Genomic DNA, 61,937 nt, shown 5'->3' with positions numbered 1-61,937 from the left:
TGTGTGTGTCAGGGGGAGGGGTGTGTGTGTGTGTGTCGGGGAGGGCTGTGTGTGTGTCGGGGGGAGGGGTGTGTGTGTGTGTCGGGGGGAGGGGTGTGTGTCGGGGGGAGGGGTGTGTGTCGGGTGGAGGGGTGTGTGTCGGGTGGAGGGGTGTGTGTCGGGTGGAGGGGTGTGTGTCGGGTGGAGGGGTGTGTGTCGGGTGGAGGGGTGTGTGTCGGGTGGAGGGGTGTGTGTCGGGTGGAGGGGTGTGTGTCGGGTGGAGGGTGTGTGTCGGGTGGAGGGGTGTGTGTGTCGGGTGGAGGGGTGTGTGTGTGTCGGGTGGAGGGGTGTGTGTGTGTCGGGTGGAGGGGTGTGTGTGTGTCGGGTGGAGGGGTGTGTGTGTGTCGGGTGGAGGGGTGTGTGTGTGTCGGGGGGAGGGGTGTGTGTGTGTGTCGGGGGGAGGGGTGTGTGTCGGGGGAGGGGTGTGTGTGTGTGTCGGGGGGAGGGGTGTGTGTGTGTGTCGGGGGGAGGGGTGTGTGTGTGTGTCGGGAGGAGGGGTGTGTGTGTGTCGGGGGGAGGGGTGTGTGTGTGTGTGTCGGGGGAGAGGTGTGTGTGTCGGGGGGAGGTGTGTGTGTGTGTGTGTGTCGGGGGGAGGGGTGTGTGTGTGTTGGGGGGTGGTGTGTGTGTGTCGGCGGGAGGGGTGTGTCGGCGGGAGGGGTGTGTGTGTGTGTCGGGGGGAGGGGTGTGTGTGTGTGTCGGGGGGAGGGGTTTGTGTGTGTGTCGGGGGGAGGGGTGTGTGTGTGTGTCGGGGGGAGGGGTGTGTGTGTCGGGGGGAGGGGTGTGTGTGTGTATCGGGGGGAGGTGTGTGTGTGTGTCGGGGGGAGGGGTGTGTGTGTGTCGGGGGGAGGGGTGTGTGTGTGTGTGTCGGGGGGGGGTGTGTGTGTCGGGGGGAGGGGTGTGTGTGTGTGTCGGGGGGAGGGGTGTGTGTGTGTGTGTCGGGGTGAGGCGTGTGTGTGTGTGTGTGTCGGGGGGAGGGGTGTGCGTGTGTGTGTCGGGGGGAAGGGTGTGTGCGTGTGTGTGTCGGGGGAGGTGTGTGTGTGTGTGTCGGGGGAGGGGTGTGTGTGTGTGTGTCGGGGGAAGGGTGTGTGTGTGTGTGTGTCGGGGGGAGATGTGTGTGTGTGTCGGGGGGAGGGGTGTGTGTGTGTGTCGGGGGAGGGGTGTGTGTGTGTGTGTCGGGGAGAGGGGTGTGTGTGTGTGTGTCGGGGAAGGGGTGTGTGTGTGTGTCGGGGGGGTGTGTGTGTGTGTCGGGGGAGGGGTGTGTGTGTGTCGGGGGAGGGGTGTGTGTGTGTCGGGGGAGGGGTGTGTGTGTGTCGGGGGAGGGGTGTGTGTGTGTGTGTCGGGGGGAGGGGTGTGTGTGTGTGTGTCGGGGGCGGGGTGTGTGAGTGTCGGGGGGAGGGGTGTGTGAGTGTCGGGGGGAGGGGTGTGTGTGAGTGTCGGGGGGAGGGGTGTGTGTGAGTGTCGGGGGGAGGGGTGTGTGTGAGTGTCGGGGGGAGGGGTGTGTGTGTGTTTGTCGGGGGGAGGGGTGTGTGTGTGTTTGTCAGGGGGAGGGGTGTGTGTGTGTGTGTGTCAGGGGGAGGGGTGTGTGTGTGTGTGTCAGGGGGAGGGCTGTGTGTGTGTCGGGGGGAGGGGTGTGTGTGTGTGTCGGGGGGAGGGGTGTGTGTGTGTGTCGGGGGGAGGGGTGTGTGTGTGTGTCGGGGGGAGGGGTGTGTGTGTGTGTCGGGGGGAGGGGAGTGTGTGTGTGTCGGGGGGAGGGGTGTGTGTGTGTGTCGGGGAGGGGTGTGTGTGTGTGTGTGTCGGGGGGAGGGGTGTGTGTGTGTGTGTGTCGGGGGGAGGGGTGTGTGTGTGCGTGTCGGGGGGAGGGGTGTGTGTGTGTGCGTGTCGGGGGGAGGGGTGTGTGTGTGTGCGTGTCGGGGGGAGGGGTGTGTGTGTGTGTGTGTCAGGGGGAGGGGTGTGTGTGTGTGTGTCAGGGGGAGGGCTGTGTGTGTGTCGGGGGAGGGGTGTGTGTGTGTCGGGGGGAGGGGTGTGTGTGTGTGTCGGGGGGAGGGGTGTGTGTGTGTGTGTCGGGGGAGGGGTGTGTGTGTGTCTCGAGGGGAGGGGTGTGTGTGTGTGTCGGGGGGAGGGGTGTGTGTGTGTCGGGGGGAGGGGTGTGTGTGTGTCGGGGGGAGGGGTGTGTGTGTGTGTCGGGGGGAGGGGTGTGTGTGTGTCGGGGGGAGGGGTGTGTGTGTGTGTCGGGGGGAGGGGTGTGTGTGTGTCGGGGGGAGGGGTGTGTGTGTGTGTCGGGGGGAGGGGTGTGTGTGTGTGTCGGGAGGAGGGGTGTGTGTGTGTCGGGGGGAGGGGTGTGTGTGTGTGTGTGTCGGGGGGAAGGGTGTGTGTGTGTGTCGGGGGGTGGTGTGTGTGTGTGTGTCGGGGCAGGGGTGTGTGTGTGTGTCGGGGGGGTGTGTGTGTCGGGGGGAGGGTGTGTGTGTGTCGGGGGGAGGGGTGTGTGTGTGTGTGTCGGGGGGAGGGGGGTGTGTGTGTGTCGGGGGGAGGGGGGTGTGTGTGTGTCGGGGGGAGGGGGGTGTGTGTGTGTCGGGGGGAGGGGTGTGTGTGTCGGGGGGAGGGGTGTGTGTGTCGGGGGGAGGGGTGTGTGTGTCGGGGGGAGGGGTGTGAGTGTCGGGGGGAGGGGTGTGTGTGTGTTTGTCGGGGGGAGGGGTGTGTGTGTGTTTGTCAGGGGGAGGGGTGTGTGTGTGTGTGTGTCAGGGGGAGGGGTGTGTGTGTGTGTGTCAGGGGGAGGGCTGTGTGTGTGTCGGGGGGAGGGGTGTGTGTGTGTGTCGGGGGGAGGGGTGTGTGTGTGTGTCGGGGGGAGGGGTGTGTGTGTGTGTCGGGGGGAGGGGTGTGTGTGTGTGTCGGGGGGAGGGGAGTGTGTGTGTGTCGGGGGGAGGGGTGTGTGTGTGTGTCGGGGAGGGGTGTGTGTGTGTGTCGGGGGGAGGGGTGTGTGTGTGTCGGGGGGAGGGGTGTGTGTGTGTCGGGGGGAGGGGTGTGTGTGTGTGTCGGGGGGAGGGGTGTGTGTGTGTCGGGGGGAGGGGTGTGTGTGTGTGTCGGGGGGAGGGGTGTGTGTGTGTCGGGGGGAGGGGTGTGTGTGTGTGTCGGGGGGAGGGGTGTGTGTGTGTGTCGGGAGGAGGGGTGTGTGTGTGTCGGGGGGAGGGGTGTGTGTGTGTGTGTGTCGGGGGGAAGGGTGTGTGTGTGTGTCGGGGGGTGGTGTGTGTGTGTGTGTCGGGGCAGGGGTGAGTGTGTGTGTCGGGGGGGTGTGTGTGTCGGGGGGAGGGGTGTGTGTGTGTCGGGGGGAGGGGTGTGTGTGTGTGTGTCGGGGGGAGGGGGGTGTGTGTGTGTCGGGGGGAGGGGGGTGTGTGTGTGTCGGGGGGAGGGGGGTGTGTGTGTGTCGGGGGGAGGGGTGTGTGTGTCGGGGGGAGGGGTGTGTGTGTCGGGGGGAGGGGTGTGTGTGTCGGGGGGAGGGGTGTGTGTGTCGGGGGGAGGGGTGTGTGTGTCGGGGGGAGGGGTGTGTGTGTGTGTGTGTCAGGGGGAGGGGTGTGTGTGTGTGTGTCAGGGGGAGGGCTGTGTGTGTGTCGGGGGGAGGGGTGTGTGTGTGTGTCGGGGGGAGGGGTGTGTGTGTGTGTCGGGGGGAGGGGTGTGTGTGTGTGTCGGGGGGAGGGGTGTGTGTGTGTGTCGGGGGGAGGGGAGTGTGTGTGTGTCGGGGGGAGGGGTGTGTGTGTGTGTCGGGGAGGGGTGTGTGTGTGTGTCGGGGGGAGGGGTGTGTGTGTGTCGGGGGGAGGGGTGTGTGTGTGTCGGGGGGAGGGGTGTGTGTGTGTGTCGGGGGGAGGGGTGTGTGTGTGTCGGGGGGAGGGGTGTGTGTGTGTGTCGGGGGGAGGGGTGTGTGTGTGTCGGGGGGAGGGGTGTGTGTGTGTGTGTGTCGGGGGGAAGGGTGTGTGTGTGTGTCGGGGGGTGGTGTGTGTGTGTGTGTCGGGGCAGGGGTGTGTGTGTGTGTCGGGGGGGTGTGTGTGTCGGGGGGAGGGGTGTGTGTGTGTCGGGGGGAGGGGTGTGTGTGTGTGTGTCGGGGGGAGGGGGGTGTGTGTGTGTCGGGGGGAGGGGGGTGTGTGTGTGTCGGGGGGAGGGGGGTGTGTGTGTGTCGGGGGGAGGGGTGTGTGTGTCGGGGGGAGGGGTGTGTGTGTCGGGGGGAGGGGTGTGTGTGTCGGGGGGAGGGGTGTGTGTGTCGGGGGGAGGGGTGTGTGTGTGTGTGTCGGGGGGAGGGGTGTGTGTGTGTGTGTCGGGGGGAGGGGTGTGTGTGTGTGTGTCGGGGGGAGGGGTGTGTGTGTGTCGGGGGGAGGGGTGTGTGTGTGTGTGTGTCGGGGGGTGGTGTGTGTGTGTGTGTGTCGGGGGGAGGTGTGTGTGTGTCGGGGGGAGGGGTGTGTGTGTGTGTGTCGGGGGGAGGGGAGTGTGTGTGTGTGTGTCGGGGGAGTGGTGTGTGTGTGTCGGGGGGAGGGGTGTGTGTGTGTGTCGGGGGGAGGTGTGTGTGTGTGTGTGTCGGGGGGAGGGGTGTGTGTGTGTCGGGGGGAGGGGTGTGTGTGTGTGTCGGGGGGAGGTGTGTGTGTGTGTGTGTCGGGGGAGGGGCGTGTGTGTGTGTGTCGGGCGGAGGGGTGTGTGTGTCGGGGGGAGGGGTGTGTGTGTGTGTGTCGGGGGGAGGGGTGTGTGTGTGTGTCGGGGGAGGGGTGTGTGTGTGTGTCGGGGGGAGGGGTGTGTGTGTGTGTCGGGGGGAGGGGTGTGTGTGTGTGTCGGGAGGAGGGATGTGTGTGTGTCGGGGGGAGGGGTGTGTGTGTGTGTGTCGGGGGAGGGGTGTGTGTGTCGGGGGAGGTGTGTGTGTCGGGGGGAGGGGTGTGTGTGTGTGTGTCGGCGGGAGGGGTGTGTGTGTGTGTCGGGGGGAGGGGTGTGTGTGTGTGTCGGGGGGAGGGGTGTGTGTGTGTGTCGGGGGGAGGGGTGTGTGTGTGTGTCGGGGGGAGGGGTGTGTGTGTGTATCGCGTGGAGGGGTGTGTGTGTGTGTGGGGGGGAGGGGTGTGTGTGTCGGGGGGAGGTGTGTGTGTGTGTCGCGGGGAGGGGTGTGTGTGTGTGTGTGTCGGGGGGAGGGGTGTGTGTGTGTGTGTCGGGGGGAGGGGTGTGTGTGTGTGTGTCGGGGGGAGGGGTGTGTGTGTGTGTGTCGGGGTGAGGCGTGTGTGTGTGTGTGTCGGGGGGAGGGGTGTATGTGTGTGTGTCGGGGGGAAGGGTGTGTGTGTGTGTGTGTCGGGGGGAGGTGTGTGTGTGTGTCGGGGGGAGGTGTGTGTGTGTGTGTGTCGGGGGAGGGGTGTGTGTGTGTGTCGGGGGGAGGGGTGTGTGTGTGTGTGTCGGGGGAAGGGTCTGTGTGTGTGTGTGTCGGGGGGAGATGTGTGTGTGTGTCGGGGGGAGATGTGTGTGTGTGTCGGGGGGAGGGGTGTGTGTGTGTGTCGGGGGGAGGGGTGTGTGTGTGTGTGTCGGGGAAGGGGTGTGTGTGTGTGTCGGGGGGAAGGGTGTGTGTGTGTGTGTGTCGGGGGGAGGTGTGTGTGTGTGTCGGGGGGAGGGGTGTGTGTGTGTGTGTCGGGGGGAGGGTTGTGTGTGTGTGTCGGGGGAGGGGTGTGTGTGTGTGTCGGGGGGAGGGGTGTGTGAGTGTCGGGGGGAGGGGTGTGTGTGAGTGTCGGGGGAGGGGTGTGTGTGTGTGTGTCGGGGGAGGGGTGTGTGTGTGTGTCGGGGGAAGGGGTGTGTGTGTGTCGGGGGGGTGTGTGTGTGTGTCGGGGGGGGTGTGTGTGTGTGTCGGGGGGAGGGGTGTGTGTGTGTCGGGGGAGGGGTGTGTGTGTCGGGGGAGGGGTGTGTGTGTGTGTCGGGGGAGGGGTGTGTGTGTGTGTGTCGGGGGGAGGGGGTGTGTGTGTGTGTCGGGGGGAGGGGTGTGTGTCGGGGGAGGGTGTGTGTGTGTGTCGGGGGGAGGGGTGTGTGTGTCGGGGGGAGGGGTGTGTGTGTCGGGGGGAGGGGTGTGTGTGTGTGTGTCGGGGGGAGGGGTGTGTGTGTGTTTGTCGGGGGGAGGGGTGTGTGTGTGTTTGTCGGGGGGAGGGGTGTGTGTGTGTGTGTGTCAGGGGGAGGGGTGTGTGTGTGTGTGTGTCAGGGGGAGGGGTGTGTGTGTGTTTGTCAGGGGGAGGGGTGTGTGTGTGTGTGTGTGTCAGGGAGAGGGGTGTGTGTGTGTGTGTCAGGGGGAGGGGTGTGTGTGTGTGTGTCGGGGGAGGTGTGTGTGTGTGTGTCGGGGGGAGGGGTGTGTGTGTGTCGGGGGGAGGGGTGTGTGTGTGTCGGGGGGAGGGGTGTGTGTGTGTCGGGGGGAGGGGTGTGTGTGTGTGTCGGGGGGAGGGGTGTGTGTGTGTGTCGGGGGGAGGGGTGTGTGTGTGTGTCGGGGGGAGGGGGTGTGTGTGTCGGGGGGAGGGGTGTGTGTGTGTGTGTGTGTCGGGGGGAGGGGTGTGTGTGTGTGTGTGTCGGGGGGAGGGGTGTGTGTGTGTGTCGGGGGGAGGGGTGTGTGTGTGTCGGGGGTAGGGGTGTGTGTGTGTGTGTCGGGGGTAGGGGTGTGTGTGTGTGTGTCGGGGGTAGGGGTGTGTGTGTGTGTGTCGGGGGGAGGGGTGTGTGTGTGTGTCGGGGGGAGGGGTGTGTGTGTGTGTCGAGGGGAGGTGTGTGTGTGTGTGTGTCGGGGGGGAGGTGTGTGTCGGGGGGGAGGTGTGTGTCGGGGGGGGAGGTGTGTGTCGGGGGGGAGGTGTGTGTCGGGGGGGAGGTGTGTGTCGGGGGGGAGGTGTGTGTCGGGGGGGAGGTGTGTGTCGGGGGGAGGGGTGTGTGTGTGTGTCGGGGGGAGGGGTGTGTGTGTGTCGGGGGGAGGTGTGTGTGTGTGTGTGTCGGGGGGGAGGTGTGTGTCGGGGGGGTGGCGTGTGTACGCATATGGTGAGGATGATATTCTGTTTGGTATTTTTCCTGGAGCTGTCTCACTGACAGGCACCATTTCCCGAGCCTTTCTGAAAGCCCACTGACTCCCTGGCAGCAAATCCTGCTCGAGATGATGTGCTGAGCGATTCAGAAGGATGAGTGAAGGTTATGCCGGTGATGGGAGAGGGATGAGATTCTGCAGTGATTTCTGTTTTTAGCATGTGCCGTAATCACCAAACGGGCAACAGCTTCTGCAGTGGCTAAACGGAGCCCTCCGCTGAATTTGATCAGTGGCAGTCTTCAATAATGTGAGTCATTAATTGTGGGACACCACAGCTGCAGTCCAGCTTCCCTGCAGGGCCCAGTTTGTGCCAATTTGCTGTACCAAGGTCATGGCTGGGGTGGAAATTGTTGGGGGGTGCCCAATTGTGATGTGGCGGGTTGATGCTGGATGGGCAGACTGTGGGATCTGTAACGACGAGGTGGCATGTTGGTTCCATTCCCGCTGCCACAGGGCCTCTTCTGTTATTCTCTGACTGGCTGGGGGATTTTCCAGCCTTGCTCATCCTGAAACCGTAAAATCTTGCCCGAGGCCGACGGACCTTTCTGTGGTCTGTCTCTCGTCCGCCCCGATTCCCGTGGCAAGCGGGACAGGAAGATTCCGGCCTATGATTGTCGCACGGTTGGTGAGTTCCTTACTACACCTCCAGGTGGACAGTGTCAGCATCTTTGTAGTTGTGCAGGATTGGCCCTTGTTTCCATGGAGACCGAAAATGTCCAGGGTGCTTCTTAACCTGGCATTGAGCTTGTAGGTTTCAGCTGGAGTAATATCAGCTGCTGATGCTACCCCAGTAGCAGGAATTTGTTGATGGGCAATCTACACTAGCCTGTTGATTGTTTCTTCATGGATGGATGAAGGTTAATTGTGGATTTGTTAGAATTGGGGTTTCTCCTGTGTTGGCCCATCTGAGAATTGGCGATGAGCTCGTAGACTGGGACCCATAGCTAGATTTGAGTGTTGTAGAATCTCCCGCAGTGTCTGTAGTCTGTGTACAACTGCTGTCCGTCTGTTTTCTGATTCAGTCAAACATCTTTCATCTCTCTGGGCTTGCATTGGACAATCCTGCGGGTGTTTCGGTCGACATTGTGCTGGAATTGTGATAGCTTCTCATTGAGGTAAATAAAACCTGTCGAGGCAATGGTTATCCTCCAGAAGCTACTAGGTCACCTCATTGTTTTCATCAAACAAGTCTTGAAATCATAGAAATCATAGAAACCCTACAGTGCAGAAGGAGGCCATTCGGCCCATCGAGTCTGCACCGACCACAATCCCACCCAGGGCCTACCCCCACATATTTTACCCACTAATCCCTCTAACCTACGCATCTTAGGATTCTAAGGGGCAATTTTTTTTAACCTGGCCAATCAACCTAACCCGCACATCTTTGGACTGTGGGAGGAAACCGGAGCACCCGGAGGAAACCCACGCAGACACGAGGAGAATGTGCAAACTCCACACAGACAGTGACCCGAGCCGGGAATCGAACCCGGGACCCTGGAGCTGTGAAGCAGCAGTGCTAACCACTGCGCTACCGTGCCGCCCACTGATGTTTAGATGAAGCAAGGCCAGAGACCTCCTGTGCAAGTCACCCAGTCAAGCTTGAGTGACTTCCAATTGAGAGGCTGACGGCAGTGTCTCAGCTACCGATTCAAGAATTAGAGAACAATCGCACACGAAGAGGCCATTCTGCCTCCGAATCTATGCTGGGCCTTTCACAGGAAGCCATGAGTCCTGAAGAATGAAGGTATTGTTTTCACCTTGCTGGGATGTGAGGATGCAAATCAGCTCTGAATAGGTGAAGCTGTTAAAGGGGCAGCAGGCTCTGGTGGGAAGACTCGGCTTGGAGACACTGCCCCCAGCGTCTAAGGTAGAATTTGGAAAATAAAGATGAGACTGGAACAACAAACACCGTTCTGTTCTGAGCAGATTCCACCTGCCATCTCCACTATGTGGCAGAATCCTGTCATGAATTCCCAGTCACTGAGTTCAGCCACAAGAGAATCAACCCCTTCTCCCCAGTAGAAAAGGGACAGACAAGAGATCCAATCATTCCCCCCCCACCCCCCGTCCTCCAGCATCATCTGCTCTTTTACTTTTCCTGTGGGCTGCTCTCGGGATTTGTAAACAGCCAGAGACTGGACCCTTCAGTTCTGTAGAGATGCTTTTAATGCAATAACTGATTGAAGTACAATAGCTTTTTTTTCTGCCTTTCTCTCTATCCAGTCCAATGACCCCGTCACCAACATCTGCCAGGCTGCAGATAAACAGCTTTTCACCCTGGTCGAGTGGGCCAAGAGAATTCCGCACTTCTCCGATCTCCCTCTCGACGATCAAGTCATTCTCCTCCGGGCAGGTGAGTGGATGTTCTAAATCCCCCCCCAGGCATTTGCAGCCTGTGGGACCCCCTGGTCGGATGTTTATATGGTGCTCGGTATAAGCACAGGACTTCTCAGTTACGTCAGCACCAAGCAAGATGCTGATGAAGGAGAAGGTGGGGAGGAAACTGAGGAGGAAATATTTAGTCACTAAAGGGGAAAGAAAAGTCAAAAAACCAAGTTTCAAAGAGTCTCATCAAAATAGTGGTGAGAGTGGGATGGAGTGTCAAAGGCTAGGGCTAAATATATGGGAGATTAAATGGGTGGGTAGAGTGTGTGATAGCGTAGAGTGTACATGGGGTGTGGGAGGGGATTAAATGGGTGGGTAGAGTGTGTGATAGCGTAGAGTGTACATGGGGTGTGGGAGGGGATTAGACGGCTAGAGAGGGTTAATCGGATTGTCTTTGGACCTCAGTGTTATGTGCAGCTACATGTAAAATGGTTAATTCTTTGTGGAGGATCACTCGGTGCATGTTTCTTGTGTAGGCTGGAACGAGCTGCTCATCGCTTCATTCTCTCATCGTTCAATCTCAGTGAAGGATGGCATCCTCTTGGCCACAGGACTGCACGTCCATCGCAGTAGTGCCCACAGCGCTGGTGTGGGTTCCATATTCGACAGGTACGCAAATTACTCTTCATTTTCTGGTCTTCCCTCCCAACACCCCATCACTCTCTCCAACCTTTAGGCAACTCCTGGTGATGGGGTGAGATAGACTCTCAGATTCCAGGGCTGCTACTTCACTGTGTGGGGCACTCGACAAGTTCAGTAGGAAATTCATCTGTGAAAGGCTTTACAACCCAGTCCTTATCCTGAAGTCTATGGATGGTGACTTGGTGTGTGACCCATGGCTGATGGACCCTTCCCTTGCCCAGAGTGGAGTAATCAGTTGCCCTTGCTGTTGAGTCAGTCACATGGATCAATGGGCTTTATTATCAGATAAGATTTTTTAAACTATTGCCTTTTTTAACTATTGTTACAACCTTGGGCAATAATCTGTAATTTTAAAAAATTTTAAAACTGAATTCTGAAATCCAAGAATAAAGTTCCAATTCCACGGTTTAAAACAGATGCATCTTTACTATACAAGAATCAAGCAAAGCAAACACTAAACACTAGCTTAGCTAACTACCACCCTACACCACAGCAGTGCTACAAGTTAAACATGAATTAACCAGCAAATTGTGGTCGATTTAAAAGCTATAAATCGCACAATTCATTGACGGACTGAACTAAGACAGATCTTACACATTGACCCGGCAGGTCGATGTCAAACTCAGTCACAAAGTGCTTAAAAACTCTGTCTCTCATCATGAAGAATTGCAGCTCTTCCTCTTCTCCACAGAATCCCTACAGTGCAGAAGGAGGCCATTCAGCCCATCGAGTCTGCACCAACTCTCCAAAAGAGCATCTTACCTATCCCCAATTCCCACACATTTCTCATGGCTAATCCCCCTAACTACACTACACATTTTTGGACACTAAGGGGAAATTTATCACGGCCAGTCCACCTAACCCGCACATATTTGGACTGTGGGCGGAAACCAGAGCACCCGGAGGAAACCCACACAGGGAGAATGTGCAGACTCTGCACAGACTTGAATTGAACACGGGTCCCTGGCGTTGTGAGGCAGCAATGCTAACCACTGTACCACCCCAAAACTGACAGCAGCAGCGCAACCAACCCAATGTCCATGAGCATGGACTTCGTCATAAATGGCACATGTCTGTCTGTGGAACCTCCTCAACTCAGTCTAGATGGTGTGTAGATCCACCAAAGCTATCTTGCAGTCGGTGAAACATCTGCAGCAAATTGCATATTTGCGTATTCTCAGTTTATGGATCTGGCCTCAATCTCCTACAATCTTTTTGTTAATTCATGTTTCGCAAAAACAGAAAATGCTGGAAAATCTCAGCATGTCTGTTGACATCTGTGGAGAGAGAATAGAGCCAACATTTCAAGTCTGGGCGACCCTTCGTCAGAGCTGCTGAGATTTTCCAGTATTTTCTGTTTTTGTTTCGGATTCCAACATCCACAGTATGTTTCTTTCAATTCAATGCTTAACAATGTTGATTCAGGATGTTAGAGTGTAGGAGGTTAGCCAAGATAACATTTAGTGTTGCTTTGTTTGCTTCTTGTACAGTAAATATTCTCCTTTAAACCATGGTATCTTTAGATTTCATTTACTTAGTAAGAACTAGGATTTCAGATTTCTTCTTCTTTAAGAAGAAAATGTTACAGGTCTCTATCGAGGTTTTAAACCAAGATTGTGACACTCGGGGAATGTTCCCACTTTTTCCTTCATCTCTTCAATCTGTGAACTATCCTGCCCCAGGGCAGTTCTCCTCCTCACCCTGGCTGCTCATTGGGAACTCTGCTTCTGAGTACATCTCCAGCGTGACTCCATTCACTGCAGCCTCCCCTTGTAACCTGGCTGAGAAAAAAGTTTGTTAGTGTCACAAGTAGGCTTACATTAACACTGCAATGAAGTTACTGTGAAAAATCCCCGAGTCACCACACTCTGGCACCTGTTCGGGTAAATTGAGGGAGAATTTAACATGGCCAGTGCACCTAACCAGCATGTCTTCCGGACTGTGGGAGAAAACCAGAGCATCCGGAGGAAACCCATGCAGACACGAGGAGAATGTGCAGACTCCACACAGACAGTGACCCGAGCCGGGAATCGAACCAGGCTCCCCGGCGCTGTGAGGCAGCAGTGCTAGCCACAATGCTGCCGTGCCGCCACCCTCCTAACCCTCCACCCTCCTTGGCAGAGCGCAAGTTCAGCCCTGTCGTTAACTAATCTGTGATATTGCCCACCCCTCCTGTGCAGCCCCGCAGAAGCCCTGCCAACAACAATGTGCATTTATACAGCAAAAAGAAGAGTGAAGAGCTGCATCGCTGCCATTAGCCACATGCCCCACGCTGAAACAGGCAGGTCACACTCAGCAAGGGAACATTTGGAGAGGCAGCTTGGTGGAATGGTTTGGGAGAGCGATTCTGGAGCTCGAAGGCATGACCACTGTAGTGAGGCAAACCCGGAGCGAGTTTGAGGCAATAACTGCTTTTTCTTTCTGTGCTCCGGCTAGAGTTCTGACAGAATTAGTTTCGAAGATGAAGGATATGCAGATGGACAAGACTGAGCTGGGGTGCCTGAGAGCCATCGTCCTCTTCAATCCAGGTACAACCTACACCATGATACGCTAATGTGGAGTTCATTGTCAGAGAGAGATCTCGGCGGAAGGAAACCGGTAGAGTGCTGACCCCTACATCAGGGGTTTACTATCTGTAACTGATAGGAACCAATTTTCACAACCAGGCCACACAATCCATTGAACCACTCATTCAGCATTCAATGCAGACATCTCATTTAAGTATTAAACATACCCTGAACACTCGACATGAACAGCATTCGCTAGCCGCATTGAACCTCCAACAACAGCTCAAATTGGACTGGACTAATTGTCAAACACTGGGTTGAGGTACTTTTGGGAATGTTTACTGGGTACAGTGGGAGTGAATGGAAGAAGTTCTATTGAACTTCTGTACACTGGGGGTGAATAGGAAGTGAATTATTTGTTGGAATTCTATATAATAGAAATAAACGGGAGGAGGTTCAACTAATTGGAATTCTATACAAATGGGAGTGATTGATTAATCAGAATGTACTCTATAATGGAATTGAACATCGAGGTTTATTCACCAGATTTCTGTTCATTGGTAATGAATGTGATGAGTTTAGTCTGTTCAGACTCTGTACATTACAGTTAAAATATAGGTGTCTGCAATGTTAATGCTCCCAAAGTGAACCTGAATATTTTCAACATCCTCTTTAGATGCTAAAGGTTTATCAAACCCAGGAGAAGTGGAATCTTTGAGGGAAAAGGTGTATGCATCACTAGAGGCTTATACAAAACACAAGTACCCTGATCAGCCTGGCAGGTAAGTGACTGTGTGTGACTGTGTGTGTGTTTATCTATACATTCACACTCGCCCCATCCCTGTGCCTGTGTCTATTTGTGGCTGTATCTTTGTGTCCTTTACATCTGCCTCTGGCAGTGTTTCTGTGCCTGTCTGTATAACTGTTTTTCTCTATACCTAACTGAACCCACCGCCTGAAGCATTTGTTTGTCTACATTTTAAGGGAACCAATCACTGCACCAACATGTCGTGTCCTATCATCAAAACCGAGAGAATGTCTTGTTGTCCCTCCCAGTTGCTGTTCTGGTAGGATTCCGCAAGAGGAAATACTGGACCCACTGCACAGGGTTACAGTTACAAGGTCAAGGTTCATATATTAGGCCTGTTTTCCCATGGATAAACTGAGGAACTAATTGAAATGCTGAAGATGATTAAAGGAGTTGTTCGGATAGATAGAGGAAAATATTTCCCCTGATAGATGATGCAAGCGACTGAGGTCATTTACAGCATGTGTTTGTGCTGTGAAGCATTGAACAGTCCGTGTTTATGTTTCTAGATCTGTGACTAATGCCAGAAGATCTAGAACATTGTCCTGTGCTACAGAATAATTTGCAAAGGAACAGGAGAGGAGCATTCAGCCCCTCGAAGCCTGTACTAGCATACATATAGATCATGGCTAATTGGAACCCCGACCCCATCTACTCACCTTGTTAGTGGTTTTAGCGTGAACTAGAGTTCAGCAACATGGTCCGGGAATATTTTTATTGAGATTGGTGATTGGGGGAAGTGATGCAGGGCAGCCTGTGTGAGCCCAAGTGATTGATATCAGATGAGAGGAGCAGACGTGAACCCAGTGACAATGGTACTGACAGTGCAAGGGCTCTAGACTGTGGATTGTCCAGAGTCATGGGCTCCTGTGACCCTATAAAGTGATGCACGTTGGGGAAATTGATTAACAAGGATTTAGAAACAAGACTTACCTTCACCCATCCTGACATAAATAAGGAACGGGAGCAAGAGTCAGCCAGACGACCCTTCAAGCCCACTCTGCCATTCTATATAGTCTTCCACCTCAATTATCTCTTCCCTTCTTATCGTTGTATCTCTTAAATTCCTTGGTATTCAAAAATCTATCAACCTCTGTCTTGAATAGACTCAAATAATGGCGGATCCGTGGATCTCTGGGCTAGTGAATTGCAAAGATTCACGAAATTCCTCATGAAGAAAACCTCTCCTCGTCTCGGCCCTAAAAAAGTTGAATGATGATCTCTAGTGCTGTAACATTTCTACGATTCTTTGAATGGTCAACCCCTTATTCTGGGACTGTGCCCCGCCCCCCAAGATTCACACCACCCTCTGGGTGAAAAAGGTTCTCCTCAAATCTTCTCTAAATCTCTTGCCCCTTACTTTAAATCTATGCCTGCTGGCTATTCACCCCTCTGCTCAGGGGAGAAGTTTCCTCCGAGCTACCTGGTCCATGTCCCTCAGAATTTTGTACACCTCAATCAGGTTCCCCCCTCAGCCTTCTCTGCTCTGAGGAAAACAATCCAGCCTAATCAGCCTCTCTTCATAGCTGAAGTGCTCCAGTCCAGACAACATCCTGGTGAATCTCCTCTGCACCCTTTCTAGTATAATCACATCCTTCCTATAGTGTGGACACCAGAACTGTGCACAGTACTCTAGCTGTAGCCTAACGAAGGTTTTATATTGCTCCCTCATACACTGTATCCCCAAGTTAGCCTGGGAGATGTCTGGCTAATTTGCAGTGGAGTGAATCGTCACTGACTGCTTTGACATCTCTCCCAGGAGCCAGTTTCACAGATTGACTGTGGGTTTGGGTAGCGTTTGTTGCTGTCACTCTTTGTTCAAGGGGGTGGATGACATGGAGTTTTCCTGCATCTCTCCAGGTTTGCAAAGCTGCTCCTGCGACTTCCGGCCCTCCGATCGATCGGACTCAAGTGTCTCGAGCACCTATTCTTCTTCAAGCTGATCGGGGATACTCCCATTGACACCTTCCTGATGGAGATGCTAGAGGCCCCACACCAAATGACATGATGCGACTCTCCACGCTCCCCACTTTCTTAAATGTCAAATCTGTAAATATTTTCGCTAATTGTGTGAATAGAATTGATATAATGTCATCCGTCTAACTTGTAAAACGACACATATTTTGTATCTTGAACAAGCACAGAACAGCAATTATTTGTTAGTTTGTACAGGGAATTTAAGAAAAAACGCTTATCAGAAGAATTTTAGATTAGAATTCTATTCAGTGAAGAATAAATCAGGTTTATAAATCGGGATACAGTACCTCTCTCACATCATCATTCTCACTATTGTTTACTAGCTCCGAGTCAACCTTTGCCCTGGCACCTGCAAATAGGGACAGTGACCTGAATGAGTGCTCCTATTACAGAGCCTGTACCTCTTAGTGGGCTCACGGGGAAACTGGAATTCATGCTAGGGTGATTACTTTCCTTATGCTCCTAGCAGGCGAGCATGCATTCAGAATATGGGCCCTTGCAAGCCAGTCATACTGTATGAAGCCTGTTTTAAAGGGACTCTTCCTCATCCCCATCCTTCCCACTTGCCCCCCGCCAAAACATAAAATGGCCTTCAGATACAAGTCATGGTTAAGCTTTTATTTTAAAAAAAATACATCGATCACACAGGTCCGACTGTGCATATTTCAGCTGACACCGTGACAAATGATCTCAATGCCCTTTCCCTCCCCTGATGAAGGATGCTCCTGATTTCGGGTCCAAAGACGCAGATTTTCTTCAAATGTTACATTTTAATATTGAAGAAGATGCAAGATCCGAGTGATTCTGCAGCTTTGTCCTGAGTTTGGAGAATCCAGGCAGTAACAGCACAGCGTAGGCTGTCACAGGGTAGAATATTGGAAGTGATCATAGAATAGAATCATAGAAACCCTACAGTACAGAAAGAGGCCATTTGGCCCATCGAGTCTGCACCGACCACAATCCCACCCAGGCCCTACCCCCATATCCCTACACATTTACCCACTAATCCCTTTAACCTACGCATCTCAGGACACTAAGGGGCAATTTTAGCCAATCAACCTAACCCGCACATCTTTGGACTGTGGGAGGAAACCGGAGCACCCGGAGGAAACCCACGCAGACACGAGGAGAATGTGCAAACTCCACACAGACAGTGACCCAAGCCGGGAATCGAACCCAGGTCCCTGGAGCTGTGAAGCAGCAGTGCTAACCACTGTGCTACCGTGCCGCCCACAGTGATGTTTGTGTGATGTTTTCACACACTGGGTTATTGAAGCATGAAGCTAGTGAAGCCGGGTCTTGTTCCAAAGGAGCTTGGAAAGAGATTTGAAGAGCAGGAATGTGAAAGGAAACAGAGTAAAAGAATGAGATTTGAATTGATAGAACAAGTTGAAGAGCTAACACCTGCATTGCACAATGGACAGAACTGCCTCCTGTAACCCATTTTTGGGGTATAGGTATTGCTGACAAGGCTAGCATTTATTGTCCATCCCTAGTTACCCTGAGATAATGATACAATTGAGTGGCTTGCTAGACCATTTCAGAGGGCAGTTAGGAGTCCGTGCTGTGGCCCTGGAGTCGCATGTAAGCTAGACCAGGGAAAGACATCAGATTTTTTCCCTAAAGGTCATATGTGAACTGTTTGGATTTTTCTGACAATCCAAGGCATCATGGTCACTTTTACTGATGTCACATTTTCGTTTTGACCTGAATTGATATTCTCAAGGTGCTGTGATGGGATTTGAATTCATTTTCTCTGGATTATTGACGTATTTCTCGTTGTTCATAAATAGAACTGTAGACGTCAACACTAAGCTCTCCAAAATGCACTAAAAAGCCAAATTGTAGCTTCAAATTGTTTGGACTGATATTTTTAACTGCACTCTTTCAGAGATTCATCATGCATTTGTGCAAATTATAGGTCTTTTTTAAATGTTCCAGTCTTACTTCCTCTTTAACCATTCTAGGTCCACACTTTGGCATCTCTGACTAAGGTTTGTTGGCTCCCTACTCACTGTATTGGCTCCAACATCCACATCTGCAGATCCAGTTGGAACCTTCCTTCACCCAATAGCTCTGTTAGTGCCCTCTGCTCTTCCAGCTGCACACTGCCTTCGTTCTCTCCTCATTCCAACATCCCCCACCCCCAAGTCAGTGGCTGAGTACTTGTCCCTGTCACCCATGTCACTACACTCAGGAACCCGATCTCCAACCCTCACCACCATGCCTCATTCAAAGAACAAAGAAAATTACAGCACAGGAACAGGCCCTTCAGCCCTCCGGCCCTCCAAGCCTGCACCGACCATGCTGCCCGACTTAACTAAAACCCCCTACCCTTCCAGGGACCATATCCCTCTATTCCCATCCTATTCATGTACTTGTCAAGACGTCCCTTAAAAGTCACTACCGTATCCGCTTCCACTACCTCCCTAGCAGTGAGTTCCAGGCACCCACCACTCTCTGTGTAAAAATATCTGCCTCGTACATCTCCTCTAAACCTTGTCCCTCGCACCTGTGCCCCCTGGTAATTGACTCTTCCACCCTGGGAAAAAGCTTCTGACTATCCACTCTGTCCATGCCTCACATAATCTTATAGACTTCTATCAGATCACCTCTCAACCTCCGTCGCTCCAGTGAGAACAAACAAAGTTTCTCCAACCTCTCCTCATAGCTAATGCCCTCCATACCAGGCAACATCCTGGTAAATCTTTTCTGTACCCTCTCCAAAGCCTCCACATCCTTCTGGTAGTGTGGCGACCAGAATTGAACACTATATTCCAAGTGCGGCCTCACTAAGGTTCTATAAAGCTGCAACATGACTTGCCAATTTTTAAACTCAATACCCCGGCCGATGAAGGCAAGCATGCCGTATGCCTTCTTGACTACCTTCTCCACCTGCATTGCCACTTTTAGTGACCTGTGTACCTGTACACCCAGATCCCTTAGCCTATCAATACTCTTAAGGGTTCTGCCATTTACTGTATATTTCCTATTTGTATTAGACCTTCCAAAATGCATTACCTCACATTTGTCCGGATTAAACTCCATCTGCCATCTCTCCACCCAAGTCTCCAACTGATCTATATCCTGCTGTATCCTCTGATGGTCCTCATCGCTGTCCGCAAATTCACCAACCTTTGTGTCGTCCGCAAACTTACTAATCAATCCAGTTACATTTTCCTCCAAATCATTTATATATATATATATTATACAAACAGCAAAGGTCCCAGCACTGATCCCTGAGGAACACCACTTGTTTCAACACCAATTCCTCACCCCTCTTCAGAAACGTCATTGCAACCTACCTCTTGCACTAGGATTTCCTTCACCTCTCTCTATAATTGGCTGCCTGTGTCCTTCTAGGTGGTAAAAGACATAGATTTGGAAGGTTATGTCTAAGGAACCTTGATGAGTTTCTGCAGTGCATCTGGTAGATGATCCACACTGCTGCCAGTGTGCGTTAGTGATGGAGGGAGTGAATGTTAAGGTGGTGGATGGGGAGCCAATCAAGCTTTGTTCTGGATGGTGTTGAGCTTATTGGATGTTGTTGGAGCTGCACCCATCCAGGCAAGTGGAGAGTATTCCATTACACTCCTGACTTGTGCCTTGTAGATGATGGATAGGCTTTGGGGAATCAAGAGGTGTTGTTACTCACTGCAGAATTCCTCGTCTCTGACCTGCTCTTGTAGCCACAGTTTTTATATGGCTAGTCCAGTTCAGTTCAGTTCCACCATGACTGGATGTGGCAGGACTGCAGACTTAGGATCTGATCTATTGATTGTGGGATTGCTTCACTCTATCTATCGCATGCTGCTTTCGCTGTTTGATATGCAAGTGTTCCTGTGTTGTAGCAATTCCCTTGGGCTTAGCTGGTTGAGGGTGATGTAGAAAGATTTAGAAAGAGATGTTTAAAGTGATTTGATAGGGTAGCCAGAGAGAAGCAATGTCCTATGGCACAGGGAATCATGATGTGGGGATGCCAGCGTTGGACTGGGGTAAACACAGTAAGAAGTTTAACAAAACCAGGTTAAAGTCCAACAGGTTTATTTGGTAGCAAAAGCCACACAAGCTTTGCAGGGAATCCAGAACAGGGGGGACCTCAATTCAAAATTCAAGGGTGATGTCAGGGAGAAGATCTTTGCACAAAAGATGGAGGAAATCTGGAAATCTCCCTCCTGAAAGCTGTGGATTCTGAGACTCGATTAGAGCTCTTGAGACTGAGGTCACTAGATTATCAGGCAAGTCTTATCATCAATGTGAACCAAAGACGGATAAATTGAATTGAGATACAGAACCTTGGTGGTCCAATTGAATGGTAAGGCAAACTCAAGGGGCTGAGTGGCCTCCTCCCCTGCTGGATCTAGAATGTGGAGATGCCGGCGTTGGACTGGGGTTCTACAAACATGCAAGAAAGCAGACAGGATCTAGAATGGGCCAGAGCAATTTGCTCCATTTCACAATGGGAGCTGTATTTGGACATTAACCCGAGCTTTGTTCAAAGAAAGCGGAGTGAGTCTTTTGTTTAGAGTTGGAGCTGAATTAATTTTGGCGAAAGCAGATTCATTCAAATATTCGTTCAGTGCTGCAGAATTTGATTATTGCTGAAAAGAAACATGTTGTCAAATCTTTTCATCCTCCACTCATCCAGACAAACACAAGAATTCTAAATATCAAAAACCACAATTAATACCACAGGAGAAAAGGGTGTCCAGATTTTACCAGGGGGCACGAGAAGCCTATAATTACTCATTGTTATTGCCATGGCAATGTTTCAGCCAATGCGAGTCAACTTTCCAACCAATCAGCACCCTTTTCTGCTGTAGTATCCATTGTTCCGATTGTTTGAAATTTGATATTGTATTTGTCCTGATGAGTGCAGGATGAAAAGCTTCAGCGTCGTGCCTCATTTCAACGATATACCAATATATTGTCTCGCTTCAAGGCTGATCATTCCCAGTCACAGTAAAAGGAGCAATATATTGCTGGTCTGCTCACTCCCATACTTCACTGGCCACTCAGCGGGGAGAAGTGGGATTGACTCAATGTGCATCTCTATCCTGATGTCAGGGAATCAGTAGGTGTCAGGCAGTCCAGTTTGGACATCCCAATTCCTTTCCTTTCCTCCTTTTTCTCCTCGCCCCCTCCCCACGACCTCGCCCCCTCCCCACGACCTCGCCCCCTCCCCACGACCTCGCCCCCTCCCCACGACCTCGCCCCCTCCCCACGACCTCGCCCCCTCCCCACGACCTCGCCCCCTCCCCACGACCTCGCCCCCTCCCCACGACCTCGCCCCCTCCCCACGACCTCGCCCCCTCCCCACGACCTCGCCCCCTCCCCACGACCTCGCCCCCTCCCCACGACCTCGCTCCCTCCCCACGACCTCGCCCCCTCACTTTCGCACACACACTGAATCCTTCTTCAGTCCCAGATCCTCCAGCACCAAGAGCCCTTCTGAACCCTCACCTAGGCTGGCCATTACTCCCTGCGTCAGCCCAGGTAGCAAATATCGATGGGCTGTTCAACCAGGAAGCCTCGTTTACCACATACAGGGAGGTTGCCACATTTAACATGACGTACCACTCTGGGCATTACAGGGTACAGTTCCTAACCCCCCACACACTACATGTTCATACCCACTCACGGAGCAGGACCCTCAGGGTCACTCCACGTGTATGCCTGAATGTTATTTTTGGTAATTGTGCTATAGCTCTTTAAACTGTATTGCCTGTATATTTTATATATAATAATGTATACATTTATAGTGTCTAGTTTAATGCCTAGTAATTCACTATTGAGATATGGGCCAGAATTCTCCATTCACTGCAGCGGGACCGGAGAATCCCAGCCGCGGGCGAGGTCGGGGAATTCTGGCGCATGGTCTCTCAAAGAACTTATTGCACCAGTTCTAAGGTGACGTGTATCATTTGGTCTTCAGAAAATATCACTCATAATTCTCATTTGCCAGGAACACAAACTCAGAATTTCATTGATAAATAAATAAACTATGCACTGTATATGTGAGTGTATGTACATATATATTGTATACATATATACATACATGCATATGTGTGTATGTATATATGTCGAGAGCGAGCGCGAATGTGTAAGAAGTGACTCGACAGTAAAGGACAGGTAGAGGGGAATCTGCCCATCTGCAAGCCCTCCTCTACCTTTGGGTTTTTGTCCAGTATTCTCTGCACCGTCTCTGTGCAGCTCAATCATGCACTACATTTGGGAAAAAAAACGGGCAAAAGTTGCAGAGATTGGCGCACAGGTCCCCTTCAGTTGAACAAATGGTTATATTTTTGTACTGTACAAATCTAATGCTGCAAATTAGCTCCAAGACACACTGCCCTCATCAACAGGGTCACACCGTAACACGGAACCTTCTGTCGTGAAAATGCCCATTTGGAGGAGTGCATTCTGTCGCTGTCTGTCTTTGAACTGCTCTGCAGCACCTTTACAGCTTTGCTATAAACCCTCCTTTAGCAACAACAAAAATGTTAACTCTTTAATCTGTAATTGTTTTTTTTTTCTGTAAATACACTGTTTCAATTCTGGCTAAATGTGTGCTGTGTAAATTCCTGTTTGACCATCCTGCTGAGGGCTACTGCGTAACAGTACCGAGTTATCATGTGTGATAGCACATCGCATTTTACAGCACCCACCAAGGCAGGCTGTATCGCCCAGCTGGTCTCCAGCAATGTTCATGCTCTACGTGAGCCTCCTCCCAATTTCTTTCATCCGTCCCATCAGCATATCATTCTTTTTCTTTCTCCCTCGTGTTTCCCTCGTTTCCCCTTAAATGTGTGAGGAAATGCAGTGGCAAGTTCCACATCCTAACCTATTTGGCAAAGACATTTCTTGTGAATTCTTTATTTGATAGATGAGTGACAATCTATTAAATATGGTCTCTAAATTTGGACTCCCTCACAAATATATTAATGATGCAGACTTCAAAATGGGCGGTATGATTGGGAAATTCGCAGATGACACAAAAATTGTCCATGTAGTTGACAGTGAAGAGGAAAGCTGTCGACTCCAGAATGATATAAATGGTTTGGTTGAGTGGGCAGAGAAGTGGCAAATGGAATTCAATGTGGAAAAGTGAGAGGTGATGCATCTGGGGAGAGCAAATACAGCCAGCGAATATTCAATAAACGGGAAGATATTGGGAGGGGTAGAGGAAGAGAGAGAGCAGTGCATATCCACAGGTCCTTGAAGGTGGCAGGACAGGTGGACAAGGTGGTCGAAAAAGCAAATGGAATGCTTTCTTTTATTGGGCAAGATATTGAATACAAAAGCAGGAATGTGATGTTGGAACGGTATAAGCGCTGGTTAGGCCACAGATCGAGTTTTGCACACAGTTCTGGTCACCGCATTACAGAAAGGAGATAATTGCTCTGTATAGAGTGCAGAGGAGATTTACCAGAATGTTGCCAGGGCTGAGAAATTGCAGCTATGAGGAGAGGTTGCATAGGCTAGGGTTGTTCCCCTTAGAACAGAGGAGGCTAAGGGGAGATCTAATCGAGGTATACAGAATTATGAGAGGCCTAGACAGGAAAGACTTGTTTCCCCGAGCTGAAGGGTCAACTCCAGGGGGCATGGATTTAAGGTGATTGGTGGAAGGATGAGAGGGGACATGAGGGAAAAAAAACCTTTTCACCCAGAGGGACCAGGTGCTGAAACATTGGGTTAAAATGAGTAGCTAGTTTCTCTTTTGTGGACGGTGCAGACATGATGGGCCGATTGGCCTCTTTCTGACCAGAACTTTTCCAGGGTTCTATGGGTTTCTCACTGTGTGTTTACAGTTACTGTTCATTCAGCAGGGTAAGGATTACTCATTAACTGTACAGTTACTTATTCAGTAGGGTAAGGATTACTAACTGTACCGTTTAGCAGGGTAAGGATTACTCACTAAATGTACAGTTACTTATTCAGTAGGGTAAGGATTACTAACTGTACCGTTTAGCAGGGTAAGGATTACTCACTAAATGTACAGTAATTTATTCAGCAGGGTAAGGATTACTAACTGTACAGTTACTACTTCAGCAAGGTAAGGGTTACTAACTTTACAGTTACTTATTCAGCAAGGTAAGGGTTACTAACTGTACCGTTTAGCAGGGTAAGGATTACTAACTGTACAGTTACTTATTCAGCAAGGTAAGGGTTACTAACTTTACAGTTACTTATTCAGCAAGGTAAGGGTTACTAACTTTACAGTTACTTATTCAGCAGAGTAAGGATTACTGATTGTAGTTTATTCAGCAAGGTAAGGGTTACTAACTGTACAGTTACTTATTCAGCAGAGTAAGGATTACTGATGGTACAGTTTATTCAGCAGGGGAAGGGTTACTAACTGTACAGTTACTTATTCAGGACCCTGAGGGTTGCTCACAGTGCAACTGTACAGAGTTGCTATTTATTCAGGCTAAGAGTTAATCAATGCTGATGGACAATACCTGTTCATTCAGGAGGATAAGGGTTACTTACTGTGTAATTATGCAGTTTCAGGTTATTCAATAACAGCTTTAACATAGGAAGATATCCCAAGACACTGCACTGGGTGTTATTAAAGAAATATTTAACACTGAGCCACATAAGGAGATATTAAAACAGATAGTGAAAGGTTTGTTCAGAGGTAGGTTTTAAGGAGCCTATAAAGGAGAGACAAAGTGCTCCCTTACCATTCCTCATCTCCCAAGCTTCATCCACCCCTACAAAGCTCTGAAATCTCTGTGTTCCTCTAATTGTGGTGCATAACACATCTCTGATTTTAATTGCTGCAAAATTGAGTCTTGCCTCTGGCTACCTGGGCCCAAAGTTCTGGAATCCCCACCCCCCATAAATCTCTGCACCTCTCTGGATACTGCGGATGAGCTTATATCAGTAATGTTTCTAATGGATGATACCAGACAAACTTTGCCTCCTGAATGAACAACAAAGAACAATACAGCACAGGAACAGGCCCTTCGGCCCTCCAAGCCCGCGCCGCTCCCTGGTCCAAACTGGACCATTCTTTTGTATCCCTCCATTCCCACTCCGTTCATATGGCTATCTAAATAAGTCTTAAATGTTCCCAGTATGTCCGCCTCCACCACCTTGCCCGGCAGCGCATTCCAGACCCCCACCACCCTCTATGTAAAATACGTCCTTCTGATATCCGTGTTAAACCTCCCCCCACCTCACCTTGAACCTATGACCCCTCATGAACGTCACCACCGACCTGGGAAAAAGCTTCCCACCGTTCACCCTATCTATGCCTTTCATAATTTTATACACCTCTATTAGGTCACACCTCCGTCTTTCCAGTGAGAACAACCCCAGTTTACCCAATCTCTCCTCATAACTAAGCCCTTCCATACCAGGCAACATCCTGGTAAACCTCCTCTGCACTCTCTCTAAAGCCTCCACGTCCTTCTGGTAGTGTGGCGACCAGAACTGGGCGCAGTATTCCAAATGCGGCCGAACCAACGTTCTATACATCTGCAACATCAGACCCCAACTTTTATACTCTATGCCCCATCCTATAAAAGCAAGCATGCCATATGCCTTCTTCACCACCTTCTCCACCTGTGACCTGATTCAAGGATCTGTGGACTTGCACACCCAGGTCCCTCTGCGTATCTACACCCTTTATGGTTCTGCCATTTATCGTATAGCTCCCCCCTACGTTAGTTCTACCAAAATGCATCACTTCGCATTTATCTGGATTGAACTCCATCTGCCATTTCTTTACCCAAATTTCCAGCCTATCTATATCCTTCTGTAGCCTCTGACAATGTTCCTCACTACCTGCAAGTCCAGCCATTTTTGTGTCGTCTGCAAACTTACTGATCACCCCAGTTACACCTTCTTCCAGATCGTTTATATAAATCACAAACAGCAGAGGTCCCAATACAGAGCCCTGCGGAACACCACTAATCACAGGCATCCAGCCGGAAAAAGACCCTTCCACTACCACCCCCTGTCTTCTGTGACCACCCATCTAGCCACCTCCCCCTTTATCCCATGAGATCCAACCTTTTGCACCAACCTACCATGAGGGACTTTGTCAAACGCTTTACTAAAGTCCATATAGATGACATCCACGGCCCTTCCCTCGTCAACCATTCTGGTCACTTCTTCAAAAAACTCCTCCAGGTTAGTGAGGCATGACCTCCCCCTCACAAAACCATGCTGACTATCGTTAATGAGTTTATTCCTTTCTAAATGCGCATACATCCTATCTCTAAGAATCCTCTCCAACAACTTCCCCACCACGGACGTCAAGCTCACCGGCCTATAATTTCCCGGGTTATCCTTCCTACCCTTCTTAAATAACGGGACCACATTAGCTATCCTCCAATGAAAGCAATGTGGAAAATCTTTACTATTTCACACACAGCTAGCAAATGAGAACAGTTGGGTAAACACTGGATTCTATTCCAATGTTAAGTGTGTAAGTTTGATTATTGTGTACAGTTCTGGGCACCATCTAGCAAGGATGTGAACAGATTGGAGAAAGTGCAGAAGATGTTTATGAGAATGGTTCCAAGATGTGAGGATTGGAGAGGTTGGGACTGTTCTCCTTGGAGAGAAGAAGGTTAAGAGACGATTTGATAGAGATGTTCAAAATCGAGCTGGACAGAGTGGATAGGGAGAAAATGTTCCCACTTGTGAAAGGATCGAGAACGGGAAGGACAGATTTAAAGTGATTTGCAAAAGAAGCAAATGTGATGTGAGAAAAAGCATTTTCACACGCGTGATTTGGATCTGGAATATACTGCCTGGAAGTGAGGTGGAAGCAGCTTCAATTGAGGCATTCAAGAGGGCATTAGATGATTATTAGAATAGAAACAAAGTGCCATTTCCCTGCACAAAGTCATAATGCGCATTTGGGGAGCTGGTTCAGACACGATGGGTCAAATGGCCTCCTGTGTGCCAGAACAATTCAGTGATAATTCAGCAAGTCTATTCAAAAACCCAACCCCACTATCTCTTGAAGGGAAGCTCCACAAAAGCTGCTGAATGGCCTTTCATTATTGGTCATCAAGGAAGTGGAGTGTTGCTGGACTATTTGACTGTAGTTTGCATCGCATTTGACACATTTTCCCAATATACCCAGAAACTTGCGCCTTTTCCATAGAAGTCAAAGGACTGATTTCTTTCCCCTTATTGGTTTTAGGGGCATTAAGATCCAATATAGCAAATGTCCTTCCCCATTTCTCTCTCTCTCCCCCCCCCCCCCCCCCCCCCCCCGGCTAGCTGAGAGCTCAACACCGATCACACAACACAGCCCCTTTGCATTTTATTGTTGAGTGCCACCACACCATTGCAGGAGGGGTATAGGCTGCCCATGAGCCACGTTAGGTGCTGGTAACAGCTCTTGGCATCTGCCCACAGGGTAACTTTTTATTTGTGGGCATCACTGGCTGGTCCAGCATTTATTGCCCACTCCTAATTACCCTTGAGAAGGTGGTGGTGAGCTGCCTTCTTGAACCACTGCAATCCATGTGGTGTAGGTACACCCACAATGTTGTTAGGGATGGAGTTCCAGGATTTTAACTCAACGACAGTGAAGGAACGGCGATATGTTTCCAAGTCAGGATGCTGAGTGGCTCAGAGGGGAAGTTACATCTATTGCAACTGGACGGTGAAGGAATAAGTAAGTAAATTCTTTGGGAAGTACAAACTGAGAGTAGCTGCCATGAACGCTGCCTTGCCATCTGGCTCGGGACTCAGGGAGATTGGCAGTACTGAATCACCAGCCTGGCACTTTTCTGCAGTTTCTTGGCCACGGGTGATATCATTTGCTGAGGTCAATGGCACACTCATACCAGGCCTCGTGCCCATGGCTCACAGAGGAGGGGCCAATCACCTTGAAACCAGCCTTGGTGTACAGGGGCAGGAGGTACTGGTGGCTGATGAGGCAGATCCGCCTCGGAATGGGATGGGTCTGTGCCACAGATGCCATATAGTGCCGCAGCAGACCCAGGGCAACCCCCTGGTGCCGCCAAGCTGCTTCCACGCAAACCGAGTGAATGCAGATGGTCGTTCCTGCAGATTCATGCACTTCCATGGACCTCTCCGTAAGGTGGTCAGTGAGCGAGCGGGTTCCACAAACAAATCCTATCAGCTTGTCATTGATGAAATGCCCTTAAAAGAGACCAGAATAATTGTCATTAGCTTCACTTGACTACAAAGAATCCCTACAGTGCAGGAGGCCATTCAGCCCATCGAGTCTGCACCAACCACCATCCCACCCAGGCCCTATTCCCCACATATTTACCCTGCCAATCCCCCTGACACTAAGGGGCAATTTAGCATAGCCAATAAACCTACCTGCACATCTTTGGACTGTGGGAGGAAACCAGAGCACCTGAACACAGACACGGGGGGAAACGTCCAAATTCCACACAGTCAGTGACCTGAGGCTGGAATTGAACCCGGGACCCTGGCATTGTGAGGCAGCAGTGCTAACCACTGTGCCACCGTGACTACAGTCCCCATAATTGAGTCAATTCCATTCCAATTCTCTTCCCGCATGTAATGGTGCACTAAAGCAGACTTTCCATGGCTAGTAATTCCTGGAACAGATCGCTAGTCTGTCACCAGGGGCTTATAGCTTGAGGGGCTCCACTATGCACTAAATGTGGCTGAGCAGGAGCCTCTCCGCTCTTGCCTCCGGTCACTGGCGTGTTTAGAAGGATTTGCAGGTTGACACTCAACCTGTTAGACCACATTATGAACGAACCTTCCTTGGCCATCAGGTCCTGGGGTAGAACTAGAACCCAGAGCTTCTGGCTCAGAAGGGGAGAGAACGTGCAAATTCCATACAGTCACCCAAGGCTGGAATCGAACCCAGATGTCTGGCGCTATGAGGCAGCAGTGCTAACCACTGTGCCACCAGGCCGCCCCAAATTCATGTAGTTTAAATTTGTTTAGACTTTCCAAGAAGCAACTTTGAGCCCAACAAAAAAACTAAGGACGTTAAGCCATTGTGATAGCATCCATTAAATTCCATACATAGACTGCAGGTGGTTGCAGTGTCTGGTACATTACAACCGGGGTCATTGTATCATCATCAAACCCCTCCCTCACCCAGCGATACTGAGGAAAACAGTGAGAACTTCAATCCCTGCCCTCTGTGTCACTCCAACTAACACCAGCTTGCTCAGACGCATTGGGGATCAACGTTGCGATTTTTCCTTGTCTGTGTCACTCCCCATTGAATCACAGAATGGCTACAGTGCAGCTGGAGGCCATTTGGCCCATCATGCCCACCCTCTTCCCCGTGGCCCTGATTTTCTTTTTCTCCTTTAAGGTAATTATCCAATTCCCGTTTTTCAGCCACTTGCCTTCACCATGACACAGATTGGGCAAAATCCAGCTGCGCCCATGCAACTGCCCTGTCTGAAAGACCCCAGACTGTATCCCTTGGTTTCTCCTTTGGTGCCAACTGGTCCCTTGGAGGGAGGGTAGCATTGGTCAGGAGGAGGGCACAGAGACCCAGATGCTTTGTTTTCCTTTATACATGAAAAGCAACTATAGTGAAAGCATGCTTTATAAATGAAAAAAGTTCAAGATTAAGAACATCAGATTTTATGTTTCAGAATGAACATGAGAAGCAAGTTTGGTGTTGACAGGCAGTAGACAGTGGTCAACAGTACAGATAGTCATGATGGCGTTCGACTGGGGTGAGCACAGTAAGGAGTCTCACTTACCTGAGCAGGGAGCAGCACTCTGAAAGCTCGTGATTCCAAATAAACCTGTTGGACTTTAACCTAGTGCTGTGAGACTTCTTACTGTACAGATGTAGCACAGTGGTTAGCACTGCTGCTTCACAGCTCCAGGGTCCCGGGTTCGATTCCCGGCTCGGGTCACTGTCTGTGTGGAGTTTGCACATTCTCCTCGTGTCTGCGTGGGTTTCCTCCGGGTGCTCCGGTTTCCACCCACAGTTCAAAGATGTGCGGGTTAGGTTGATTGGCCAGGTTAAAAAAAAAAATTGCCCCTTAGAGTCCTGGGATGCGTAGGTTAGAGGGATTAGCAGGTAAAATATGTGGGGGTAGGGCCTGGGTGGGATTGTGGTCGGTGCAGACTCGATGGGCCGAATGGCCTCCTTCTGCACTGTAGGGTTTCTATGATTTCAATTCCAGCCTTGGGTGACTGTGTGGAGTTTGTACATTCTCCCCGTGTCTGCGTGGGTTTCCTCCGGGTGCTCCAGTCCAGAAATGTGCAGGTTAGATAGATTGGCCATGCTAAATTGAGCCTTACTTTGAGTGTTTGTGTGAGAGAGAGAGAGAGAGTGTTGAGTGGCTGTGCTTGATGTGGTGTAATGTGCCTCAAGCTATAAGCTCCTGGTGACAGACTCGCGACCTGTTCCAAGAATAATCAGCTACAGACACAGCCGAATGTCTGACCCATGCACAGGCTGCGGAAAGATCGCGAGAGATTGCTGATAGAATCACTTTGCGAAGAACGAATGCCTGCAGTGCAGCTAGCTGTATTGTGCCTTACCCAGAAACAGCTCAGCAGCTTCTCTCTGCCTGTACTGCAGCTTTGCCAGGCTGGCTGCTTCTTCCGGGGGGTACCCAGCTACTTCCAGAGCCCAGGCTGCAGGCGCATCCCCCTCACACAGACTCCTGATCTCTCCTGTTGCTCTCTGCATGTTGCTGCAGAGTCCCACAGTCCTCTCAATGTAACCTTTACACCAGAGGAGGAGGGAAGGCAGGGCCATCAGCATGGAAGGTGTGGCTAGTGATCTGTGGGTGTGGCCATCAGATTGGGGTGGGGCCAGTAAGCTTTCCCTGCGCATTACAGCTCCTTCCTCTACAGTCCCTTGTGAATTAAGGATAAAGTAGTCATTGTCCCAATGACCAGAGACTGCTCTCCCCTTTGACTAGTGGTGACTTAACCTGAGGATCACCGCACCTCAGACTAGGGGCAAGGTTGAATAATCGGTTTGGGAATTGAACACCCAGTGTTGGCATCATTCTGAATCACAAACCAGCCATTTGCCAAATGAGCTAAACTGACACACACACACTCTCCCACCCCCTCACACACACACTCCCCACCCCTCACAACACCCCCCACCCCTCACACACACACTCTCCCACCCCTCACACACACACTCTCCCCACCCCTCACACACACACTCTCCCACCCCTCACACACACACTCTCCCCACCCCTCACACACACACTCTCCCCACCCCTCACACACACACTCTCCCCACCCCTCACACACACACTCTCCCCACCCCTCACACACTCTCCCCACCCCTCACACACACTCTCCCCACCCCTCACACACACACTCTCCCCACCCCTCACACACACACTCTCCCACCCCTCACACACACTCTCCCCACCCCTCACACACACTCTCTACCCACCCCTCACACACACTCTCCCCACCCCTCACACACACACACTCCCCACCCCTCACACCACACTCTCCCCACCCCTCACACACACACTCTCCCCACCCCTCACACACACTCTCCCCACCCCTCACACACACTCTCCCCACCCCTCACACACACTCTCCCCAACCCTCACACACACTCTCCCCAACCCTCACACACACTCTCCCCACCCCTCACACACACTCTCCCCACCCCTCACACACACTCTCCCCACCCCTCACACACACTCTGTACCCACCACCTCTCACACACACTGCCACCGACCCCTCACACACACACTCTCCCCACCCCTCACACACACACTCTCCCCACCCCTCACACACACACTCTCCCCACTCCTCACACACTCCCCACCCCTCACACACACACTTCCCACTCCTCACACACACTTCTCCCAACCCCTCACACACATTCTCTACCCCCCACCCCCACACTCTCTTCCCCCAACTTCTTACACACACTCTCCCCACCCCTCATGCCCACTCTCCCCACCCCTCACATACCCTCTCCTCACCCCTCACCTCTCACATAAACTCTCTACCACCACTCACAAACTCTCCCCACCCTTCACACACACTCTCTCTCCCTCAACCCCTCACACACTCTCTACCCCCCCCCCCATCTCTCACACTCTCTACCCTCACCCCTCTCACACACAAACATATCCATTCACTCTCTTCCCCCACTCCTCATACATATTCTCTCTCACTCTCACTCCTCACACTCTCACTCTTCCCCCATCACCTCCCACCCCTCACACTCGCGCTGTTTCCCTGCCGCCAATGGTGTATTTGGAAATTCTGAGGCGAACCAGCTCTAAGAAAATGTGTTGGCAACTTAATTTATCTAAATCTTGAACCATTAATATTAGAAACATGGAACCATAGAATCCCTACAGTGCAGAAAGAGGCCATTTGGCCCAAATAATCTGCACCAACTCTCCAAAAGAGCATTCTACCCTATCCCTGTCCCCCACCCTATCCCTGTAACCCGTGCACATTTACCATGACTAATCCCCCTAACCTACACAGCTTTGGACACCAAGGGACAATTTGCCATGGCCAATCCACCTAACCTGCATATCTTTGGACTGTGGGAGGAAACCGGAGCACCCGGAGGAAACCCACACAGACACGGGGAGAACATGCAGACTCCATACAGACAGTCACCCAAGGCTGGAATTGAACCTGGGTCTCTGGCACCGTCCACTTATGCATTTACATTCAAGGAGTCAATATCTAAAGTATTTGTATCTACCGCAGTAGATACAGCGATCCTGGTTCCCACGACTGTAGGCTGAGATTTACAGGTGTGCACCTCATATTTCAACCCCACACACAAGACAGTTGTTCCCGCTCACACGCTCTCTGACTGGAACTGGGTGTCAACCATTGCTGTGCCGCCATCAGGCACCATGGCCTTGGGCTCCCCCTGATTCCATACTGAGCTCCTCACTGCACAGACACTTGGCCACATGCAGCGTGGGCAATGTAGTTCTGAATGTGAATGTCTCCATAGCTCCTGCGTAAATACGAGAGCTGTAACAGATCAGATAAGTCCCGTCCCGTGCTTGATTGGGAATACAGATTGACTTTTCAATTCTGGGTGAGTTGGTAATGTAAGTCCACCTGTTTGGCTGTGAGTGACATGAATCAGAGCGCCTACGATTTGGGGCTTCCAAAGAACTCGGGAACAGTTTGCTTCATTGGAGATCAGCCCCAACACTCTATGTGTCCTAAACGTGTCTGTCCGTGATTGTATTGATAAGAGAGATCACCACACAGTCTTTGCGGAGACGAAGACCTATCTTCACATGGTTTATACCACCTTGTGTGGCATTACCACCGTGCTATATGGAATAGATTGCGAACAAATTTCGCATCCATGAGGCACTGTGGGCCATCAGCAGCAGCAGAATTGTACTCAACCACAATCTGTAACCTCATGGCCCGGCATATCCCCCACTCTACCATTACCACCCAGCCTGGGGATCAACCCTGGTTCAATGAGAAGTGCAGGAGACCAGGCCAGCAGCAGCACTAGGAACACTTAAAAATTAGATGCCAACCCAGTGAAGCCCAGCACATCAGTGCAAAAGATAAGGCTGAAGCATTCACAACAATCTTCAGCCAGACGTGCCGACTGGATGATACATAGAACATAGAACATAGAACATTACAGCGCAGAACAGGCCCTTCGGCCCACGATGTTGCACCGACCAGTTAAAAAAAAACTGTGACCCTCCAACCTAAACCAATTTCTTTTCGTCCATGAACCTATCTACGGATCTCTTAAACGCCCCCAAACTAGGCGCATTTACTACTGATGCTGGCAGGGCATTCCAATCCCTCACCACCCTCTGGGTAAAGAACCTACCCCTGACATCGGTTCTATAACTACCCCCCCTCAATTTAAAGCCATGCCCCCTCGTGCTGGATTTCTCCATCAGAGGAAAAAGGCTATCACTATCCACCCTATCTAAACCTCTAATCATCTTATATGTTTCAATAAGATCCCCTCTTAGCCGCCGCCTTTCCAGCGAAAACAATCCCAAATCCCTCAGCCTCTCCTCATAGGATCTCCCCTCCATACCAGGCAACATCCTGGTAAACCTCCTCTGCACCCTCTCCAAAGCCTCCACATCCTTCCTGTAATGTGGGGACCAGAACTGCACACAGTACTCCAAGTGCGGCCGCACCAGAGTTGTGTACAGTTGCAACATAACGCTACGACTCCTAAATTCAATCCCCCTACCAATAAACGCCAAGACACCATATGCCTTCTTAACAACCTTATCTACTTGATTCCCAACTTTCAGGGATCTATGCACACACACACCTAGATCCCTCTGCTCCTCCACACTATTCAAAGTCCTCCCGTTAGCCCTATACTCAACACATCTGTTATTCCTACCAAAGTGAATTACCTCACACTTCTCCGCATTAAACTCCATCCGCCACCTCTCGGCCCAACTTTGCAACCTGTCTAAGTCTTCCTGCAAACTACGACACCCTTCCTCACTGTCTACCACACCACCGACTTTGGTGTCATCAGCAAATTTGCTAATCCACCCAACTATACCCTCATCCAGATCATTAATAAATATTACAAACAGCAGTGGCCCCAAAACAGATCCCTGAGGTACACCACTTGTAACCGCACTCCATGATGAATATTTACTATCAACCACCACCCTCTGTTTCCTATCCGCTAGCCAATTCCTGATCCAATTTCCTAGATCACCCCCAATCCCATACATCTGCATTTTCTGCAGAAGCCTACCATGGTGAACCTTATCAAACGCCTTACTAAAATCCATATATACCACGTCCACTGCCTTGCCCCCATCCACCTCCTTGGTCACTTTCTCAAAAAACTCAATAAGGTTAGTAAGGCACGACCTACCTGCCACAAAACCATGCTGACTATCACCTATCAATTCATTACTCTCCAAATAACTATAAATCCTATCCCTTATAATTTTTTCCAACATCTTGCCGACAACAGAAGTGAGACTCACCGGTCTATAATTCCCGGGGAAGTCTCTGTTCCCCTTCTTAAACAATGGGACAACATTCGCTAACCTCCAATCTTCTGGTACTATACCAGAGGCCAACGACGACCTGAAGATCAGAGCCAGAGGCTCTGCAATCACTTCTCTTGCCTCCCAGAGAATCCTTGGATAAATCCCATCCGGACCAGGGGATTTATCTATTTTCAGACCCTCCAGAATATCCTGCACATCCTCCTTATCAACTGTAATACTGTCTATTCTACTCCCTTGCAACCCAGTGTCCTCCTCAGCTATATTCATGTCCCCTTGCGTGAACACCGAAGAGAAATATTGGTTCAATGCTTCACCAATCTCCTCCGGTTCCACACATAACTTCCCTCTGCCATCTATAACTGGCCCTAAACTTGCCCTAACCAACCTTCTGTTCTTGACATACCTATAGAACGCCTTAGGATTCTCTTTAACCCTATCCGCCAAAGTCTTCTCATGTCCCCTTTTAGCCCTTCTAAGCTCGCTCTTCAACTCCCTCTTAGCCAATCTAAAGCTTTCTAGTGCACTACCCGAGTGCTCACGTCTCATCCGAACATAAGCCTCCTTTTTCTTTTTAACCAACAAAGAAACTTTTTTGGTGCACCACGGTTCCCTAGCCCTACCAATTCCTCCTTGCCTGACAGGGACATACCTATCACAGACTCGCAGTAGCTGCTCCTTGAAAAAACTCCACATGTCGGACGTTCCCAGTCCCTGTAATCTCCTAGTCCAACCTATGTTTCCTAATTCTCTCCTAATAGCCTCATAATTACCCTTCCCCCAGCTAAAACCACTGGCCCGAGGTTCATGCCTATCCCTTTCCATCACTAAGGTGAACGTAACCGAATTGTGGTCACTATCACCAAAATGCACACCAACTTCCAAGTCTAGCACCTGGTCTGGCTCATTTCCCAGCACCAGATCCAATATAGCCTCACCTCTAGTTGGCCTGTCTACATACTGAGTCAAAAAACCTTCCTGCACGCTTTGAACAAAAACTGACCCCTCTAACGAGCTAGAGCTATAACAATTCCAGTCAATATTAGTCTCTGGAGTCAACCTCTCTCTTCTCTGGAGGTCCCAAGCATGATGTGGAGATGCCAGCGTTGGACTGGGGTAAACACAGTAAGAACAAAGAACAGTACAGCACAAGGAAACAGGCCCTTCGGCCCCCCAAGCCTGTGCCGCTCCTTGGTCCAACTAGACCAATCGTTTGTATCCCTCCATTCCCAGGCTGCTCATGTGACTATCCAGGTAAGTCTTAAACGATGTCAGCGTGCCTGCCTCCACCACCCTACTTGGCAGCGCATTCCAGGCCCCCACCACCCTCTGTGTAAAAAACGTCCCTCTGATGTCTGAGTTATACCTCGCCCCTCTCAGCTTGAGCCCGTGACCCCTCGTGACCCCTCCAAGTTTAACAACACCAGGTTAAAGTCCAACAGGTTTATTTGGTAGCAAAAGCCACAGAAGCTTTCGGAGCCTTAAGCCCCTTCTTCAGGTGAGTGGGTTCCCAGCATCATAGATGTCAGTCTTCAGCCAATTCGATTCACTCCACGTGAAACAGCTGAAGACACTGGAAACTGCAAAGACTATGGGCCCTGATAATATTCCGGCAACTGTACTGAAGATTGTGCTCCAGAACTTGCCATGCCCTAAGCCAAGCTGTTCCAGTGCAACTACAACACTGACAATTATCTGGCAATGCGGAAAATTGCCCAGGTATGTCTTGTACACAAGAAACAGGACAAATCCAATCTGGCCAATTACCACCCCATCAATCTACTCTCAATCATCAATAAAGTGATGGAAGGGGTCATCAACAGTGCTATCAAACAGCTCTTACTCAACAATAACCTGCTCACTGATGCTAAGTTTGTGTTCCGCCAAGGTCACTCAGCTCCTGACCTCATTACAGCCTTGGTTCAAACATGGACAAAAGAGCTGAACTCCAGAGGTGAGGTGAGAGTGACTGCCCTTGACATCAAGGCAGCATCTGACTGAGTGTGGCATCAAAAATCCAATTAAATTTGAAGTCAATGGGTTGGAGTCACTGCAAGCACACAGGAAGATGTGGTGGGGGACGGGGGGAGTGGGGGGGGGGGGGGGGGGGGGGGGTGGGGGGGGCTGGTGGGGAGCAGCCAAACTTCTCAGCTCCAGGACATCACTGCAGGAGTCCCTCAGGATGGGGTCCAAGGCCCAACCATCTTAAGCAGCTTCCCTTTTTGCTAATGATTGCACAATATTCAGTACCATTCATGACTCCTTATATCATGAAGCAGCCTGTGTCCAAATGTAGCAAGACCTGGACAACATTCAAAGTAACCACACAAGTGCCAGACAATGACCATCTCCAACAAGAAAGAATCTAACCCTTGGTATTCAATGGCAGTGGCATTGCCATTGCTGAATCCCTCACGATTAACATCCTGGCGGTGAGGGCGTGGGGAGGGAGGGGAGGTGGAGTGGTGTATGTCTGTGTCACCATTGACCAGAAACTGAACTGGACTAGCCATAGAAATACCATCAGAGGCTGAGAATCCTGCAGCGAGTAACTCACCTCCTGACTCCCCAAGGACTCTCCGCCATTTATAAGGCACAAGTCACAGTGTGACAGAATAGCCTCCACTTGCCTGGTGGAATGTAGTTTCAACAACACTGAAGAAGCACCCAACTGACTTACTGATATGCGCTTCTTTGCAAGAGATGAATTTTGATTCATTGATGGGAACAGAAGAACTAAAGGAAGCTTTCATATGTAGCTGTAGGCTTTACTTACAAGAGTCTGAGTACTGGGGACACGCTGAGTCTCTGTTATTTCCCTAACTATCTCCTAACGAAGCCACAGTGCAATTTCAGGCCTGCTGTGTTTGTAAAGAACTAAAAGAAACAAGATCTTGATTGTCCAGTTAGCAGTCATGGTGGGATCCAGGTCCAATGTGTCAGCCATTGGACTGGGATGGGATTGAATGCTGTGAGCCCTGACAGTGGAAAATCAGAAGGCAGCCAATGAATGGTAGTGGGGAATTATCATGAGAGAGGGTAAGGTTGCCAACTGTGATTGAATGTATTCCTGGAGGTTTCACTCCATGACTTGCCCCCACACTCCAGCCATTTGTCAACCAACACATCCACCCTTGTGACGTACTGCCTTCCTACACCAATTAGAAAGCAACAAGAGTCATTACCCTCAGGTGTCAAACATCCTTTTTCCCCCATTTTCAATATTTTTATGTCTGGGGTTGCACGCAGCAGTGTCCTGGAGATTGATCATCAATTCCTGGAGATTCCAGGCTAACTCAGAAGGGTTGGTAATTCTGGAAGGGGCTGAATTGGGCCGGTTGATGTTTAAAGGAGCTCTTGGGAAATAAGGAAGGGCAGGTGACAGAAGTGTTAGTGAGGGATCACTTTGGGACCAGTGACCATAATTCCATAAGCTTTAAGATAGCCATGGAGAATGATTGGTCTGGCCCAAAAGTTAAAATTCTAAATTGGCGCAAGGCCAATTTTGATGGTATCAGGCAGGAACTTTCAACAGTTAATTGTGGGAGTCTGTCAGAAGGCAAAGGGATGTCTGGTAAGTGGGAGGCTTTCAAAAGTGTGTTAACCAGGATTCAGGGTAAACACATTCCTCTTAGAGTGAAGGGCAAGGCTGGTAGAAGTAGGGAACCCAGGATGACTCGGGATATTGAGGCCCTGGTCAAGAAGAAGAAGGAGGCACATGACATGCATAGGCAGCTGGGATCAAGTGGATCCCTTGAAGAGTGTAGAGGGTGCAGAAGTAGAGTTAAGAGAGAAATCAGGAGGGCAAAAAGGGGACATAAGATTGTTTTGGCAGATAAGACAAAGGAGAATCTAAAGAGCTTCTACAAATACATAAAGGGCAAAAGAGTAACTAGGAAGAGAATAGGATCTCTTAAGGATCAACAAGGTCATCTATGTGCAGATCCACAAGAGATGGGTGAGATCCTAAATGAATATTTCTCATCAGTATTCACTGTTTGAGAAAAGCATGGATGTTAGGGAACTTGGGGAAATAAATAGTAATGTCTTGAGGAATGTACATATAACAGAGAAGGAGGTGCTGGAAGTCTTAAAGCACATCAAGATAGATAAATCCCCGGGACCTGATGAAGTGTTATCCCAGGACACTGTGGGAGGTTAGGGAGGAAATCCCCTAGCAGAGATATTTGAATCATCGATAGTCTCGGGTGAGGTGCCTGAAGATTGGAGAGTGGCAAATGTTGTGCCTTTGTCTAAAAAGGGCTGCAGGGAAAAGCCTGGGAACGACATGCCAGTGAGCCTCACATCTGTGGTGGGTAAATTGTTGGAAGGTATTTTGAGAGACAGGATCTACAGGCATTTGGAGAGGCAAGGACTGATTAGGAACAGTCAGCATGGCTTTGTGAGTGGAAAATCATGTCTCACAAGTTTGATTTAGCTTTTTGAAGGGGTAACCAAGAAGGTAGATGAGGGCAGTGCAGTTGATGTTGTCTACATGGACTTTAGCAAGGCCTTTGACAAGGTACCACATGGTAGTTTGTTGCATAAGGTTAAATCTCATGGGACCCAGGGTGAGGTAATCAAATGGATACAAAATTGGCTTGATGACAGAAGACAGAGGGTGGTTGTAGAGGGTTGTTTTTCAAACTGGAGGCCTGTGACCAGCGGCGTGCCTCAGGGATCGGTGCTGGGTCCATTGTTATTTGTTATTTATATTAATGATTTGGATGAGAATTTAGTGGACAGTGAAAAAGATTATCTAGGATTGCAACAGGATCATTTGGGCCATTGGGCTGACGAATGGCAGATGCAGTTTAATTTCGATAAATGTGAGGTGATGCATTCTGGTCGATCAAACCAGGGCAGGACTTACTTAATGGTAAGGCATTGGGGGTAGTTATAGAGAGATCGCGAGGTACAGGTTCATAGCTCCTTGAAAATGGTGGACAGGGTGGTGAAGAAGGCATTCAGCATGCTTGGTTTAATCGGTCAGAACATTGAATACAGGAGTTGGGATGTCTTGTTGAAGTTGTAGAAGACATTGGTAAGGCCACACTTGGAATGCTGTGTATTATAGAAAGGATATTATTAAACTAGAAAGAGTGCAGAAAAGATTTACTGGAATGCTGCCAGGACTTGATGGTTTGAGTTATAAGGAGAGGCTGGATAGAGTGGGACTTTTTTCACTGGAGCTTAGGAGGCTGCGGGGTGATCTTATAGAGGTCTATAAAATAATGAGGGGCATAGAATAGCTAGATCGTCAATATCTTTTCCCAAATGTCGGGGAGTCTAAAACTAGAGGACATAAGATTAAGGTGAGAGGGGAGAGATACAAAAGTGTCCAGAGGGGCAATTCTTTCACACAGAGGGTGGTGAGTGTCTGGAATGATCTGCCAGAGGTAGTAGTAGAGGCGGGTACAATTTTGTCTTTCAAAAAGCATTTAGACAGTTACATGGGTTAGATGAGCATAGAGGGATATGGGCCAAATGCGGGCAATTGGGACTAGCTTAGGGGTTAAAAAAAAGGGGCGGCATGGACAAGTTGGGCCGAAGGGCCTGTTTCCATGCTGTAAACCTCTATGACTCTATGAGCTCACTAATGTGAAGAGGAGGGTGAGTGAAATGAGATGTTCTTGAATGTTAACAGAGGAGCCTGAGGACCAGCCATTGTCCACAGCGTACAAAAAGCAATTTAATTTTTGATGATAAGGATTGTAAAACCAAAGTGAAGTATTTTGCCTATCTCTCTGAGTGACTGAGACCAATGATACCAGCTGTTGTGGGAGATTTACCACTGGAGTCAGACTGGAGGTTCAACATTACAGTTTTATTTTGGATACGAAGCTTTGGGAGAAAGCACTGGTACTCCGCAGTACTTTGCAGCTACCTTCTCAACTACACAATGGTAGTTGATCATTTTTATACCTTTTAGACAATAGGCAGTCCGGGCATTAGCCGTTTAACACATCGTTATAAGTTGAGTAGACAGATTATGGTGATCGGTAGTTAACCCATCGTTACAATCAGACAGGTACAGACATGGGCAGTTAACATAGCATTGTCATAGAATGGATACATTTCCTCTATCAATGACTGGTTTCGATCTATACATTCAGTGATTGGTTTTGTTGTATTTATGTTCCCATCTATGGCTGATCTTATTATCAGTCTTATTGTTTCTGGGTCTGCCCTTATCTTAAAGTGCCTCAAGCTCTGACTAGTTTCCTGCAGCATTTCGGTTACTGCATGTTTTAACTTCAAGTAACTTGTCTGTGCTAAAAGCCAGTGCCTGTTTAATCGCCAGGGCCTGATGGCATCTATCCTAGACTGCTCAGGGAGACAAGAGATGTAATTGCTGGGCCTCTGACGGAAATCTTTGTCTCTTCATTGGACACAGGTGAGGTCCCTGAGGATTGGTGGATAGCGAATGTGGTACCGTTATTTAAGAAGGGTAGCAGGGATAATCCGGGTAATTATAGGCCGGTGAGTTTGACGTCCGTGGTAGGGAAGTTGTTGGAGAGGATTCTTAGAGACAGGATGTATGCACATTTAGAACGGAACAATCTCATTAGTGACAGACAGCATGGTTTTGTAAGAGGGAGGTCGTGCCTTACAAATTTGGTGGAGTTTTTTGAGGAAGTGACAAAAACGGTTGACGAAGGAAGGGCCGTGGATGTCGTCTATATGGATTTCAGTAAGGCATTTGACAAAGTCCCTCATGGCAGGTTGGTTAAGAATGTTAAGGCACATGGGATACAAGGAGAAGTGGCTAGATGGGTAGAAAACTGGCTTGGCCACAGGAGACAGAGGGTAACAGTCGAAGGGTCTTTTTCCGGCTGGAGGTCTATGACCAGTGGTGTTCCGCAGGGCTCTGTACTGGGACCTCTGCTATTTGTGATATATATAAATGATTTGGAAGAAGGTGTAACTGGTGTTTTCAGCAAGTTTGCGGATGACACGAAGATAGCTGGACTTGCGGATAGCGATGAACATTGTCGGACAATACAGCAGGATATAGATAGGCTGGAAAATTGGGCGGAGAAATGGCAGATGGAATTTAATCCAGATAAATGCGAAGTGATGCATTTTGGAAGAAATAATATAGAGGGGAGTTATACAATAAATGGCAGAGCCATCAAGAATATAGAAACACAGAGGGACCTAGGTGTGCAAGTCCACAAATCCTTGAAGGTGGCAGCACAGGTGGAGAAGGTGGTGAAGAAGGCATATGGTATGCTTGCCTTTATAGGACGGGCTATAAAGTATAAAAGCTGGAGTCTGATGATGCAGCTGTATAGAACACTGGTTAGGCCACATTTGGAGTACGGCGTCCAGTTCTGGTCGCCGCACTACCAGAAGGACGTGGAGGCGTTAGAGAGAGTGCAGAGAAGGTTTACCAGGATGTTGCCTGGTATGGAGGGTCTTAGCTATGAGGAAAGATTGGGTAAACTGGGGTTGTTCTCCCTGGAAAGATGGAGAATGAGGGGAGACCTAATAGAGGTGTACAAAATTATGAAGGGTATAGGTAGGGTGAACAGTGGGAAGCTTTTTCCCAGGTCGGAGGTGACGATCACAAGGGGTCACGGGCTCAAGGTGAGAGGGGCGAGGTATAACTCAGATATCAGAGGGATGTTTTTTACACAGAGAGTGGTGGGGGCCTGGAATGCGCTGCCAAGTAGGGTGGTGGAGTCAGGCACGCTGACATCGTTTAAGACTTGCCTGGATAGTCACATGAACAGTCTGGGAATGGAGGGATACAAACGAATGGTCTAGTTGGACCAATGAGCGGCACAGGTTTGGAGGGCCGAAGGGCCTGTTTCCTGTGCTGTACTGTTCTTTGTTCTTTGTAATGTCCCTTCCCAGGTAACCGTTTTGTGTGTCGGGTTACCATTTCTTTAATTTCCCCACAACATTCCCCCCTTTTGGTCAGGATTATGATTTTAATAATCCCCAGACCAACAGCTGCATCTTCACATGTAGAGATCGATCTTCTTTTTTCCTTCTTTGCTTATTCTGGCATCTTCAGGGGCTTCCATCATAGATTCTTCCTCGATGGTTACACTGGCTCCTGGCATAATTCGTGTCACCATTACTTTACAACAGACATTAAGGCATCCAACAATTAGGCAACAGACAATTACAATTGAAATGAGTATGACCAGTCCATGCATTAAAAAGGATCCCCAGGATCCCCCCACTAGCCATTCCAGCCAGTTACTTCCTTTCTTGGGTCCCTGTCTGAAGTTATCAAGTTGTTCTCTGATGTTGTTAATGACTTGGGTAATGTTATAGGATTCGTCTGTGACATGGGTTATGCATGTGTTTCCTATGATTGTACACACTCCCCCTTGTTGTGCTCACTGGTCGTCCACTGCATATCGTGTCTGCTGTGCATATAATCTCAGTTCAGCCATTTCTTGGGTAACAGCTTCCAGTGCTTTTGAAGTGCTGTTTCCCAGGACTGTTAGTCCACAAACAATATGATTCCTATTTTTTGCACTAATTACTCCCGCTGCCCCCCCCCCCCCCCCGCCCTGCCCCCGCCAGAGATAGGGCTCCAAGGAACCCGTATCCCTGTGATGATCCCATTGTGCCCGGGGTTTCCCAATCAGCGCAGAATTCTTTGCTAATAGCCTGGGTTACTATCTTTCTCCGGATATGCCCCTTCTGAGGGCATGGAACAGTGAGTGGTCCTATTGTTCCTACTGCAAAAAGGATCAGGAGGGTTGGTGTTTCTGTCGTGTAGGTACCATTGAAGAGGAATACAAATCCCTTCTTAGCCCAGTAGCATTTAGTGTCCTGATTATTAGTTTGTTTATACCGCCAATTGCTCGGTTTACTTGACTCCCTGTTTGATCCCACTACCTGGTAAGTATCAAATGGGTATGTCCATTCGGCTGAGCTGCCATGAGTCCCATTACACTGTCCACAAATGAGCTGCCTCCCCGCGGTTACATTCAGGCATTTCTGTTCATCACAGGTGCAAGTAAACTGTCCCTTATTAACCCGACAATGTTGACGGACACACTGCGTCTGTAGGCAGGAATCATTCTTGGGGACCAAGGCATAGGCACATCCCCATCCCTGCCCCGTAAAACAAAGCGGATAGCTTGCAGTATCTGAACAAGCTCTTCCTCCCACCTGTTGGAACCCCCTGCACACAGGATCTGTGGGATTTACAAGTTCCACACATCTTCCCTGTATACCCCTTTTATATTTGCCTATTTGTCCCTGACAGGGTGCGTCTGAGGTATCTACTGTATATAAATCGTGAGGGTCCACCCAGGGGTGGCTACAAATAGGGCTTCCACCGATTGGGCTAACAGGTAACATACAGTTCGATTCCCGTGTAAATGTATATGAGCCTCCAATCCAGTCAAGTTTACAGTCGTGACAACGCACAGTAATACGGTTACATACGCGATTTCATACATATCCGCAACAAGCAAGTATCAATCCTAATACTGTCAGTTATACAATTTTCAAAAGTTATACTGTCAACCCGAGTTGCCAGTTGCTCTTGCTTGCAGTCTTTGCCTATGTTGAGGAAAGCAATCGGGTCAATTCATTCATTCATTCATTTCTTTGTGTAATTTCAGCTGGGTCCAATGTTTCCAGACACCTTTCCCTCTTATGTCTAGACAGGCACAGATGTCTCCACTAATTATAACTTCATATGGCCCATTCCATTTTGGTGCAAACCCTGGTTTGTCAGGTAGTGTTTTTACTAGGATGCGGCTTCCCGCTGTTGGGACGTCAGGGAGCATTTCAAGCTCTCTCTGTGCGTCTCTTTTTTCTTGATTGTCTTTTACCAATTTACGCATCCCTTTTACTTGGGCGCTTAGTTCCAAAACATATCTCCTGATTTTATCTTTTAGTGGACCTACATCAGTCCCACCTGTTATGATGCTTTCTGGTAATTGCATCGACCGTCCTGTCATTAGTTCATAAGGGGTTAATCCGGTTGTCCGGTTTGTGGTGGCTCTTAGCCTCATTAATATAGTGGGCAATACCTCTGTCCACATTTTTCCCGATGTTTGTATGGCTTTAGCCAGTGCATTCTTAAGTGTTCTGTTCATACGTTCCACCATTCCAGAACTCTGTGGGTGGTAAGGGATGTGGAATTTTTGTTTTATCCCCATCAATTGGCACACTGTTTTTACCACCTTTCCAGTGAAGTGCGTCCCTTGGTCCGAATCGATTTGTAGGGGTACTCCCCATCTAGGGATTACCTCTTCTGCCAATATCCTAGCCACCATGGTAGCAGTACAATTTGTAGTAGGGAACGCTTCTACCCACCTGGTGAACTGGTCTATAATAACCAGACAATAGGTTTTGCCATGGGATTGTGGTAGTGGACCTGTGAAATCTATTTGCAGATGTTCCCAGGGTCCCTTTGGTCTCGGCTGGTGTCCCATCTTAATTTTTATGGGTCACCCAGGGTTGTGTTGCGCGCACGTCACGCATCGGTGACAGTGTTGGGCTATGTCTCTTCCCATTCCTTTCCACCACCATTCCTTTCCTATACTAGTTATCATGGCCTCTCTACCCACATGTGAGAGTCCATGGTGTAGTTCCAATAGGGTGTTTTGTATGCACTTTGGTGCTATTACCTTATCTTCCCGTCTCCAAACGTTATCAGTCCCTTTGACTGCTCCCTGTGCTTCCCATTTTTCCTTTTCCTCTTTCGAGGTATCCTCATGTAAGTCCCGAATATCTATTTTGTCTCCTGTCCTGTTGCTGCTATTGGCAGCTCACCAACTGTCTCCTGTCCTAAGGCTAACTGTACTGCTCTATCTGCAGCTTGGTTCCCTTTGAAATTTAACCAGTCTGGGTTATCTCTTCCTGGTTCTTTCTGGTGTGCTTTAATTTTTATTACTGCGGCTTCTCGAGGTTTCTCGCTAGCTCTCAATAATGCCTCAATTCTTTGTTGGTGTTTAATAGGAGTTCCTCTCATGGTTATGAATCCCCTTCTACCCCATGCTGTCATATAGTCATGTATGACTCCAAACGCGTATCGACTATCTGTATAGATGTTCACCGTTTTACCTTCAGATAACTCTAGTGCCTGTGTGAGTGCCACTAGTTCTGCCACTTGCGCGGATAGACCTCCGTCAATCCTTTCTGACCTTACCGTCTCTAAGTTGTCATTTACTACTGCCCACCCTGTCCGGGGTGATCCTCCCACATATTTGCATGAACCATCTACAAAAAGAGTTTCCTCAGCTGTTGTTAAAGGTACATCCTTTATCCTACCTTCTTCTACGTCCATATCTATATCCCCACAACTGTGTGGCTCTCCTGTGTCTAAAATCCCTTCTGCTGGGTTATTCCCTGTATCCCTTATTATTATTACGGATTTGCTTGGAGGTAGGAGGACAGCTTCCCATTTATCACTTCTCATGTTTGAGATAGACCTTAGCTTTCCCGTGTTCAACATTTCCACCAAGGTGTGTTTGGTGTGAAGGATTATATTCCCTGTCATAACCTATATGACCTTTACGGCCCAGGCAGCGCAATCCAAGGCGGCTATGCACCTTGGCAGTCCGGTGACTACAGGCCCTTCTGTGGTTGAATAATACCCTATGGATCTCCTTTTGTCGCCATGGTCCTGCGTTACCACTGCGGTATAGAACCCTCCCTCATTGCTACAATGGATGTGGAAGTCCTTATTAGAATCGGGTAATCCTAGTCCGGGGCTGATATCAGTTCTGTTTTTAGTTTGTTGTAAGCCTCTTCCTGCTCGGGTCCCCATTCTACGGGATCTAAAGCTGGTTTTCCCACTTTGCCTAGTCTTTGTATAGGTTCTGCCAATTTTGCGAACCCTGGGATGAAACTTCGGCTATAGTTAAATAGTCCTAGCACCTTCCTGACCTCTCTTACGGTGACTGGCCGCGTCATTTATTGTACCGCCTTCTTTCAGTCTGTTGGCATTTCTTTAAGCCCTTGGGATATAAGGTGTCCTAGGTACAGGACTTGTGTTTTCCCGATTTGTGCCTTTTTGGGGCTCACCTTTAACCCTGCGGTTTTTAGTTCGTTTAATACTAGACATAGTGCTTCTTGATGTCCTGACTTGGACTCCGAAGCTATCAGAATATCGTCTACATATTGTAGGACCGGACTACCCTCTGGCAGTTCTACCCTGTTCAGGATGTCACTCATTGCTCGATGGAATATAGCGGGGCTGTTGTGGAATCCCTGTGGTAAACGAGTCCAAGTGTACTGTCTGTCTCTCACTGTAAAGGCGAATTTGTCTTGGGATTCGGGATCCAAGGGTAGGGACCAGAATCCGTTGGCTATGTCCAATACTGTAAATATTTTGTGCTCCTGTGACAGTCCATTCAGGATTGTCGAGGAGCTCGCTACAATGGGGTACAACTTGGATGTGACTTTATTGAGTCCGGTGTAATCTATCGTGAGTCTATAGCTTCCATCAGGTTTGCTCACTGGCCAGGTTGGGGAGTTAGTGGTGCTTCTCTCAGAATCTCCCTTTCCACTAACCCGTTAACTATCTCTACTACAGCTTTCTCTGCCTCTGGTTTTATTGGGTATTGTCGGTGGGGCTTATGCTTCGGTCCAGGTACCTTTATTGGGTCCGTTTTCGTTAAACCATTATCTAACTTTATTTTAGCCCATACTCCGGGAACAGAAGCACAGATGGCTCCGAACCATCTGTTCGGGCGGCACGGTAGCACAGTGGTTAGCACTGCTGCTTCACAGCTCCAGGGACCTGGGTTCGATTCCCGGCTTGGGTTACTGTCTGTGTGTGGAGTTTGCACATTCTCCTCGTGTCTGCGTGGGTTTCCTCCGGGTGCTCCGGTTTCCTCCCACAGTCCAAAGATGTGTGGGTTAGGTTGATTGGCTATGCTAAAATTGCCCCTTAGTGTCCTGAGATGTGTAGGTTAGAGGGATTAGCGGGTAAAATATGTAGGGATATGGAGGTAGGGCCTGGGTGGGATTGTGGTCGGTGCAGACTCGATGGGCCGAATGGCCTCTTCCTGCACTGTAGGGTTTCTATGATTTCTAACCCTCCTGTCTCTAATTCCCAATTTCTGGTGATGACTGTGGCCACCTTAATAGTTTCGAGGTGACTTGTGAGTTTCCCTATTCTAGTTTCCCGACTGTCCTGTCTTGGCCAGATTAATTCTCCCTTTCCACAGTCTATCAAAATCTAATATTCTTTCATTAAATCATTTCCCATTATTGTACCCTCGTTATTCTTACACACATAAAACCTCATTGGTATATACAGATTATTTATCTCTACTAACGTGGTCTCGCTCAGGTAGGCGGGTGTTTTGTTCCCTCCTATCCCGGTCAGGTAAATCATTTTACTTGTAGTGGGTAAGGGTAGGTCGGTGACAGATATGGATGCTCCTGTGTCCTCCAGCATCTCACATTGCCTGCCCCCTACTAGTGCAGACACATAAATCCTTCCCTTCTTCTTACCCTTATGAATGGTGGCTGCAGACCGTCAATCTTGCTGACCTTGGTTCCTCCGGTTCTGCTGTGGTCATGGATCGGGTCGGGAGTCTCCCATGTTTATCCCAACACACTGCTTCTGTGTGTCCATGTTCATTACAGTGGCTACAATGTTTCCCACTGCTCCCAAATCTGTTTCCTTTCCTTGGGACCCCGCAATCCCTCACAAAGTGCCCTTGCCGGCCAGAATTGTGGCAAGTTAGTTTGGACTTAGTTCCATTCCCGTTACTGTAAGCGGCTACTCTTTCTAGCCTTGTTCTTGTCTGGGATTTCTCCTCTCCGCATCCCGGTACACCAGTAGCCCACTCTACCAACTCATCGTAATCTTGGGACATAATCACTCCCATTTTTAGGATGGTTTGGTGAGCACTAGAGAGTCCATCCTTAGAAGCCTGGATGAACGCACAACCTGGGTTCCCTTGCCCTGAGCACTCTTGATATACTCGGAACAACCGTTCCCCATACTCAGAAGCTCCTTCCCCTTTTAGCTGTTTCATTGTGGTAATTCTGCTCCAGTTGGTAGGAGCATTCCCTAATACTCACTGAATTTCTGCCTTAAACTGGGTGAAGGGTGCCTGTTGGGCATCTATTTCTGCTGTTAGGGCGCCTACATGTGTCCACCATCCCCCGCTATAATCCTGTGCTGGAGGAGCGGCAGGTCCACCTGCTACCTGCCTCCACTTATCCGCTGGACAGGCTGCCCTGACCAGCTGGTGTACGTCTCTCAGGTATAATTGGTGTCCTACCCATGTTGTATCTAATTCTTCCCAGAATTTAGTGTTTGTGCTTCTGGGTTGTAATTTACCCAGGGAAGCCATTATCTGCTGCCTCTCACCTGGGGTGAAGGGTTTATAATTCGCTTTTGGCTGTGCATCTGTTCCCCCTCGGCTTACTGGCGCTAAGTTGTGTTCTAGTGCTTCCCACTCCTCTGGAGGAGCGGTTGGTCCCTGTCGTGTGGACTCATAAGGAGGTAGAGGAACAGTTTCCCCTCTCCATTGATTCTCCTCTAACACTTGGTTTCATTTCTCCAGTTCCCTTACTCTGGATTCTAACTCTCTAATCTTTTCTTTATCTTCACTCCACTTTTTAGTAGGACTACTTGCTCAATTAGTCCAGCTAACTGATATACTAATAATACCCTTATCTTCTTTGTCTTGTTTCTCTTTTCTCCATCTATCCACTTTCTCTGCTGTTCCAAGGTCTGAGAAGTATCCCAGCCATCCCTTTGCATCCTCTTTATTAACGCTCGTCTGTCTGTCATGTACACTTCAATGCGAGAACCTGCAGATCCTCTCTTAACTTCATTATCTGCCATCTCGCAGACTTCACTACCCCCGGTCACTATTGCCGCCTTGGCAACGTGTTTTAGGCACCGTACGGCCATCACTACTCCCTAGTAAAGTGTGCTCTCTACCGCAGGGACTTCACTACCCCCGGCCACTATTACTACTCTAGCACCGTGTTTCACTATCGTCTCAGGGTTTCAATTTATACTCACGGCTCCACTATTACCACCTCGGCAATGTGTTTCTCCACCGGAGTCCGGTTTAGGTCAGAGTTGATCAGCTCCTTTTCCGCACCGCTTTTACAACATTGACAGTCCAGTACCCAACTTTACAAACTTTCATGCAATCAAATGGCAACTCTACGTTTGTTCACCACTACAGAGTTTGATGTTAACCGACCTCTGCCACTTGTGCTTCACAATTCTAAGTGCTCTTGCTGCCTCTACGCCCACTTCAGGTTCCTGACCTTCGTGTGGGGGATTTCCCCTCTTAACAACCGGTCTAAGGCTGCGCGTTTGAGACAGGCACTACCTTGTCCTCTCGTCGGTCAGCACAAGTAACAGTTACTTATCACTATCAGCAGTTAGTACTTATCACTATACCATATACAATCAATACTTATCACTATAAATACCCCTTAAGTTTAACCCCTTTTAAACTGTATTCTTGACCTCGTCTGACTCCCACAGATTCAGTGATCTCTACCCCGGCTTTCCGATCGTGGCCAATCGATCGAAATGTACCAGTAATGAGATCCTTGCCAACTACGCTAATTTACCACCGGAGTCAGACTGGAGGTTCAACAATACAGTTATATTTCGGATACGAAGCTTTGGGAGAAAGCACTGGTACTCACAGTACTTGGCAGCTACCTTCTCAATTACACAATAGCAGTTGATCATTTTTATACCTTTTAGACAATAGGCAGTACGGACATTAGCCGTTTAACACATCGTTATAAGTTGAGTAGACAGATCATGGTGATCGATAGTTAACAATCAGACAGGTACAGACATGGGCAGTTAACATAGCATTGTTCATAGAATGGATACATTTCCTCTATCAATGACTGGTTTCGATCTATACATTCAGTGATTGCTTTTGTTGCATTTATGTATTTATGTTCCCATCTATGGCTGATCTTATTATCAGTCTTATTGTTTCTGGGTCTGCCCTTATCTTAAAGTGCCTCAAGCTCTGACTAGCTTCCTGCAGCATTTCGGTTCCTGCATGTTTTAACTTCAAGTAACTTGTCTGTGCTAAAAGCCAGTGCCTGTTTAATGTCCCTTCCCAGGTAACCATTTTGTGTGTCAGGTAACCATTTCTTTAATTTCCCCACAACACCAGCCAACACCCCTCACTATATTCTGCTAAAGTGGCACAAGCCATGGATTTAACCCTCAGGTGTTTGTGGCTATGACTTAACAAAGCGCCTCTCCAACCTAGATTCTAGGTAAAGGCGTTGAATTTACAGAAGGACTTTGCTCTTAGCTACTTAGCAATAAAAGGAAATCTGTGTTCCACCTTCTACCTTTTCCAAGAGTTAAACTACCAACCGGAAAATGTTACCTCCAGCAAAATGATGGCAGTGATCGAATACAAGCACAGAGTACTGAGCGTGCAGGGTGCTGCCAAGTGAACTTTCTGAAATCTTCTGAATGCGCTGATTTGTGTTAGTGATTCCGATAGAGAAGGAAATTGATCAGTAAACCATTCAGAGACTCAAAGGTGAAGGATACTTTTTGCAGGCATGCATTAAGAACAAATTTGTCCATGCAGACAGCTGATTAGCAAAGCGGAAAGCTTCCTTTAGATCAATGAAGTGAACTTTGGGAGTTGGCTGAAAATGTCAGTTTGGATGAAAGGCTGCTTCCTAAGACGAGGAATTGACAAGTTGAAGGGATATGCCAAGGTGAAATCAATGTGGCACTAACGTTAGATCTGCCCTCGCATCCAAGGTTCGTGCCATATCTAGCATCCCAAATCGTAACATGCACAACACGGGAGGGCCAATGTAGCTAGAGGGCTTTACCATTCAAGCTCCTACACTGAGCTAATGGGTACTGATTGAGCAAAACACATCAGAAAGCCCCCAGTTAGATTCTTAGCCTGTGCTGATCTTAGCTGCTGCAGTAATTGGAACATGACTGCGATTAGGCAGTATGGCAGGGGGAAGATTTAGCCAAGTCTGTTGCCCCTTAGCTGTATCCAGTAGCCCCACCTGCACAGACATGACAGAAGGAAAGGGCTCAGTACTGGTCCCCCTCATGGTGAAGAGTGCTATGTGCAAACATACAAAGAATGGCCACTTGGACTCGGTACCAAGGCACAATGGCGTGAGGAGGGGAGAAAACCGACCCAGAAGAGATATCATTGTTTATAGTTTAAGTAAATTCTATCTGTTCTGGTCAGAAATGTAGCCATGTTACTTCTGCAGGCAATGTCACAGATGGGAAGAAATTTCACATTGCGGCCGGAGGAACATAGGAACAGGAGGGGGCTATTCAGCTCACCGAGCCTACTCTCACATTCAATATGATCATGGCTGATCGGACATTTCAATGCCTTTTACTCCACACTATGCCCACGTCCCTGCTATTTGTATTTATCAATCTCTACTTTAAACATACTCAGTGACTGAACTTCCACAGCCTCTGGGAAATTCCAAAGATTGTAAAACCAAAGTAAAGTCTTTTGCCTATTTCCCTGAATGACTGAGATTAAGTTAACCTAACAACAACCACAACTAGTCTATAAGCTAGCAGTAGCCTGACCTAACATAGCATGATGTCTGCTAACAGAGATAAAAACAGGTCCCTATAAAAGTTTCACTGCTCCCCAAGATTTGAAGACAGATTACATGTCAATCTCCACAAGCGAATTCAAGATCAAACATTAATGACCTGAAAGAGGGTGAAAGTGACCAATACTTCAGATGGATCGTGCAACTGGACAAAGTTGGAATGGTCACTGTTCAGGAGTTTGATAAGTATATCTTTTCTTTAATACATTTTTTTGGAATTTCCTATCCAAATGGTTCTGTCTGACCTTAACTGGTTATGAACAAAAGTAAATAGAAGTGAGTTAATTCAAAATTGATTTACAAGCAGGCTGAAATTGCAAGAGCAATAGGAATTGTTACATTAAAATCTTCCAGGAAGCTCTGTGGGGACTGTCATATTGGACATCCAAAAAGCTTTTGACCCTCTCAGGAGTATCTCTAAAAGATCAAGTATTCATGGTAATACTTTGAGCTGGATTAAGAACTGGCTGGAAAGTATTTACAGATGGATTTGGATCTGTTGGAGACTGGTCCTGTAGGGATTGCTGCTGGGACCATTCCTTTTACTACATTTGTTAATGATCTAGATGCAGATGTTGGCGGCTCGATCTGAAAATTATGCCATAAATTGTGCTGAAGTTAGGACTATGAAGGGTGCTCGAAGGTTTCATGAATTTAGCTGTGTTAGGCAATGGCACATTATGTTTAATCTGGAAAGAACATTGTTGTGTATGTGAGCAAGGTTAGTACTCAACATACCTTTCAGGAAGAAGCAATAAGGTGAAAAGAGAGAGAGACCTCAGTGCATAGATTTCTAAAGGTTCATCTGCAATGCCATTAGAGCAATATCTAAAACAAACTGTGCATTGGGGTGGCATTTACAGGGCAGCTGGCTAAAGGCCTCAGTGAAAATACAGTATCCGGTTTTCATTTTCTCACATGGGTGGGTGAAATTTAAACTTTGAAAAAGGTGCCGAGGAAGCGACTAGATTCTCAGTTTGAAACATAGTTAGGCTAAAAGAGCTGTTTTAGAGAATACATTAGAGAACAGTAGGCTTAGTGGGTGATCTAGTTGTTCCAGGTTTGTAGATAATGAAGGGAATATATTGTGTTTTGTAAACAGATTGCTTCAATTAAATAGATTGTGAATAAGCAGGGTCACAATTTTAAGTTGTGTCAGGCTTGATCTAGGTGAGATGTCAGGAGGTAGTTCTTTCCCCAGAGATTAGAGGACCATCTCAAACAGGCAGCCAGGTAGTATGGTAGGCGGATTCACTGAAATCCTGCAAGTGTTGATCTGGTACATAAGCAGAGATCACCTTGGACAAGAGGGTACGTGCTGTGTAGCACTGCGAGACTAGTTTCAATCACCATGGGGTTGTGGATGTACAGAGAAATATTTTCCAGATATTTTCCTGCCTGAGTTTTTTTTGCCTATCCAAAGAGATCAGGTGGGTTGGAGAATCTACGGGTGGAATTTTAAAGCCCAGTCATGGCGGGGGAGAGGCTGGAAAATGCATTAAGTCTTTCAATAGACCTCGAATCTCGGCCAACCGAAAATCTCGCTAGTGAGAGGCCGTAAAATTCCACCCGATATTGGTGGCACAATGGTTAGTACTGCTGCCTCACAGCATCAGGGACCCAGGTTCAATTCCGGCCTTAGGTGACTGTCCATGCGGCGTTTGCATTGCTTCCTGTGTCTGTGTGGGTTTCCTCCGGGTGCTCCGGTTTCCTCCCACACCCCAAAGATATGCAGGTTAGGTGGATTGGCCATGGGAAATTTCCCCCTTGTGTCCCAAAACACTAGGAGGATTAACGGGATAAATGTGTGGGGTTACAGGGATAGGGTGGGGTGGACTTGAGTAGGATGCTTTGTTGGCGAGTCAGTGCCTACTCTCGGAGCAGAACGACCTCCTTCTGCAGTGTAGGGATTCTATGGTTCTATGATTGTGATTCACAAAGTGTGGAATTACGTGGAAGGTTGGAGGGACCATGGGGGGCTTTATCTGTCTGGCTTTGCTTGTATGTTCCAATCTGTAGGTATTACTGCATCCGTGTAACTCACGGTTTCATTTTTCCTATCATTTCCCACCCCAAATCCCTGGAATCCCAACAGCAACCTGAATTTGTAAAGCTCTTTTAACATTGAGAATCTCTCCGAGGTAATGAGGGGTGCAGCTAATGCAACCTAATGAGGTAGAGAAGGCACCATCATACTTAGGGTACCACTGTTTTACTAAAAGAGTGACTCCTTACAGACAAATATAGTCTGCTACACATGACTTTGTAAAACTGAACTCAAATACACTGGCAACACTATTGTGACAAAATACATAGCAAGCACATTGCTCCCCCTAGTTAAGGCCCTTAAGTCGTCATGCTCCTGGGTTTAAACATTGACAATTAGAAGGCAGTAAGTCTGTTTTGGTTAACCATAACATCACATGCATTTGATGCAGTATATTTGAGTGTAGTCTACATCATGGACCAGATAATATTTTGTTTGTGCAAGAACACTTTCAACCTTATAAAGGACCCTTTAATTGTCTCCCTTGAATAATCTGGGACTGGGGGTGGAGTGGATGTACATTGTACTTGGCCATCTCTCTTGGCTGTACGGTGAAGCGTGTGACACGACAAGATGCCACATTTAGATTGCAAATATTTGTTCTTTGCCTCTGACCAAAGGTTAGTTTTGTATAATAACTCCCTGTCAGATGATCAAAATTAGTGAAGGAAACCATATGGATCAAGCGTCACCTGTAAAGACTCTCATCTCCTATGTGATGCCAACTCTGCCCAATCAGGAAATGGACTGCCATTCTCTTGAAGATATTGCAGAGCATGAGCACCCTCCAAACCAACCCATTTCTACCCTCATGTCTCCTGCACCTTCCCAATGTGTCATACTGGAATAGTGTATCGATAGGGATGTGATCCAGCCCTCTAATCATTGTGTGGACCTTTTTCAGCTGACCTCTAAGTCTCTGCTGCTCCATGGTAAATAAACTAAGCTCCATGAGCCTGAGTAGCTGCTCTTTAAACTAGGAATTATTTGCATAGCTCATTCCTGGACCTTTTCTAAGGCCACTATATCACTCTACACGTGAGGGGACCAGTACTACAGATGCGGTCTGCCCTAGTGTCAAAATGGCATCCTTTGATTTCATCTGAATGCTCCCAATTAATACAACCCAGCAATTAGTTATTTCTAACTAGTTTCTCTACATTGGTCATAAACACTGTGAACTAGGCACAATTGTTTCTCTTGACCTGATAAGAGAGGGAGGCGTAGCTTTAGTGATTAAGGATGAAGTTACTTCAAGGATAAGAGAGGGTATAATAGGAGGTATAAGCCAGGCAGTGGAGGCTTTTATGGACAGAATTAAGAAACAGATTTAAGAATATAGTGGGAGTTGTGTATGGGCACCCTGGCAGCTGCTGTGAAATGGTAGATTGTGAAAATAAGGAGATTAGACAAGCACGTAGCAAAGGCAGAGTGGTTCAGTGGAGTTTGTTAAATTTCATATAGATTAGGGTAAGCACAGTAACACCTCAAAGGCAGCAAATTCCTTGACTGCATCAGGGGTAGTTTTCTGCAGCGATATATTCCAGAGTCAACAGGTGGCAGACTATACAACATTTAGTAATGTGAAATGAGCTTGATTTAGAACAGCCTAACAGTGGACTAACATTTATCCAATAGTGATCATAATAAGATCAAGTTCAAAGTAGTGCTCGAAAGGGTGAAGCCCAAGTCAGCTACTAAGATTCAAGATTTAAGTAAGGCTGACTTCAATAGGATGAGACTGTCCACAATGAAATGGACAAATCTGTTAATGAGTAAAATAGCAGAACATCAGCGGTAGGTGTTCAAAAAGAACATCGCTTCTCAGCCTTTTGGCTAAGATCACGTGTAGTGTCAACATGCTGTACGTGGTTGAAGTCATTAGGTTACATTTTAGCTTCGTTTGAAGCAATTTTTTTTAAAGCGGCATCTCGGCCTTTTGGCTAAGATGCAAATGAGATGTAGCCTTGGAGGAGGTGCCATGCCCACTCCAATCAGCTTGGATCATGTGGATCAAGCCCAAGACAAGAGGTGAGAGCCCTGTCTTGTCAGCTTGAATCGGGAATGTCTCACTTGATGAGACTCTGAATTGGATATATAAACAAAAAGAAAATGATGTTACAGAACGCGCTTATTTCTTAAGGAGGAAGAGCTCTACATCCCGAAAATGACAGCCATGGACAACTAAAGAGGTAAGTGACATCAGAAAACCAAAAGCAATAGCAGGGATTCTGACGTGTGGAAGACACAAAGAACAAAGGTTGACAAAACAGATAAAAGCTACTTTTATACACCAAGCCCCTTTCAATAAAGTTCAACGTTTGCCTTCCTATTTAATTGCTATAGCAGCGTATTAACTTTGTGATTCATGTACAATTTTCCAATTCTTTTGTATAACACTTCCAACTCTTCTGTAGCAGTTTTCCAAGCTAAAAGAATGGTTCCTGAATCAAGAGAACTTTGGAAGATTAGAAGGTCAAAGTCTTCAAGAGATTAAAGGGAATAGATAGATACAAGCGAAATAATAAAATATGCTCCAACTTTCACCATCTCTCACCATCAACGTCAAGGAGGCAGAACACTGCACCGCAAATGACTCATGGAGTCTGACAGAATCTCAAGAACAAAGACAGTGAGGAAAAAGTAAATACCGTTTTACTGCCCTTTGATCAAGACCAATCGGTAAAACCAAGACTCAGAAATAAAGCAACTTGTCTCCCATCCTCTGTAAAAGCTGCCAGAGGGAAAGGGGCAAAGGAATATATATTTTTACTCGTCTAGTGTGACAGAACAAAGACGGTAATCGTTAAGCGAAGAAAGCTCACAGAGCCCTTGAAATGAGCTCTATTGAGTGCACTTGAGACAAGTGGTTTCAAAGTCACATCATTACCATGTGTTGTTCAGAGCATTATACAAAACTAACCTTTGGACAGAGGCAAAGAACAAATATTTGCAATCTACATGTGGCAACCCGTCGTGCCACACGCTTCACCGTACAGCCAAGAGAGATGGCCAAGTACAATATACATCCACTCCACCCCCGGTCCCAGATTATTCAAGGGAGACAATTAAAGGGTCCTTTATAAGGTTGAAAGTGTTCTTGCACAAACAAAATATTATCTGGTCCATGATGTAGACTACACTCAAATATACTGCATCAAATGCATGTGATGTTATGGTTAACCAAAACAGACTTACTGTTCATCTGTCCTCCCCACACCTTCCAAACCCTACCAAATAACTTGCCCTGAAAATAATGTCCCTTTAACTCCTGGTTTTGCAGATTTTAAAGCTGGATGCTATACAGCAGACTGAAAATTATCCTTTGATCTCTGCAAACTCATTACAGTCTCTCTTGTGTATTGACACAGATAAAACACATCTGATTCTGACAATAGACTCCTGGTGCTTTGTTACAGATCAGGACTTCTTCGAAAACGGGGAAATTAAAAATACAAGAAACTCACACCAAACATTCAGGATGGAATTTTCCCGTCCCGCCCGCCACGGGAATCGTGGCGGGCGGGGGCAGACCATGCAATGGGTCCGTTCATCTCGGACAGGAATTTCCGGCTTTGGGACGAGCGCGGCCGGAAAATCCCGCCCTCAGTTGCAGAAATCTGAAATGAGAAAAATGCTAGAAATAGTGGGCAAAAAGATATGCCCGGGATTTCCTGTTTTTAATTCGGATACAAGTGTTCTTTTGCAGCATGGGCAGGCAGGAGTGAAACAGCAGGGCAACTAGCTTGCAGAGGGACACAACTGCAATCCCCCTCAGCGAAATAGTTTCCCAATGCTGCTTCACACAGGAGGCTATTCGGCCCATCACACATCTCTGGTGCTAGCTTCCTTTGCCAGTGCTCACTGCCCAGGCTCATGGAGAGTAGCCACTGGGGTAAAGTGGTATTGCCCATGCCCATGGTGAGAGTCAGTTTCTCAAGGCAAAGCGAGATGAGGCAGAATAAACAGGGGCAAGCGTCACCTTTATTGCAGTAAGACTTGTATCTATACAGTTTATTTCACAACCTTAGGATGTCTCAAAGCAGTCTACAGTCAATGAAGTACTTCTGTTGGTGTTGGATTAATGTAGGAGTAATGTATCCCCAATCCACCCTACCCCAAAGAGAACATTCATCTAAAGGAAAGAAGCTCCATGATCCAATACTTGTTGTAAATGCTCTTCACGCTAGTCCCTCAGTGGGGGGTCACTCATGCCAAAATCCATCACCCCACAAACAGATGTGGTGCTACCACATGGCGCGCTGGATCCCAGACATCTGGTTGTGGTCAGCGAGGTGGCGGAATACAATCCGGCTGAGACGCCACCTGCGTTTGACACCCCTTGGCCGAGAGGTGAGGACACAGCGATTGCGGATCCGAACCGGGCAACTGTCTCTCGGTAGGCCTGCAATCTCCTGGTCAGCAACTTCCTGTAGGAAGACAATACTGTGGTGAGTAAAGGGTGCAGCATTCATCACTGACTGCAACTTAAAATAAGATCAGATCAAAGGCCTACATTCAGCTTGCAATGCTCATGTTCAAACCCTCCCCATGACCTCGCCCCTTCCTATCTTATACCTTCCTCCATCCTGACAATCGCCCACTCCCCTACCCGAGACATCTGCACTCCTCCATTTCTGGCCCCATCAATACCCCAAATTTCCTTTGTCCCACTGCCAACCTGGAATTTCCTTCCTTAACTCCACTCCTCCTGAAATCCCCTCTCTTCAAACAAGCTTTTGCTCACCTGTCCTAGTATCTCCTTGTGTGTCAGCTTTTTGTTCGACCAGTTAGTATGTTTCCAGCTGTGCTGTTTGAAAGAGGAACGCTGACATGGGCACCTCATGAGTTCCATCAGCCAGATTTTCACAAGGGGGTTACTGCCACTCACCTGCTGTGATATCCAGGTTTGTGAACATAGCCCAGCCCAGCCCATCACGCAAACCTGCTGTGATATCCATGCCACATCAACAGGCATCCATGATTAAACCGACATTCCTGGGATTTCCATACAGTGGCACTTTGTGAGAACCAACCATCCCAAAGTCAGGAATTCAATCTCCTCAGTTCTCAACAATGTATTGGGGTTTGACGTGACAAAAGAGGTGCCCCCCGACTATATCCCTGAACAACTTGGCTCCAGTTTAAAAGACAAGTGCCCTGGTTCCCACCACCCTCCCTCCTGTCAGTAGGAAGAATTTTCATTGCTTCAACTACCTTTTAAGGAATATTTAAGAGTGATATTTTAAAATTTGTATACATGACTTCAGATTGATAAAATTCAGCTCATTGCATGTACAAGGAAAACCTCTCCTGCAAATAGCCATTTACAGCAGTCCATCTGAACAGCAGCTCCTGTAGACTCGCCTGAATCACTCCCACCAGCTCCTGTAGACTCGCCTGAAACACTCTCACCAGCTCCTGTAGACTCGCCTGAATCACTCCCACCAGCTCCTGTAGACTCGCCTGAATCACTCCCACCAGCTCCTGTAGACTCGCCTGAATCACTCCCACCAGCTCCTGTAGACTCGCCTGAAACACTCTCACCAGCTCCTGTAGACTCGCCTGAAACACTCTCACCAGCTCCTGGTGACTCGCCTGAAACACTCTCACCAGCTCCTGTAGACTCGCCTGAAACACTCTCACCAGCTCCTGTAGACTCGCCTGAAACACTCTCACCAGCTCCTGTAGACTCGCCTGAAACACTCCCACCAGCTCCTGTAGACTCGCCTGAATCACTCCCACCAGCTCCTGGTGACTCGCCTGAATCACTCTCACCAGCTCCTGTAGACTCGCCTGAAACACTCTCACCAGCTCCTGTAGACTCGCCTGAAACACTCTCACCAGCTCCTGTAGACTCGCCTGAAACACTCTCACCAGCTCCTGTAGACTCGCCTGAAACACTCTCACCAGCTCCTGTAGACTCACCTGAAACACTCTCACCAGCTCCTGTAGACTCGCCTGAAACACTCTCACCAGCTCCTGTAGACTCACCTGAAACACTCTCACCAGCTCCTGTAGACTCGCCTGAAACACTCTCACCAGCTCCTGTAGACTCGCCTGAATCACTCCCACCAGCTCCTGTAGACTCGCCTGAATCACTCCCACCAGCTCCTGGTGACTCGCCTGAATCACTCCCACCAGCTCCTGTAGACTCGCCTGAATCACTCCCACCAGCTCCTGGTGACTCGCCTGAATCACTCCCACCAGCTCCTGGTGACTCGCCTGAAACACTCTCACCAGCTCCTGTAGACTCGCCTGAATCACTCCCACCAGCTCCTGTAGGCTCGCCTGAATCACTCCCACCAGCTCCTGTAGACTCGCCTGAAACACTCTCACCAGCTCCTGGTGACTCGCCTGAATCACTCCCACCAGCTCCTGGTGACTCGCCTGAATCACTCCCACCAGCTCCTGGTGACTCGCCTGAATCACTCCCACCAGCTCCTGGTGACTCGCCTGAATCACTCCCACCAGCTCCTGGTGACTCGCCTGAAACACTCTCACCAGCTCCTGTAGACTCGCCTGAAACACTCTCACCAGCTCCTGTAGACTCGCCTGAAACACTCTCACCAGCTCCTGTAGACTCGCCTGAAACACACTCACCAGCTCCTGTAGACTCGCCTGAAACACTCTCACCAGCTCCTGTAGACTCGCCTGAATCACTCCCACCAGCTCCTGTAGACTCGCCTGAAACACTCTCACCAGCTCCTGTAGACTTGCCTGAATCACTCCCACCAGCTCCTGTAGACTCGCCTGAATCACTCCCACCAGCTCCTGTAGACTCGCCTGAATCACTCCCACCAGCTCCTGTAGACTCGCCTGAAACACTCTCACCAGCTCCTGTAGACTCGCCTGAAACGTTCTCACCAGCTCCTGTAGACTCGCCTGAAACATTCTCACCAGCTCCTGTAGACTCGCCTGAAACATTCTCACCAGCTCCTGTATAGAATCATAGAATCCTACAGTGCACAAGGAGGCCATTCGGTCCATTGAGTCTGCACCAACCACAATCCCACCCAGGCCCTATCCCCATGCATTTACCCTAGCCAGTCCTCCTGACACTAAGGGTCAATTTACCGTGGCCAATCCACCTAACCCATTTGGCCCATCACACATCTCTGGTGCCAGCTCCCTTTGCCAGTGCTCACTGCCACTGGGGTAAAGTGGTACTGCCCATGCTATGGTGAGAGTCAGTTTCTCAAGGCAAAGCGAGGTGAGGCAGAATAAACAGGGGCAAGCGTCACCCTTATTGCAGTAAGACTTGCATCTATACAATTTATTTCACCTTAGGATGTCTCAAAGCAGTCTACAGTCAATGAAGTACTTCAGGGAACGTGACCCAAGCCAGGAATCGAACCTGGATCCCTGGGCTGTGACGCAGCAGTGCTAACCACTGTGCCACGTAGTCTACAGACTCCCAAAATGTGACCTCTCAAGAAGTCAGAGCATAAATGGGGAAATATCAAGGGCACGTTTGAAGGGACCTGCAATTACTATGGAAGATTTTAATCTGCATATTGATTGGACAAATCAAACCAGTAAAGGCAGCGTTGAAAAATTTGTTGAGTGCATCAGGGATTGCTCTTTAGAGCAGTACTTTATGGAACCTAAGCAGGAATGGGCTATTGTTGATTTGGTTTTGTATAATGAAGAAGGATTAATGAGGGATTTGGTGGTTAAGCATCTGGTTCCATCACAGCTTGGCTTCTGCTCTGACCAAGAGTGCAAAAAACTACAAAGGGTTGTGAACATAGCCCAGTCCATCACGCAAACCAGCCTCCCATCCATTGACTCTGTCTACACTTCCCGCTGCCTCAGAAAAGCAGCCAGCATAATCAAGGGCCCCACGCACCCTGGACAAACTCTCTTCCACCTTCTTCCGTCAGGAAAAAGATACAAAAGTCTGAGATCACGTACCAGCCGACTCAAGAACAGCTTCTTCGCTGCTGCCATC

The 61,937-nt window shown here is 48.9% G+C and overlaps 2 protein-coding genes across 2 annotated transcripts; one reads left to right on the top strand and one right to left on the bottom strand.

Moving 5' to 3' along the window:
- Positions 1-9,313: 9,313 nt before the first annotated feature.
- On the top strand, positions 9,314-21,969 carry LOC144489470 (retinoic acid receptor RXR-alpha-B; the record flags this gene model as incomplete). The annotated part of the gene is made up of 5 exons (XM_078207333.1): positions 9,314-9,443; positions 9,952-10,084; positions 12,554-12,645; positions 13,301-13,406; positions 15,293-21,969. Coding segments are annotated over 5 exons (609 nt in total), but the record flags the coding sequence as incomplete, so codon positions are not given.
- A 5,143-nt stretch (positions 21,970-27,112) lies between these two features.
- Positions 27,113-30,059, bottom strand: LOC144489472 (uncharacterized). The gene is made up of 2 exons (XM_078207334.1): positions 29,909-30,059; positions 27,113-27,547 (listed from the first exon to the last, which is right to left on the bottom strand). Exons 1-2 carry the CDS (start codon positions 30,057-30,059, stop codon positions 27,198-27,200), a joined length of 501 nt encoding a protein of 166 aa, XP_078063460.1. The 3' UTR covers positions 27,113-27,197.
- Positions 30,060-61,937: the final 31,878 nt, after the last annotated feature.

The sequence above is a fragment of the Mustelus asterias genome, unplaced genomic scaffold (assembly GCF_964213995.1).
Source record: "Mustelus asterias unplaced genomic scaffold, sMusAst1.hap1.1 HAP1_SCAFFOLD_2220, whole genome shotgun sequence".
Classification (NCBI taxonomy): domain Eukaryota; kingdom Metazoa; phylum Chordata; class Chondrichthyes; order Carcharhiniformes; family Triakidae; genus Mustelus; species Mustelus asterias.
The sequence above is the reverse complement of the archived record's forward strand: the minus strand, read 5'-3'. Positions and strand labels throughout refer to the sequence as shown.

Bases quoted from the DNA above. Each gene is read 5' to 3' on its own strand.
- LOC144489472 (XM_078207334.1), bottom strand. From the start codon at position 30,059: ATGCAGAGAGCAACAGGAGAGATCAGGAGTCTGTGTGAGGGGGATGCG. The intron at 27,548-29,908 runs GTAAGGCACAAT...GTCTCTTTTAAG, and splicing joins AGCTGCTGAGCTGTTTCTGG to GGCATTTCATCAATGACAAG.